Source organism: Marmota monax, unplaced genomic scaffold, assembly GCF_021218885.2.
Source record: "Marmota monax isolate L192 unplaced genomic scaffold, Marmota_monax_Labrador192_F-V1.1 WCK01_AAM20220418_F8-fsc00073, whole genome shotgun sequence".
Classification (NCBI taxonomy): Eukaryota; Metazoa; Chordata; class Mammalia; order Rodentia; family Sciuridae; genus Marmota; species Marmota monax.
The window spans coordinates 1,634,682-1,706,248 of record NW_026692846.1 but is presented as its reverse complement, the minus strand read 5'-3'; the positions used below and the strand labels follow the sequence as shown (position 1 = coordinate 1,706,248).

Genomic DNA, 71,567 nt, shown 5'->3' with positions numbered 1-71,567 from the left:
AGTCACAGGTGCTCTGCAGCCCTTGTCCATCTGCTTGCAATGGCTGTCTGCCCGGCTGTGTTCAGACCCCTCTGACAAGCCTCACTGTCCCACCCTGAGCAGGCCTTCAGACCCCAGCCAGGTCCTCCTCCTGGATCATTCCTGGTACTCCAAACATATCTGCAGCCCCAGTTTGAGATCTGAGGCTCCATATCTCCAAAATGGCTCCTTCCAAGGTACCTCTACAGTGTCCTCAGCCACAGAAATGAATTAAGCACTCTCCTTAGGCCCCAGGGCTTCATTCCATTCTCTACCCTGGTGCTCTTTAGGGAATATGGGAAGCCACTTGGAGCAAATGATCTTGTGGCTGATTGATCTAGCCTTGGATAAAGGCCTGATTCACATGCTCCTTTCTATTGGGAGCCCTGATATCTTGTGCTTCACCTAGTATAGCTGAATTCCCAGCCGTAGATCACTGCATGCCAGGGCTCTCCTCAAATTCCTCCTGTCATCTTCACTGTTCCTTAATACTTATTCCAGACTTCTCCCCCAGGAGCCCACTGAGAACTGTCTTCAGTTAAGAGCAATATAGCTTCACAGAAGCAGGGTCTCGATTAGGGGCTATGGGCAATTCAGCATCAAAGAAAATTTCTGGGGAATCAAAGTGATCCTCTCTCAATGCCAGGTATACTGGTGTCCTGACCGTGTCCACACTCCCTGCTGTGAGTTCAATAGTATTGGCCTTGATGGCATCTAGTGACAAGTCCCCTTGGAAGATCAGGTCAGCCACAATGCCACTGTAGTCCTGAGGGAAGCTTCGTGCAAGTTCCTGATGCACCTTCTGGATACAGTTGTTGGCTGTGGGGAGACGAGAGGCCTCAGGCCTTAGTGCTGGAAAGGTCAGCTTCACTGTCAATCCACCCACCAACCCAGCGCCGCCCCTCCCTGCTCCTCAGTGTTGTCTTAAGCCTGGCCACACCACCAACTCTGCAAGGACCACGAGGAAGGCGTGGCCCTTTTGTGTGGACTCCGTGTGGCTCTGGGTGGTGGTCAAAGGAAACCTGGATGACTGTCCTGCCCCGACCCACGGCCCTGCCTGGTCCAGCCCTTACCATACTCAGAGATGTAGTCCCAGGCCTGAAAGTGTTCCTGCCACACCTGGGAGCTCATCCAGCGGGACAGGCTCCTGGGCAGGAACATGAGCTGAGCAGTGGACTGGAACATGGCCTCCAGTGCATGAATGAACTTCAGGCTGCCAGCGTTCTGGTGTGGGCCAAAGAGGCCCAGCCGCTCTCCAAAAAGAGCGAAGTTGCTGGCTGTAGAGAGGATGGCAGCCCTGAACAAGGGCAGGCCTGGGCCTCAGCTGCGTCCTGCAGCACTCCACCCCACCCTGGCCACCTCAGAACCCTCGAGGCCAGGGGCTCCCCCAGCCCCACACCTTCGATGGTGTAGTGGAAGATGCTGGTCTGGGCCTCCAGGGTCAGGCTCCCCCGGGAATTCTGCAGCACCTTCTTCTTCAGGGCCTCGGAGAAGTCTCTTGCCACCACGTCCACCATGGGGATGAACTTCTGCGCGGCCTTTCCTGACAACACGACTGGATTCAGCCGCAGCCGGTTGAATCTCCATTCAGCTCCATTCCTGTAGGGCAGGCAAGGGCTTGAGAGGCATCCCCAAACATCCCACAGGTCCCCAACCTGTCTGCCATCTTCCTGGAACCCAAAGGGACTCAGTGGTTCCAAGGATGAAGGTGGGCCGAGGGCTAGGCAGCTGCATGTCCTGGCCTCACCTTATTCTCTCAGAGTGACCTTCCTGTGCTGGGCGATGGCCATGGAAGTCTGAAATGGGGATGAGGGCAGGTAGCCCTGGAGTGCTGGGAGGCCTGTGGGCTAATTCCTGGGAGCTGCCAGGCACACCCTGCGTCCATGTGGGCCCTGCCTGGGTGGCCAGGCTTTCTGCCAGGGTGGGGGGTGACCTGAGGTCAAGTTTGCCTGCCTGGCCCACACCATGCCTCAGATGGGAGAGGCCAGGCTGACTCCTCTCCTCCATGTCCTTCCCCATGGAGCTTGGAGAGTGGCACCTGCTTGCTCCCTGAAGTGTCCTTGTCTTCTGTAGTGCAGAGTCCAAACTGAATCTCCCACCACAGCCACCCACCACATCCCAAGCACATGGGGCCCCAGAGCTTCTGGTGCCAGTGGTGGGCAGGGCTTTGCAGCCTGAGCCACAATCAGGCACACACACCTTTCTCTTCCCAGGGCAGTGCCTCCCATTCCTGATGATGAGAAACATGGGTGCATGCCACGGCAACATGTGTGCCCACACAGACCTCAAACACATGTGTGAAGACACTCATGTCCAAGAGTATGCACAGTGCTGCATATAACCCTAATGGGCGCGTGCACACACACACACACACACACACAAGTCCACCACTTCCTTCAGGGGCACTGGCTCTCCTTTCCCCCTGACCTGCCCTTCACATCTGGCCTCTGCATCAGATGCCCTCCATGGAGGGCCCGGCCCAGGACATTCACGTGCATATGCCCTGCCCTTCCCCAGAAAATCCACTTCCTGACACGGAGTGTGGGACTCTTCAGCCTGTGGTTCTTCTCAGCACTTCCTGCTCTTTATGGCAACCTCTTTGCAGCTGACCCACCCTAAGCACCATCTTCTCCCCGCTTCCCTGTGCACAGGAAGGAACTACCCCCTTGCTGTTGAGCTGGAAGCTCAGGGCCTTGCTGTTGAGCTAGAAGCTGCCTTGGACCTCCACCATCCACATCCCCAACCTCCTCCCCATCACTGTCTCCCCCAAAGTGAAGGCTGACTTGACCCAGGATGCAAGGGCCCTTGGGTGGTGGGACAGCCCTGGTGGACTTCAGATTCTGGCCCATGCTGCCCACGGCTTTGGTCCTGGGATTTCACATCTCTGGGCTGGTTTTCTGACCCACAGGAAGGAGAGCCACCCAGCAGCAGGAGGGGACCAAGGCCTAGGGCCGAGAGTGCTCCCTTCAGAGAGGGGCTCGGTGTTCCTTGTCTAGCCTGTGCAGACCCCATGTGCCTTTCTCCCCCGCTGCCTGCTCCCCTGCCCAGGACATCCGTCACAGGAACCCATCCATGCTCACTACTGACACTGTCCACCCACCCGCGGCGCCAGGACATGTGTCCTGTGGTCTGCTGGTCTGGCCTCCTCTCCAGGCTGCCCAGTGTGAATTCCACTTCCCAACCCAACCCATTGGTGCCTCACAGCAAGAATACGCCCAGGGGCTTCTGTCCACGGTGCTCTCTGTAGACCGTCCAGGGCTCCAGGGGCTTCCGCCAGGGCTGCAGGCTCTCCATCTGATGCAGCTTCTCAGCATCTTCAGGCAGCATCACAGATACTATCTGTGTTCTTCCCACGTCATACCTTGGAACAGTGCACAAAGCCCTGCTGGATCCCACGTCCTCTCCTGGTGCCCTCTGGAGACCAGTCAGACCTCACCCTTCTCCTGGACTTGAGCCTGCCCCACAGGAAGTCCCCGAGCCTTCTGCCTGAGCCCTCTTCCCCTCTCAGCTTCCTCTGAGGCAAGCTTTCCTTGTGCACAGGAGGAGTCCTTGTCTCCTTTGGCAAAGTCTCGGGACGGTAACCCACATGCCCCCTCCTGCCTTGTGGAGGGCGGAGACCACCCATGTTCCTAGGGAGCAGGAGCACCGTGTGCCTGGCGAGTGCCTGGGCAGCCAGCAGAGAAGGAGGTACTGGGTATCCTCAGCGAGGGGCTTGGCAGGGCTTTACCTGAAAATGGGTCCCAGCTCCTGGAAAGCCCGGTGCATCTGCAGGTGCATGTTCTCCTGGCCCCGCTCCTTCCAGATCTGTAGCACCCTCAGCCACTTGTTGCCTGCACACTGGGGTATGGCTTCAAAGGGCAGCACTGCCTTGGCACCCAGAGCTGCACTGGTGCCCAGGGCTCTCACCTTGCACAGGCACAGCCAGGACCCTGCCAGCCACACACCTGCCTTTGACCTGAAAGCCATTGTGATGCTCCCTCCACCCCCGTTCAGCCCAGTCCTTTTTATCTCACCCAGGGGCCCTCTGTGGCCAAGGATCACGTCATGGAACAAATTGTCCCTGGACCTTCCTGAGAGATCTGGGGCACTCATAGCCAGGTTCCCAACCAGAGTTGGAGGAAGGAGATGGCCTGGTGCCTGTTCCCCATCTCTGCAAGGCTTCCTAGTGGGCTAGAGACTTGACTGGGTTCTAAAGGTAGGTGGGAGCAGTGGCCTGTCCCTTCCCTCTGCAGGTTGAAGGAGCAAGATGGATGGATCCTTTAACTAATGAATAGATTAGGAGTCCTTGGATTCTTTTAATAGACCTTATTTTTTTTAATTTACTGTAATGAAAATAACCTCAGAACTGCAGAGCATATAAAAGCATTATGATTCTTTCTTGTCAAGTCTAAAAATATTTTATTTTGAAAGAAATGGAAACTTTCAGGTATTTTTTTTTTTGAGACACAGGAAGAATACTGAAGGCATCCCAACAATGTACTCACAATGCTTGCTAGTGCCACATAGGCTCATACCTCTCTTTTTCCTTCTCTGGGAATTATTTCATTCCTGGAGCAGAATGTCTCCAGACCAGACACTGTATGGGGTCCACACTGGTCCAATGGGGCAGCACAGAACCCTTACCTGAGGTTTCCCTCTCTCCACATCTCCAGAGCTCTTAGAATGCCAAGTGCTGCTTTTGCTCCAGTGGTAAGGAATGCCTAGTGCAGCCACAAGAGTTCCCACAGGAATAAGATGACAGAGAGAACTGGATCACTCAGAAACCCTGTTCATTCATGCTGTCACTGATTTAGGAAATAATAAGCATTCCATGTGCTAGAGCATAAGTACAATACTGGGTATGATGTGGGTATAATGTACACCATCTCTGTCCCTTGGAGTTCATACTGCAGGGTTATTACCAAACACTCGATCCTTGTCTCCGGTGCCAATAATGAGGACACCATTTGAAAAAAAAGGAAAAAAGTTTTATTGCAAAAAAGAAACACGGGGGACTTCTGTCCCTGGGGGAAACAGAGGGTTTTAAAAGAGATTCAAGGGCTACATTCCAGGTATGCCTTGACAGATGGGGGGAATGTTGAAATTCACTTGCTAATTTGGGAGAGGGAAAAGAAAACATGTCCCTTTTAAAGTAAGCCTCTGTGGCAGAGCAGCAAGGGCTATACTCAAAAGCTTGAGGTGGACCACTGTTCCAGGGATATTCAAACCATGCAGTTAGACCTAAGGAAGTGCGCCTGCAGGTAGAAGCACTTCCGGTGCTGTTGGAGCCTGTAACAGGAGAACTGGTTTTTTAGAGCAATTTTATGTCACCAAAAACTCAAACAGAAAGTACAGAGAAGACCCATAGAACCCTTGCCCCTACACATGACAAGACACTCTGAACCCCAGAGATCTGCTGTCACACTTGGTCACCCTGAGAGATCACTGTCACTCGAAAGCCTCCGTTTGTTCACATTTGGGCGTGGTGTACATTCTGTCGGTTGACAAATGTAAACTGGCAGTGCCCACCTGGGCATCTTGGGGAAGCGTTCTTTGTCTTCACACCTCTGTGTCCTGCCTGGTCACCTCTCTTCTCCACTGATCCTTGGTAACCACTGACCTTTCTACTCCCACTACCCCCAGGGTTTCCTTCCAGAATGTCATAGAGTTGCAACCATACAGTCTGCTGCCTTCCTGGCTTAGCTTATTTCACTTAGTAATTCAAATTTAAGGTTCCTCCATGTCTTCCTGGCAGTCCATTTTTTTTTGGGGGGGGGGGTACTTGGGATTGAACTCAGGGGCACTCGACCACTGAGCCACATCCCCAGTCCTATTCTGTATTAAGACAAGGTGTCACTGAGTTGCTCAGTGCCACCCTGTTGCTAAGGCTGGCTTTGAACTCAGGATCCTCCTGCCTCAGCTTCCCAATGTGCTGGAATTACAGGCATGAGCCACCACACACAGTGGTCCATATCTTTTGTGCACTAAGTAATATTCCATTTTCGGCATATGCTGCCCTTTCTCCATTCACCTACTATAGAACATCTCCATTTCTTACAAGTTTTGCCAATTATGAATAGAGTCACCAGCAGGTTTTTGTGGGAATTTTGCTTTCAACTCACATGCATAAACATCAAAGGGCAAAATTGCTGGGTTGTATGGTAAGAGGGTAAATAATTTTGTCTTCCAAAGTGCTTTGACATTTTGCATTCTCACCAGCAATGAATGAGAGCTCCCCTTGCTCCACAGCTTTGCCAGCATTTGGTGGTGTCACTTTTTTTGATTTTGCCATTCTCTGAGCTGTGTAATGTCATCTTTTTGTTTAAATTTGCTATTCTCTAATGACACATGAAACTGAGCTTCTTATGTGTATTTTCCATCTGTACACCATCTTTTATGAGATGTCCGTTCAGATCTTTCGCCCACTTTGTGACGTGATCCTTTTCTTGTGGCTGAGTTCTGAGAACTCTTTGCACGCTTTTTTAGACAGCCCTTCGTGGGAGGTACCTGTGGCTCACATGTCCTCTCCTTCGCTCTTGGGTCCTGTGCAGAGCAGCAGCTTCTCCCTCGAGGCAGTGCTGCCTCTCCCCCCTTTCCTTCATGGCGCATGCCTTTGCTGCTGGCCTGAAGTCATCACCAGACTTAAAGTCATCAGGTTCTCCCCTGGGACATGTTCAAGGAGCTTCCTGTTTGCCATTTACATTTGGATCAACAGGTGGAATAAAGTTTTCTGAGGGGTGCAAGTTCTGTGTCTTGGTCCCCGTATCTTTGTGGTGTGAGGATGCCCACTCCATCCAGCACACTGATGTGCACACTGCGTTGCCTCTACTGCTTTGTCAAGGACCGACTTCCATCCAGGCCTGAGTCTGTGGGAGAGCTTCCTCCTCCACTCGTTAACTCTGTCAGTCTGGTTTTCTCGCGCACCACGCTGCCTTGGTTACTACAGCTTAACAGTACGTCTTGATGACAAGTGTGTGGGTTCTCAGATGTTCTTTTCTTTCCCTACAGTGCTGGCCATTCTGGGTTTTTCTTATTATTATTAACTTTGGAATCAGTTAGTTGATATCCACAAAACAACGCTCAGAGGTTTGGACTGAGATTGCTTCGAGCCTACAGATGAAGTTGGGAAGGACTGACATCGTGGTAACCCCCGGGCGTCTTCCTTCCCTGAGCATGGAGCACCTCTCCACTCGCTCCGGGCCTGCTTGACTCTCTTCACCAGAGCTCGTTTTCTTTATACAGGTCTTGTGCCTACTCTATTTTTAGGCCCAGGCATTTCATTTTTATGATCCCCAATGCATATAATATTGTGTTTTTAATTCCAATTCTACTTGTCAATTGCTGATACCCAGAAAAACGATGGGTTTCGGGATAACTGCCTTTAATTTTCAGTATTTTGTTGACTCTTTCAAATGCTCTGTGTGGATGATCACATAACCTGTGAGCAGCATCTGCTTGTATTTCCTCCCAATCTAAGTGTCTTCTTTGCTTTTCTTGTCACATTAGCTGTGCTGCGCAAGAGCGGTGGGAAAGGCCTTCCTTGCTTTGTCTCTGATCTTAGCAGGAAGTCTCCCCCTGTGTTGCCATTACCCCAGTGCTGGTTAGGATTCTCCTAGTGTTCTATAACCCCGTGAGGAAGACCTCCCTGTCCTTTTCCTTGCTGAGAGTTTTTATCATGAGTGGATGTTGCATTGCGGCCAATGCCTGTTTTGCCTCTATTGATATGATCGTGTGAAGTTTCCTCTTTCATTTGTGAATTATGTCAATTGATTTGCGACTCTGAACCAGCTTTCCATGCCTGATATATACCCACCCAGTCATGGCACATATTTCATTTTCTACATTGTTGGACTCCATTTGTTGGTATTTGTGCATCTATGTTCATGAGAAAAACTGTTCTCTGATTCTTTCCTTGTGACATCTCTGGTTCTGGTCTTGGGGAAATGCTGGCTTCACAGAATGCACAAGGAAGTGCACCCTCTGCCTCAGATTCTGGAAGAGATTGTGGAATTTCCATAGGATTTCTCTGTATGAGGGTGGGAAGAACTCACAGTGGGTTCATCTGAGCCCAGTGCTGTTTGTACTGGAAAGTTATTAATTATTGATTCAATCACTGTAATAGATACAATCTGTGTAGGTAATAGGCTTCTTGTAAGATGTGGGCAAAATTTTCCTTTTAAGGAATTGGCCCATTTGGGGAGGTCATCAAAAGTATGGCCATGGAGCAGCACACACAATTCCTTTACTAACCCCAGGGCAGCTTCTGGGATCACAATAGGAAGAGTGGGCTGCAGGGCTAGTACTTAGGGCCACAGGATGAGTACAGGGGCAGCTGAATGCTGTACACCCACAAGAGGGTGGGCAAAGCCACTGAATACTTCTCAGGTACAAATAGGGTGGGCAGGACCACCTGAATCCTTCCCAGGGCAATAGGACCTTGGGCCAGGGCCATTGGAATGCTTCCCAGGGCCACAGGACAATGGATGGGGTCACCTGACTGCACTGATAGGCTGTGGTTTATAGCAGGAGGCAGGTCAGGGAGGGAACAATGTGGATTAGGCCCTTTTTCCAAGATTATGCAAGAGTGTGGATTCCTTGGCTGCTCCTTAAACCAAACTCAGGGATTGCTGGGCACACAGTCCTGGTGTCACTGTCATGAATAGGGGCTAGGGACCTTCTGCTCACCCCTTCCCTGCAGTGTGAAATCCCTCTTGGTTCAGGCTTAGTCTCTACTGGGACAGTAGGTGCTGAGAGCTGTGTTCCCTCTTGATAAGCTCCACCCTTCATCTCTGACACATCCTGCTGCGCTCCAGTGCTCTCTCCACGTCACTGTACCGAAACAGCAGCTCTTTTTTCCTTTCCTGGCTTCTCAGGTGTGGATGGAAGCATGCCCACAGCTGTCTCACTGACATGGTCCCTATATTCATGTTGAATTCTTAGAAAAACTCACCAACACGTTTTCTAATTACAGCCAACTGGATCACACTGAAGCTTTCTTTCCCAAGACGTTTCCTTCACATCCTATGACCTGAACAGAGCCTCTGTGACACACTGCAACCTTGAGTTTTATCCTATATTTCCCTCTCTCCGTTCTGGACAGTACACATATGCTACTTTAGGAGAAAAATGTGATTTTTACCACATAAAATGTGTCATGGTTTAGATGTGAGGTGTTCCCCCAAAGCTCCTGTGTGAGACAAGGCAAGAAGGTCTTGAGGTGGAATGATTGGCTATGAGATCCTTAACCTAATCCATGCATTAATTCCCTGATGGGATTGACTGGGTGGTGACGAAGGCAGGGGGAGTGTGTCTCTAGAGGAGGTGGGCCTTTGGGGATGTGCCTTTGGAGTATACCTTTTGTCCCTGGTGAGTGACACTCTGCTTCCTGGTGCCATGTCCTGGGCTACTTTCCTCCACCACACTCTTCTGTCATGATATTCTGACTCACTTTCAGCCCACAGCAATGGAGCTGGCTGTACATGGACTGAGACCTCTGAAACTGTTAGCACCAAATAAACTTTTCCTCCTCTAAAATTGTTCTTGTTAGATCTTTTGGTCACAGTGGCAAAAAACTTGACTAAAACAAATCTTTTTCATATAAACACAACTCTTTTTTTCAATTTTCCCTTCCCCAAATACATTCTCATTCCTGGAGCTTTGCATATCTGTGTGCTACATACTAGTTCCTTGCTGCACTGTTTCTATTTCCTCCTTAAGTTCACATTTTGAAAACAACCCATATGAAAACCTCTAAATTAGATGAAGATTACTTTTTTTCCAAGAAAAGACATATTTGTATGTTTATCTTACAGTTTTTCTTGTGAGGCATGCATCTTAAATCTCTTCTTGTATTCTTTGTTTGTAGAATTATACATATTAATTAGAAATTTTAAATTTTAGTAATTATAGCTTCAAGTAAAAACAGAGGAAGAAACCAATCTGGATCTGTTTCCCACAGACTAATGATTGAAGAATACATATTTGGTACCTTCTACAAACATGTGCTTTCTCAAAGAGGAATTTCTCTTTGAGGACCATATGTATTTATTTGTAGTACCAAATATATATCATCTTTTCCACAAAATTTAAGAAACTAATGTCAACTTGAATTTATACTTAGCAATTGATGTCTCAGTGTTTTAACTTATTTAGGAAGGACTCCAACGTTTTAACATAACCATACAACTTGAAATTGCATGAAATGTTCATTTTCCCACTCACATTCCCTGCTTTATTTATTTTTAGCAGTTATACCTCTATTAGCTTTGAAAACACACCTTAGGTGAGTGTGGGGTCTGAGCTTGCAGTGAGATAGGAAGGACTCTAAAAAACAGGGTGATGAAGGAAATTGAGGGGAGCTGGCCCCTGGGCCCACCTCTAATCTTTAGGAGAGGCTCTAGACAGAGGGGGCCTGGTGGTGAAGAAGAGGAACATACTCATACACAGGAGGACATCCACCTGCACAGTGGGCGCGCTGCCTGTCCTTTCTATCCCCCTGCTTGTAGGCACCGGGAGGCCCTCCACTGCATCACCACAATCACTCCGATGTCCAAAGGCTCTGACTGAGTCCACCAGTCCCTTGGGAGTGGGAGACAGGATGTTGCGGTGGGACAGTAAGCACAGCTGTCACTTCACCTTGATTTCTGTTTCATTAGAGTCAAATCAATGTGTTTGCCACATAGGAAGAAAAGAATCTGGCACTGTGCTGTAGTCTGTGCATTAGCTCTGGGTGGAACTTGGGACTTTTGTGATCGTCGGCATCTACAGAAAAAAATACACCCCTGCCTGCCAGGGGAAACACGCTACCAATGCTGAAGACATCTCCAATTTCATTTTGCCAACAAATTTAAAACTAGCTTTTAATCAAAGATTTACTTAGAACAGAGAACAAAGGCATTTGCATGAATTAACGTGTATTGTCAGATAAATTACTTGGTTTCAATGATTAATTATTATTATTATTATTATTATTATTATTATTATTATTATTATTATTTTTGGTGCTGGGGGATTGAACCCAGGGCCTTGTGCATGTGAGGCAGGCACTCTACCAACTGAGCTATATCCCCAGGCTCTAATGAACTTTTTTCTTTAAGCCATTTAAATAAAGCTCTTTATAAAATGAAATATATATTCATCATAATCATAAATATACATGACTATAGAGACAGAAGGAGTTTCCCTACCTCTTATTTGAAAATTGTGGTCATACCATTAAACAGAGAAAAACAAACTCACTGGTTACACCAAGAATACTAAGTATAATTTTAAAAGATTTTAAAATATTATATGCAATTTGTGGCTCTTCCTAGCTCACATGGTAGACAAGGAAATTCTTGATGGCCACAGGTGTCTTTTATTATGGCTCTGAGCTCAAGATTTTGACCAAGGCATAGCATGGTTAAAAAAAAAATTTTTAAAGGCACAACTGTTTCATGGGTCTGAGTCGTCCTGAGTCAGGGAAGCTGAGCCTATGATTCTAAGAGAGATGAGTCCTGGGGGTCTCGGTCACCATGGAGCTGCCATAATTTGCCCACAACTAAAGCAAAAAAACTTTTCCTTTCTCCTATCTTAGATGGAATGCCATCAGGAAAGCTTTTCAATGGGCTTTCCAAATTGTATCTTAATATTAGCAAAAGGGTCAGCCAGATTCAGAGCAGAAAAGATAAAGCCCAGAGACAGCAAGTGAGACTTGCCAACGCTTCAACGTCCCGTTCAGACTGTTTAAGTGTGTGGCTGCAGTTGAGAATGCAATTGTGAACGGCCATGATGGAGCCAGCAGGAGTCCCCGGAGGGGATTCTCCTGGCCTCTGGTAGAATTTAGGGATCTGATCTCATCCCCTGGTCTCTCAAGAGCAGAGAAGCCTTGCTCCTCACCACAGGGAGTTTCTCTTGAGGTTGGCAGGAGTCCTGGTCTCGTCCTTCCTGCCTGTGGCCAACTTCTCACAACAGTCTTATTTCTGGAGAAAGAGTCTCTCAGATGGGGTGGGGACCACCCCAAAAGCTTTCTGTTCAGAATCTTCACTTTTGCTCTTGGAAGAATCGTAGAAACACGTGGGAGAAGAATGAAAGCCAAATCATTTGCAAACGTGTGTAAGCAAACCAGAATGAAGCCTGAATCACAGTGCTCATAAAAATCTTAGATTAGCCATGCAGATAAAAGGAGACATTAAATTGCCACACAGAATGAAAAGAGAGCACATCAGAAAGACATGGAGACCACGGAGACAGAAGATAAGTTCTGTGGACATACTCAAGAAGAGAGAGAGAGACACTGATGCTTGCAACAGAAAGGGCTGTGAAAAAGTGTCCTGTTGGCCCAGGAGGGATGTGAGGTCCTTATTTATGGGAGCCTTAGGTGAGACAGACCCCAGATCACTCAGCGGAAGCCCCTATTAAAAAGGGGGCCCCACGGCAAAAGAAGACTCGCTGAGGCAGGAAGGGGCGAGCCCTAGGCAGGGAGGGCACCAAAGGCTTGAGGTCTGCACCGCACCCAGTTCCAGCAGTTACCAGCTCCTTGCAAAGCTGTTCTTGCTTGAGGATCCACTCTGCACAGCAGGGATGTCAACAAAAATAACCTGCAAGCGCGGTTCTGCAAAGATCCATACGTGCACTGGAGGCTGGCAGAGCTTTGCTATGGGAATGTGGGTGACACGGGAAATCTGGAGCGTCTTCAGGGAGGTCAAGGCAAGGGGAAGTTTTAAAGGCAAAATGGAAGGATTGCGCAAGATATGTTTAAGCAATCATCCTTGTCCACAAGGACCAACAAAGCAGGTGGCGTCAGCCAAGATGAAAGTTTCTGGGCAGATGTCCTCATAGAAGTGCTTTGTGGCGGCCTTTGTGCAAGGCTGTGGTTCTGGCAGCGACTCTTGTGAGCCACTTGTCATCTGTGCTCACGAGCACTTTGCGCATGCTCTGGCATGAGCAGGAGAACCCCTCTGCACAACTTCCCAGCTTGCTTTTCTTCCTCCATTCCTGCTGTGGTTTGGATGTGGGGGTCCCCCCAAAAGCTCACGTGTGAGACAATGCAAGAGGGTTCAGAGGAGAAGATTGGGTTGTGACAGCCTTAACCCAACCCGTGAATTAACCCTCTTTTGGGGATTCACTCAGTGGAAATTGAAGTGTCAGGGTGTGGCTGGAGGTGGGTACTGGGGCGTGGCTTGGGGTATGTATTTGTACCTGGCAAGAGGAGACCTCTCTGCGCCTCCTGATCATCGTGAGCTGCTTCCCTCTGCCACGCTCTTCTGTCATGAGCCCAAGGAATGGAGTCTGCCGTCTATGGAGTGAGACCTCTAAACTACGAGCCCCCAGTTAAACTTTTCCCCCCTGTGGTTGTTCTGGTCGGGTCCTTTCGTCACAGCAGCAGGAAAGCTGACTAAGACAATGCCTTCCTCTCTGCCTCTCTCCTCTCCTGTTCTCTTTGGGTTAGGCCTCGACAAACATGGCTGCATGTGGATTCCAACAACAGTCCCCAGGAGAACAGCCCACCTGCATCAGCACTGCCTCTCGTCTTTCCTCCAGCTCCCTGGGACCAGCTCGGCCAGGGCAGAGGACTTCAGCAGTGGCTCCCGCCTGCCCTGCGGAGTGGGGCTCTGGGCACACACATGCAGGACGGACCTGCCCCCAGAACCCCAACCAGGTGCAGGCAGGGACTGAACTGCCCCTGTGCCCGAGGTTGACCTGGAGCAAGGGGTTCTGCTTTATTCTGAGGCCCAGCCAGCTGTGTGAACTCAGGGCTTCGTGGACCCAAGAGGAGGCACTCCCAGAACCACACAGGATCTAGGATGCCCAGCAGAGCCCCTGTCATGGAGTGCACACACGGTGGGAATCTGATGCCTGCCTGGTTCTTGGCTTATCCCTGTAGACAGGACCTCTGGGGCTGAGGGGGTGAGTCTGCTGGGGAGGCGAATTTCAGCAGGATCTGCAGGCAGCCACCAGGGGAGTCTGGAGGGAGGAGGCTTCCCAAGGAAGGTCGGGAGAGCAGGCCCTGCAGCACTGGGGAGTGGTGTGGGCTGGGTGGGCTGTCCAGGTGGAGCCCAGGTGCAGGTTCTGGAGCCAACGGGGAAGGCCCTGTGGGTGTCAGCAGGGGAGGGCCAGGATTCAGTAGTTTTTGTCAAGCCCCTGACCCACAAGGACCTGGGGGAAGTCTTCAGCAGGTTCTGTGGTCAGAGCCACCCAACAGTGAGCAGGACCACCATAGAAGAGGGCCATGGCTCTTTGTGAACCTGCCTTTGCCTTGATGGCTCCAGTTCCCTGTGTGGGTACAATCACATTATGTCCCTGGGCTGCAGGGTCATGTACTTTTGGGTGCTGCTGTTTCATGCCATCCTTAGAGCACTCTGCAAGAACTCTGGACCCATGGGGAGCACCTTGTGCCTCTCCAACCTCTGACTCACTGAACCATGAACTTGGCTTGGCCCGACTCCCAGATGGTGACTTGGGTAACCCTCAGTGTCTCTGGAAGCAGGAAATGTGTGATTCCACACTACCAGAAACAGCTGTCAGTTCAGATACCAGCTGCTGCCTGTGGCCTACACCCCTCCTCACTAGATCTGGCTGCCTCAGGAAGTGGCGGGGCCTGTGCAGGGACAGAGGGCACCTTTACTCCTCTGAACCTTTGTTGCTCCAGGCTCCACCCAGGTCTAGCACTGCCCTGGCAACTCCTCCCAGTAGCTCCTTCCCCTTCCCCTATCCTCCACCAGTGCAGGTGCATGGCTCCCTGCCAGGAAGCATATAACAGATGCTCAGCCCTTAATGCACTGTCGTGGGCCACCTTTCACCCCAGTGCTACTGAAGCTGTGGGGGAAGAATTATTGAATGGGGGAGTTGGTAAAAATGCACAAGACCAGGCTCAACCCAGAGGAGACACAACAGAAGGACCAGAGTGGGGATCCTGGAAATCTGGCATTTTAACCATTTTATCCAGCCCCCACCAGTGATTTTGCTGCAGGTGACCCTCAACTGCAGCTTTCTCTTTAACTCTGCTGGAGGCTGCAGAGGCCAGACAGGCCGTGCAGTATCACAGACTGAAGGAAGGTGGAACGCTGCCAGGTAGGCTGTGGTGTCTGCAGCCATGCTAGGAAAGAAGGCAGTGCCAAGTGAGGAGGGCAAGAAATTATGGAGTCCTCGTAGGGGCAGCCCAAGCGTCGATGAGAGGGGGTGTGTCAATGGCAAAGGAGGACACTTGATAAAGCAAGGCAGCAACCAGGAGGCAGGGCACAGGTGCTGTCAGGCTGTGGAGGACAGTGACAGACTGACTGGAGAGGAGTGCGGGGAATGCATGCTCCTCCTCAAGGGCAGCAGCTACAAGACTTTCCTCCAGGAGGCTCTGTCTCCACAGCAGGCCAGGATGGGGAGGTCCTCCCCTGGCCCCGTGCCTTTTCCCTGCTGTGCTACCTGCCACGCTACAAGGTCTGGCCTTCTCTATTGGCTTCCTCCCATAAAACACAAGACCACTCCAGCAAATGGAATCCCATATATCAAAGGAATTACATGCCAGGGGCAAGTGGGATTTACCTCAGGAATAAACAGTTGGTTTAACACCAAATATTCAATTATTATAATCTATGCTATCAGGAGATGAAAAACCAAAAATCACATGACCATCTCAATAGAAGCAGATACAGAATGGGATGAATCTAAGGCCATCTCATGCTACAAATAGATGGGAACCTCTTCAACCAGATAAAGCACCTCAAAGTCCATAGCCAACCTCACCCTTTGTGGTGAAAGACTGGCTTCCTTCCTCCCAAGATCAGGAGCATGGGCACCTGCTCCCATCTCTGTTATTCCACAGTGCACCAGGGCTTCCAGCCAGGGCAAGCAGGCAAGAAAAAGCAGCAACAGTCATTCAGAAGCAAAAAGAAGTAACACTGTCTCTATTCACAGACCACCTGGTCCTGTACACAGGAGTTTGCTATGAAAACACTGAGAAGGGGCCTATCTGAAGAAGGTGCTCAGCAAGATTTCAGGGTACATCCCCAGACATTTATACCCCTCTACGCCTGCAGTGAGGGGTCTCAAATAAAAGCAAGAACACACTTCCCTTTGATGAGAGTACCAAGGAGACTCAAATATTAAGGAATAATTTAACAAAGGAAGTTCAAAACTTGGTCCACGCGAACTATGGAATTTGCTCTCCTTGTTGAAGCAAATTGAAGCTTTCGAATCTGTGTTCACAGGTCAGAAGGCTCAGTATCACCTCCTGGAAAGTGCTTTAGTCTTTCTGCAGTTTCAACACAACCCCTGTCTGAACCTCAGGAGGATTTTTTAGAAATCAGCAAGCTGGTTCTAGAATGCAGATGGAATTTCAAGGGACCCCTAACTGCCAACATAATCTTGAAAAAGAACAAAGCAAGAAGACTCACATTTCCTGATTTCAAAACTTCATACAAGGCAATGATAATCAAGATGCTGTGAGACTGGTGTGCAGACAGAACCAGAAGTCCAGAGGGAACCACTGTTTGTCTCCAGACAATGAATTTTGAACAAAGGTGTCGAGACCATACATAGGGGCAATGGGAATAGAATAGGATTTCAACAAATACCATTACAACAACTGTAAAACTACATGGAAAAGAATGCCATGGGAACCTTACTTCAGGCATATATGAAAATTAACTCATGATAGATCAAAACCCTAACTATGAGTGGGCACTGCGAAGGCCTTAAAAGGAAACAGAGGTGATCCTTCATGACCTTGCATTTGGCAAAGAATATGAGCAGCAACAGAAAAAAATAGATGACATACACTTCACAAAATTTGAAAGCATATGGGCTTCAGAGGACATTCAGTAAGTTGAAAAGACAACCTACAATGGTGCAGTCTTTGCAAATTACATACCTGGTGAGGGATCACTATGATGGATGGAGAAACTACTCCTACAATGCAGGTGTAAGAGAATCACATGGTTAAATGGCAAAGGGTTTACACAGAATTCCTCTCCTGAGGACAGGCAATGAACAGTAAGCACCTGAAAAGATGCTCAATATCATTAGTGATGTGAGAAATGCAAATTGAAACCAGGAGATGACACTTCACGCCCAACATAAAGGCTACATTCAAAAAGGTAACAAGGCCTATCCAGAAGCCACCACAGCTGTTAATGGCAGCGTTACACTTTTCAGAGGTTCGAAAACTCCAGTGTCCATCAGCTGATGAAGGAATTCACAAAATATGTGTGGCATTCATCCAATTAAACATGATTTGGGCATAAAAATAAAGAACTAACACATCTACATGGGTGAACCCTGAAAACATTATGCTAAGGAGAAGAGGTCAGTGACAAAAAAATCACACATCGTATAACTCCATTCCTAGCACATGTCAGGATTGGAAATCCATAGAGAGAAAACAGGCAGCAGTGGTGGCCTGGGTGGGTGGGTAATGGGGTCTGGGGTTTATTTATTTTTTGGCGGGGGAGGAGAAACCAGGGATTGAACTCAGGAGCACTCGACCACTGAGGCACATCCCCAGTCCTATTTTGTATTTTATTTAGAGACAGAGTCTCAGTGAGTTGTTAAAGTGCCTCCCCGTTGCTGAGGCTAGCTTTTAACTTGCAGTCCTCCTGCCTCAGCCTTCCGAATTACTGGGATTACAGGTGAGTGCCACTGCACCCAGCTTCAGGGTTTATTTTTGAGGTCACATAAGTGTGCCAAACTGGACTGTGGTGATGACTGGTGAATCTGTGAATGTACAAAACATTCCTCAATTCTACACAGAATTGGTGGGTTGCATGGTGTGTGATTACATCTCACTAAAGTTACGGAGCATAAGAAGTGCCTCGAGGAACAAAAGCAGCTCACCTGATGAAACACAGAGGAATTCCTGAATTTGCAGGGAGGCAGAAAAGAGCAGCAGCCTCACTGCAGAACCTGAGGACATGCAGGGAAACCAGCATTCAGGCACGTTTCCAACCAACAGCATTTTCCTTTATTTTGCTCTTACAACAAGGCATGAAGGGTCCGACGGGAGGCCTGACACATCAGCGTCTCCAAGAGAGAACAGCAGCATTCTGAGCTACAGGGGAAGATGAATGGACTCCAAGAGGCCATCTCAAGTCAGTGTATTACTGACGATGATGGAAGCAAAGCTCAGGACAAATTTTGGTTTCCCCAAATATGCAGACTCTGCTACAAAGTCCTCCTCAATTATCTGTGGAGGTAAAAAATCTCTTTCTACATTGGTAGGTCCTCCAGAGTTGCAAGACATACCACCACAACAATTAGCAAAATAGAATTGATTAGGGAGCACTCTTCTTGGAGTTTCCGGAGGCTGTTCAGCAGCATACACAAATGTGCAATTCCAAGTACAGTTCTTGTAAACAAGTAATAAACGAGGGCTCACACCTGAAAAAAAAAATGGTGATGAAAATCATTGGTTTATTCAACAGAATATTCAACATGACTAGCTCCATACATTCCCAAATGTTCCAACATTCCATTGCCTAGAATTTGTGACAAAGAGAATGTTCTAGTCCACAAGAGGATTGAAAACAACTTCCTCTAAAGATATTTTTCTGTCCATGCTGTCATCTTTGTTTCTATCCTAGCCCTCCATATGGCATCTTGGCACTTTGTCATGTAGATATACAAATGAAACATTCTGCTCATTTTTTGTCTTAAGTGTTCTAGAGCTCTTAGAAATTAAGTGGAGCCAGAAGTCATTTTCTAGTTATGTCCTGGCAACCTTGAGGGAGATGTAGAAAGGCACAGGCAGCCAGGGCAAGATGGAGAGTGAGAAAGTCAGGGGTAGGGCCAGACTAAAGGAGCATGCAGAGGGTCTTCCCAGGAGGTCAACTTCCCAAATGATGAAAGTGGGGGACCCAGACAGACACTTCTATACTTGTGCGCTTAAGCAGCAGATCCAACAGAAAAACTAAAACAGATATATGGACATGGGGGAACCAACAAATAATAACAAGGAGAGCTTGGATAGGGGAGAAGAAGAGAGAGAAGCTGGGAGCAGTGGTGCACACCTGTAATCCCAGTGGCTCAGGAAGCTGAGGCAGAAGGATTGTGAATTCAAAGCCAGCCTCAGCAAAAGCAAGGTGTTTAGCAACCCAATGAGACCATGTCTCTAAATCAAATATAAAATAGGGCTGGGGATGTGGCTCAGTGGTCAAATGCCCCTGAGTTCAATCCCTAGTAACCCTCCTCCACAAAAAGAAGAGGATATTCCAGAGACCATAAAAAGAACAAGTCAAAACTCCCCCACTGTACCCCAGGCTCCGGAGCCCTCCTCTCTCTGTTACCATCACTTTTGCAATAAACCTACTGCTTGCTTGCCATCTGTGTGTCCTGTTCTTCAATTCTTTGGTGAATAAAGATAATGAACCCAACACCCCTAGATGGTAAACAACCTCTCAACTATTAGCAGGACAGCCTATGTTTATCTGTCCTTTCTCTGATTTCCTGTAGTTGGTACGACCCCTCTAGGACAAGCTCTTCCCTCATACCCCCAGTCTGTTTCAAGCTTCTGCAGTCACATGCAAATGGTGATAGGCTCTTAAAACCAAACTCCCCACAGCATGGACACAATGCCACATTCCATTAGTGTTCCACAACTAATGTTGTCACCTTGGCCAGCCAGAGCTACCTAATCCAAGCTTCACCTGAGACCTTCAAGAATCCCCAAGTGAAAAATCAGATAAGAACACTAAAACTAAAGAAAAATATCCCGATCAACCTAGATAGAAAAATCCTCTTTAAAATATTTCCAACCTGCATTAAAAATCACCATGATCTGAAATAAAAGATGTCAGGCTAGAGGAGGCTATATTCCTTGTTGCTCCTGGGCTGAGATTCAAGCAGTGGGCGTGGGAAGCTGTCTCGCTCAATGACTGGCATTCTCCTTCCCGTGGGTGGAGAGGCTCTGTCCATCTACTTTTGTAGTGACCTGGACATGTCCCCATCTTAGAGGTAGAGGATGTGCCTTCAGGTGTAGGTGTGCCGTCCTGCAGCCCCTTGGGTAGAATTACACTCACCTGTTCTTGTGACCCTGCCCCTCCTGACCTTTTTTGGATGGAACTTTCTAAGAATGAGGGTCCCCCCAATAAAAGCTCACTTCCGAACGTGCCCTCTCTCTCTTGCCAGCCTCTCGTGACTTTCCTCGCTCTCCCATTTGGGGAACTTGAGGTAGAGAGCGGAGGAGCCTTCCTGAAGCTTGATTTAAAGGTAAAGTGTGTGTGTTTTATTTGGTGTCCCAGGAAATTCACATGAGCGACCTTAAGTTCAGCTGCCCATGCAGGTCGGGGGCAGAAGATGGCACCAGAATGAGGGACCGCTCGGTGGTGAATTTCCAGGATGACTGAGAGAGAGCGCACTATAGAAATTTAATTTACCTTGAATTTTTGAAGGGTCACAGAGGAAGCAGACAGTTTTAGAGCCAAGGACATTAAAGAATTATCATGGGCAGTTCCATGACTTCAGATAAAGAAATGTATTTAACAATTCTGGACACAATAACCAATGGGAGAGGAAAGCAAATCAAAAGGACCTAGCTAGTCCAGTTCCTGAAAACAGTCAACAAGTCGTACCGGATTTATGTACTTGGGAGAAACTAGGTAGAAAACTATATAAAGGGTGTCTCTCTGCCAACTGTCTAAAAGTACAATAGAGAGTGTTCAAAAGGTAGACTGCATTAGAAACGTGTCTCTTTGATGACCTAGATCAGGACCAGTGGTCCCCAAGACTTGTTGAAATGGCTTCAGAGAGTCTGGAGTAGGAGAAACAGCCCAAGGCTGCTTTGAAGTGGTTCTGTCTTTTCCTACCGGGACTGAGGACAGAGTCAAATTTCGCTTAGCCTGCAACTCTCCAGTCGCAGACAAGCTGCATCAGGGTAAGATCTAAAATCAAAAGCTCAGTCTCCGCTGAGCCAGACAAGAGTCAGCAGCTTTAGATGAGTGCCAAGGGGCGTGTTCCAGAGAAGAGACTAGCCCAGATCAAATTTTTTAAACTGATTTTATTTTTTTAAATACAAGACAGCAGAATGCATTGCAATTCTTATTACACATATAGAGCACAATTTTTCCCCCATCGGATTTCTGGGAGGCAAATTCAAAATGAAGAGAACCAAGACAGACAGGAATATACAGACGAAAAAGAGTCACAGTCTGAGGGGACTCAGTCTACAGGTAAGGAAGACCTGGGGAGGGCTTTGCTAAATTACATTTAGCTGGGCCAGCATCCGCCATCCAAATTCAGATGCTCTCCTCCAGGAGAATGAGGTTCTGTCATTACTCTGACCTGGTGGTTGCCATGCTTACGCCACTACAATGTGGCCTTAGAAGAGCACAGGAAGTGGGGGAAGACATTACAGGTTTTCAGCTTTTTCCAGTCTTTGAACAGATTAACGAACAAAACCGCATGTCCACATGCACGCTGTAGTTCCCTTTAAGACTCTTAAAAAACTCAAAAATGCTTGTGGTACCTGTGGCCTTAACTTGCCATTTTTACAAAGCCTACTCAATTCGTTATGCCAGGAGCCTTTACTCCCAAATGATTGAATTTCAATGGCAAATGCTTGCCTTTCTGGGGGTGATTATCTCCTCTGGTGGTCCCACTGGACTGATTATTGTACCAAACAGGCTCAAAGAAACAAGAGACAAAATCTTGAAGCTCCCTTAGAAATGATAACGGACCTAGAGAGACAGTTAAATTATGATTTAGCCATTTGTGACCAGATCACTGAATGTGCCAAAAAGGCTTGGCTTTAAATTTCTTCCCAAGATCAAACGAGTTTAGCTTTCAATCAGATAAAACAGGGCCTGGAAGAACAATTCTCCAATTTTGTAGCGTGCCTATACCAGGCAGCTAACAGGTCAATCAGAGATTCAAACGCTTCTGAATTCATAGTTAAACAGCTAGCATTTGAAAACGCCAATAAAGTTTGTCAAGACATCCTCCCACCTCATTGAAAAAAAAAGGGACAGTCTCTGAATTCATTCGCCTTTGTGCAGATGTTGGTCCCACACAATTACAAGGTTTTACACTCACCTTGACTTTAAAGCAGGTACTTAAGCTCTAATCCCAGAGACGCCATTCCCGAGGGCAGTGTTTTAATTGTGGTAGGACTGGGCATTTGGCACACAACAGGGCAGAAACCTTTCCTGGTTCACGCCAGTGGCATTACAGAACAAAAAGCTTCATGGCTAGGGGGGATGGGAACAGATATGGCAGTGACGTGCCTCCATTTCTGACTTCACTTCCGCCTTCTTCAGAGCCAAAAAATGGAATATAGGCCTACCCCAGGACCACCAAATAATCGGTGCAGAGGAAGAGCTAGAGTTGCAGGCTTTGACATCATCACAACCCACCATGGCGGATGGTCATTATTACCAGTCAGCTCCACCCAGACAGTACGGCCAGCCATGGTAATAGATTTAACACCTCAAATGGGACCACAGCAAGTTCCTACTGGAATCCGTGGGCCATTACCCCCAGGTACTTTAGGCCTAATTTTGGCACAAATTAGTTTTAAAGAGGGAATCCAAGTAATACCAGGAGTTGTTGATCCAGATTTTAGAGATGAGCTAACAGTCACTGTAAAATCAGAATATGCTATTCGGCTCTCTACTAAAGACATTTAGTACTTTTACCCTGTTGTTCCGCGGACAGCCCACTTAAAACCTCAACTTCCAGGTGCCCCGGACTGAGTATATTGGGCTCAATTAATCTGGCAGGAGTGCCCCCTACTGGAACTTAAAATCAATCTTAAAAAATTTCGAGGAATCACAGATACTGGGACAGATAAATCTGTTTTATCTCGCCGATTTTGGCCCCAAAACTGGCCTTTACATACCGCGCCAGCCAATTTAGAAGGCATAGGGCAGATCTCTGAACCTGCCCAGAGTGCCCAGTATCTATTTTCACTGGGAAGATAGAGATGGTAACACTGGAATCTTTAAGCCTCATGTTTTGGACACATTACCAGTAAGCCTATGAGGTACAGGTATTCTAAGCAACTTGGGATTATTATTACTAACTCCAAATTCTATCAGGTGATTTGAGGAATTTAATCAAGGATCTACTCCTAGGGAAACTGAGAGAAACTTACAGGACGAATACTTATTTATGATCCAACCTCCTCGACAGAGATTAATTAATGCACTCAGCCAAAATTTTTGGTAGGGGCCCTGACCTTTTTTTCCGACCCCCCCCCAAAAAAAAACAGAGAAAATTAATGAGTTACTCAATGGCCCTTAACATGGGAAAATTTAAAATAGCTCATATGTTAGTTGAAGAACAGCTTCAAGCTGGTCATTTAGAGCCTATGCTCAGCCTTTGGAACACACCCATCTTTGTAATTAAGAAAAAATCTAGTAATTGGAGATTATTACAAGATCTCAGAGCTATTAACCGTGTTATAGAGCCCATGGGAGCATCACAATCTGGGCTTCCTTCTCCTACAGCTATTCCTTTAGATTATAATTTGATAGTAGTAGATCTAAAAGACTGTTTTTTCTCTATACCTTTGCACCCAGATGACTGTAAAAAAGTCTGCCTTTAGTGTCCCAGCAATTAATTTTAAAGAACTAGTTAAAAGATATTGCTGGAAAGTGCTGCCTCAGGGAATGTAACAGTCCTACCCTATGTCAGAATTTTGTGGCACAGGCTATCATGCCTGTGAGGGAAAAATTCCCTGATGCATATATTATTCATTTTTATGGATGACATACTTTTAACTCATGCTAATTCAGAGGTACTTTTAAAATTTTTTGCCCTTTTAGAGACTTCACTCACAGCAATGGATTTGTGCATTGCACCTCAGAAGGTGCAAAGGACATCTCCTTTTCAATATCTAGGTTATATGATTGAAGGACATACAATCCATCCTCAAAACTTACAAATAAGAGTCAAGGAGCTAAACATTCTTAATAATTTTCAAAAGTTATTAGGAGATATTAATTGGCTGAAGCCATCTTTAAAGCTAACTTTCTTCCAGATATTACAGGGAGATCCTTCTCCAAGTTCTTCTTGTCAGCTCAAAGCAGAGGCAAGAACAGCTTTAAGGAAAGTTGAAATTGCTATTAAAAATGTTCAGCTTACTAATTCTCAAGAGCCTATATATTTGTTGATATTTCCAACTGCTCATGCTCCTACAGCGGCAATATGGCAAACACTGGGAGTTATTGAGTGAATTCATTTAATTCACTCTCCTCAAAAGTCATTAACTCCTTTTCATGATTTTGTTGCTCAATTAGTGATAAAGGGCAGAACAAGAGTTTTACAGCTATTTGGATCAGAACCTAATATTATAATCATTCCATTTTTTTGCTCAACAAAATGACTGGCTCTTTCAAACTTCTAATTTATGGCAAGTAGCTTTTGCTAATTTTTCTGGTCAGATAGAGAGTCATTATCTTCATGATAAAATTATTCAATTTATATTAATAACACCATTTATTTTCCCAAGGATTATATGTGCACAACCAATAAATGGTACACTAATAGAATTCACTGATGGCTCAAGTTCAGGTAAAGCAGGTTTGTTTGTTTTTTTTCCAAAAAAAATTTTTTGAGAGAGAGAGAGAGAGGCGAGAGAGAGAGAGGAGAGAGGAGAGAGAGAGAGAGAATTTTTTAATATTTATTTTTCAGTTTTTAGCGGACACAACATCTTTTTTAATTTTATTTTTTAGTTGTAGTTGAACACAACACTTTTTATTTTATTTATTTTATTTTTTTCTGTGGTGCTGAGAATCGAACCCAGGGACTTGCATGTGCTAGGCAAGCACTGTACCTCTGAGCCACAACCCCAGCCCAACACAACATCTTTATTTTATTCTTATGTGGTGCTGAGGATTGAACCCAGCACCCTGCACATGCCAGGCAAGCGTGTTACCACTTGAGCTACATCCCCAGCCCTAAAGCAGGTTTTTATAGGCATGTTCATATAGAGGTAATACAAACCTCATATGCTTCTGCCCAACGAGCAGAACTACAAGCTCTCATTTGTGCTTTAAGTCATTTTGCAAATGAGCCGTTTAATATTTATTCTGACAGCTTATATGCAGTAGGGATTAAGAAAAATATTGAAACTTCAATTACTGGATATACATAATCACAAGAGTTATTCAATTTGTTTCATACCCTACAAAGGATGGTACAAATGTGAAAGCACCCATGTTTTATAGGTCATATATGGGCCCACACTAATCTTCCAGGGCCCCTAACATGAAGTAATGAGAAGATTGATAAATTGGTTGCTGTTTGTCAGCAAATATCTTTGTATGACTGTGCACAAGCTTCGCATTCTTTACATCATCAAAATGCTTCTAGCTTACATAAAAAACTTAATATAACCAGAGAACAAGCTCATCAAATTGTACGTCACTACCCCCAGTGTGTTATACACACTCCATCTTTACCATCTGGGGTAAATCCCCATGGATCAAACCAAATCAATTATGGCATATGGATGTAACTCACATTCATTAATTTGGTAAACAATATTATGTACATATAATTGTAGATACTTACTCTAGATTTAGCTTTGCTACAGCCCATGCAAAAGAAAATATTCAACATGTTATTTCTCATTGTTTAGCTGCCTTTGCAGTATAAGGATGTCCTTTACAGATTAAAACTGATAAGGCACCGGCTTATGTAAGCTCTTCCTTTCAACAATTTTGCCAAGAGTTTATACTGACCATAAAACAGGTATTCCTTACAACCCTCAAAGTCAAGCCATTGTAGAACAAGCTCATTTATCTATTAAGCTACGATTACAAAAACTAAAAGGGGGAGATAGGACTATGACTCCCCAAAATAATCTCAATCATGCTGTTTGTTTTAAATTTTCCATATTGTGACTCAGAAGGTCACACTGCAACTAAGCGACATGTCTTCTACAGCAACAGGCCCTTTAGGCTGAGTTTGGTGGAAGGACTTACAGACTGGACAATGGAAAGGACCATATCCAGTGACTACGTGGGGTAGAGGTCATGCTTGTATTTTTCCAGAAGGTGCTTTTCATCCTATTCGGGTACCTAAATGCGCCATCTGGCATGGAAGACATAGAACCAAGATTCAAACGACTGAAGATTGACCCAAAGAAGCCTTCCCTCAAAAAGAAGAAACCTTGAAAGAAGAGAAGAGTGATGACCCCAAGAAACTGAACGAGGAAGCTTATCTCATGGAAGGACCTGAAGAAATTGACAATTGCAGGCTACATAAATGATTCAACAGCAAGGAAAAGTTAATCTCCAATGATGATGCTTGCTGCTATAATAGCTCTGTTGAGCTGTCAGGTAAAAGAGAATCAGGGAGAAACTTATTGGACTATATTTTCCAGATCCACCTCTAGTACACCCAGCAGTGTGGTCTGGAGAATCCATCCCAGTATTTACTAATGACTCATACATGATGGGAGGATTTACAGACACTCATATTACTCCCAATCATGTGACTGGATTTAATTATTCTGGCTACAGTGCCTAATTACCTTTGTGTTGGTCCCACGATAAACATGCTGACTGTCTAAAAGTGTCATTTGAGGAAAAGACAGCAGTTCGGAGACCTAGACCAATTAATAGTACTGTTAATGGAGACTCAAAACCTTATATCAGATCAGTTATTAAAATGGGACTTTCTCATAACAAACCAGTCATCTCAGCAGAACATCCACGAATACCTCTTGTCCTAACCATTCTGTGATAGAAAATGGCACCTTTCCTAAGCGATGGATTGTATAAATACTTTTCCAGTACAACATAAGGTGTCTAGAAATAGTGGGTATATTTTGGACTAGTCTATTAAAATTGACAAAAGGCAGTTGCACAAGAGTAATGTCATGAATCCTGGAGGATTTGTTAGCAACATCTTGACCTTCTGCGAAGGTGGCATTCAGAAAGATGTTTGGCACTTAACTGCTGCCTCAGAATGCTTACATTTTACTGACAAACCTATACCAGACTCTGTAGGCAAGAACTGTAAGGAAGGTTCTTGCTATAGCTTATGAGCCTGAGTTCAATCTCCTTACGTTTTAATTACTGGAAATGTAAAAGTTAAATGGAAAGATGATAGCTATCTTGTAACATGTAGTAAATGTAATTTAACTAACTGTAGCACCAGATATAATAAAGTAAAAGTAACACTGTTACTCCATCAGCCCTCTTTTGTCTTATTACCAACTAATATTTCAGAACCATGGTACACTGATACTGGTTTTCAAGTCTTAAAACAAATACATGCCCAGCTAGCGAGACCTAAACGTGCTCTTGGACTCAATAGTGGGAATTGTTGCCTTGGTTTCTTTTATTGCTTCAACAGTAACAGCTTCAGTGGCCATATCTCAAAATATTCAACATGCAAATTTTCTTAATAATTTGGCTCAGAATACTTCCAATGCTCTTCATAATCAAATAAATATTGATGAAAGGATTGAGACTAAGCTAAATGCCTTAGAGGATACTGTCATAAATATTGGTAATTAACTTTCTGCTTTGAAATTCAAGGAAAGACTTAAAAGTTGTGCTAGCTATAAGTATGTGTGTATTACTGCTGCCAAATACAATGCTTCCCAATGGGATTGGGAGAAGATTAAAAACCATTTGTTGGGTATTTGGCAAAATAATAACAACAGCTTAGATCTTTTGGAGCTCCATCATCATATTCACGTTATACAAAAAAGTAAGATTGATTTTTCGGATCCTACTTCTTTAGCTGATCAAATACTGAGAGAATTGAATGGCTTTAACCTGGAAACATTCTTAAGCATTCTGCATGGTATATTCTTGTATTATTCTCTCTTGTATTGTAATTATAGGATGGTGAGCCTTCAAAACAAGGATTCAAGGACTCAAAAAAGTGACCAATCACCTACTTTTTCAAAGAAAAAAGGGGGAATATGTGGGAAGATGTCTCATTGAATGATTCACATTCTCCTTCCCGTGGGTGGAGAGGCTCTGTCCATCTACTTTCTTAGTGATCTGGACACTGTCCCCATCTTGGAGGTAGAGGATGTGCCTTCAGGTGTAGGTGTGCCGTCCTGCAGCCCCTTGGGTCAAATTACACTCATCTGTCCTTGTGACCCTGCCCCTCCTGACCTTTTTTAGATGGAACTTTCTAAGAATGAGGGTCCCCCCAATAAAAGCTCACTTCCGAACGTGTCCTCTCTCTCTTGGCAGCCTCTTGTGACTTTCCTCGCTCTCCCATTTGGGGAGCTTGAGGTCGAGAGTGGAGGAGCCGTCCTGAAGCTTGATTTAAAGGTAAAGTGTGTGTCTGTGTTTTATTTGGTGTCCCAGGAAATTCACATGAGCAACCTTAAGTTCAGCTGCCCATGCAGGTTGCGGGCGGCAAGCAGGAATACTGCTTCTCTATGAGTCAGGTGAAAGAGGGATTTCACTAAAACTCAATAATAGATAGAGTGTCTTGAAGACTCACAAATCTGGATACATTAAACAAAGAAGAGAGAATACACTGGAGCCAACCTGGTTGCGACAGCAGCGCTGGATCAGCACAGAGGGAGTGAGAATGCCAGAAACACAATGGACAGATTTAGTACGGAAAATCCTGAGATCAGAAAAGTAGTCTGTCCTTGGCTGATCCAGAGGCTGCATCATCCACTGGTGCATGAAAAGCACCCTGTGTTTCCAACAGGCCCTGGAGAGCTGAGGCAGGCACCATCTTGCAGCTGCTGCCACAGGACTAATTGAGGCAAGACAGCTAACTACAGGGTCCTAACAAGTACCTGTTGCATGACCTAGGCTGCACTTATCAGAACAAGAGCGCAACAGGCACAAAGAATATTTTATCCAGAGAGATTCAAGTCAGAAAAGCAAAGGGGATCCCGGCCTGCTTCCCATTTTGAGTCTGGTGGCTCTAGAACCAGCTGAAGCAGATGGGAAATTCAAATGGATGGATGTGAACATGCTCTGGAACTATGCCTGGGAAGCCTGGAATGGCTGTTCTTAGGCAGCAGAGAGGGTAAAAGATTTGCTCCTCTACTCCACAAGCAGAATCCTGGGGAAACTCCTGGGATCCAGATTCCCAGCAGACATCAGCAACTGCAGCCCTTAGAAGTGTGCTGATCTAATCTCTCAAGATCAATCACCACCCAACAAACCCACCCCCCCAGGCCTGATTAGACCTTAGCCCCACCTAAGGGAATCCACTCACAGAACTCTGCAGCAGCTCTGCCTTGGGAGTGCATCGCCTGGTCTGTGCAGACAAAACTCCAGCTGACAGTACTTCCCACCCCATCCTACCTCATACTGGTGAGAAGGGAAGCTGAGAATTTTTAACTTCAACTGGCCACTTGGCTAGCAACACAAAAATAGGAAGGGTTTAACAACCCTTGGCCCTTAATTCTCGTGCTTAGTAGACAGCTCAAGAAGGAGGAAAGAAAGACAGTTGGACACAGTGAACATATATGCTCATTGACTATGCTGAAAAAATTCCTTAATTTTTCATTATGAATCTTTTTCCCTTTTGTGTATGTGTGTGTGTTTTGTGCTGATTTGATTCATGGACATGTACACTATACATATTTGTTTCTTTTTCTCTCATTTGTAGCATTTTTTAAATGTAGTTATTTTTCCTTGCTTTGTCTTTTGAAGATTGAGGGTTTTGATTAGTATATTTTGGTACTGTTTTATATTGATTTTAATTTGTCTGTTTCTCTCGTTTCTCTTTTCTTCTGCTAACAGCCAAATTCTATTGTTTTCTCTTTCACTCTTCACTTCATTTTTTACTTCTATTTTTTCCTCCTTCTCCTTTAAGAACCATCATACCTACACCTCTTTTGCATTTTCTCTGTTCACTTTTTGAAACTGTAAACTCTTTTCTAACTTTCCATCATATTTTCTTTTCTCTTAATTAACTGTATTCTTATCATCTTTTAGAACTAATTGGTTTATATACCATCTGCCCCAACCATTAATATTGTTGCAATTATTACTGCTGTGGATGCCAAACTTGACACCTACTGTTTGATTTAATGCCAGATATAATACATGGTTACTTATTGTTTTTATTAATGGCAACTGCTGACCCTACCATTTCTGAGTTTTGTGTGTGTGTTTGTGTGTGTATGTGTATGTGTGTCTGTGTCAATTAACATTGTAGATGTCATAGCAGGAACCAAGTATTTAATTTAATTCTGTATATTATTTGCATTGGTTGTTGCTATTATTTGTTTTCCCCTAATCTGTGAGGTACTGGAAACCTGCAGGGACACTACAAAATCACAGGGTAGAAACTCGGCTGCTGGCAGAATAGAATAGACAATATGATTGATGTACGTACATTCCATGTATGTATTATATATCAAAATGCATTCTACTGTCATGTATGACTAAAAAATAAATAAATAAATAAAAATTAAAAAAAAAGAAACTCTGCTGCTGCACTAAACTCAACCCAAAGACAGTGCCTTGCTCCACACACAAATTAATGACATTCAATCTTCAGCAATACTTTAATACAAAGAACAGAAGAGACAAAAACGTAACTTACAAATGAGCCCCAAGTGTAAACAGCTTAGGGTGGGCTCTCAGGTCCCACCTATGGATATCCATTGCTATGACAGAAAAAGAGTGAAATAACACAAAGGCTGTGGACACCATACCTATGAGGAGATCTCAATCCAGATCACCCTAGGACACTTTAGCAATTGAAAACTGTGCCCTAAAAAATAAAGCAGAAGAAACCACTTCAAGACCAATACCTCTGAAAACATGAAAAAACAGGCAAAAATATCTCCTCCCAAAATCCACGATCCCTCAACAAAGGAATCCACTGAGAGTGAGGTAGACAAAAACCCAGAGAAAGATTATAAAAAACTGATGAACAAAGAACATCTAAGGAAGAAATTAAGAGAGTGATTACAGGAGATGAAAGACTTTTAATAAATAGAAAAAGTGAAAGAAACCAAGCAGAATTCCTAGAAATTAAAGACAAGATCAATCAAATGACAAACTCACTTGAAAGTATTCATAACAGACTAGATGATATAAAAAAAAAGAACCTCTGCCCTTGAAGACAGAACTTCAGGCACTGAAGACAGGCTAGATGATCCTGAATACACAGAAAGCAGCAAAGGAGAAAAAATTATAGAGCATGACCAGAATACAAGAGTCTGGGATAACTTTAAAAGAACTAACCTGAGAATCACTGGGATAGAAAAGAACATGGAAATACAAACTAAAGGCATAAAGAACATTTTCAAGGAGATAGTTACAGAAAACAGAAATGAGATAGATATCTACATACAAGGCTTACAGGACCCCAAAGTGACCTACCCAATGAGAAGCTTACTGAGCCATATCATAATAAAAATGCCTAACATAGAAAACAAGGAAAGAATATTAAAGGCCCCAAGGGAAAAACAATAGATCACATTTAGAGGCAAATCAACAAGACTCACTTCTGATTTCTCTACTTAGATCCTAATATTAAGGAGAGCCTGGAATGAGATATTCCAAATCCTACATGAAAACAACTGTCATCCAGGGTTAGTATACCCAGCAAAACTCAGTTTCAAATTCAAGGGGGAAATTTTAAAAAAACATTCCACAACAAAAATAAACTAAAAGAATTCATGAACACCAAACCATCACTACAAAGAATACTCAAAGATAAATTTCACACAGAGGAATGAAAAAACAATCCCCAAAGCCCACAAACAAGGGAAGATCAACAGAATAATGATCCATTAAGAAGTAAGACAGGATAAAAAATATAGCAAAAAAAAAAAGGCAGGAAAGCACAAACACATATCCATACTAACACTGAATGTCAGTAGCCTCAACTCCCCAATAAAAGACACAGATTAGCAGAATGGATCAAAAAACAAAATTCAGCTATATATGCTATTTATAAGAGACCCAACTGAGACACCTACATGCAGAAGGTAAAAGAATGGCAAAAAATATTCCAGGCATCTGGTCCAATAAATCAAGCAGGAATACCTATTCTCATATCTGAAAAAGTAGATTTCAAGCAAAAATTAATTAGAAGAAGCATGGCATGGTGGCACATGCCTGTAATCCCAGAGACTTGGAAGACTGAGGCAGGAGGATTGCAAGTTCAAAGCCTGCCTCAGCATCTTAGTGAGGCCCTAAGCAACTTAGCAAGACCCTGTCTCAAGACAAAATACTAAAAAAAAAAAGTTATGGATATGGCTCAGTGGTTAAGGACCCCTAGATTCAATTCCCAGTACCAAAAAAAATATATTTTTTTAAATATTTATTGTTTAGTTTTCGGCGGACACAACATCTTTGTTTGTATGTGGTGCTGAGGATCGAACCCGGGCCGCACGCATGCTAGGCGAGCGCGCTACCGCTTGAGCCACATCCCCAGCCCCCCAAAAAAATATTAATCAGAAGAGACAAAGGACATTACATCCTAGTAAAGGGAACAATCCAACAAGAAGACATTACCAGAGTAAACATTTACTCCCCAAATGTCAATGCACCCAGATACATGGAAAATATACTCCATGATATTAAATTCCACATAGACCCCCAAAACAATAATACTGGGGATTTAAAAATACTCTTATTATCAATAGACAGGCCATCAAAACAAAAAGTCAGCAAAGATATCTTCAACCTAAATAGCACTATGAATCAAATGGACCTAATGGACATCTACAGAATATTCCACCATGAAACAGCTGAATTTACCTTCTCAGCTCTGCGTGGAACTTTTTCCAAAACAGATCGTATTCTAAGCCACAAATCAAATCTTAGCAAATATAAAAAAATGATATACCCATGTATCCTATCAGATCATAATAGAATGAAACTGAAAATCAACAGCAAGAAAAATAAAAACCACGTTGTTAAACTCATGGAAATTGAACAATACTCTCTTAAATGAAGAGTGTACCAAAGAAGAAATGATAATAGAAATCAAGAAATTCTTAGAAATAAATGACAACAAAGGCACAACATATCAAAATTTCTGTGACAATGTGAAAGCAGTTCTAAGAGGCAAATTTATAGCAATGAATGTCTACATTAAAAAATCAGAGAGACCCCAAATAAATAAGCTTATGCCCCAGCTTAGAAAAAGAAGAGCAAACTAACCCCAAACCAGTAGAAGACAGGTAAAAATTAAGATCATCAGAAAAAATATCAATGAAATTGAGAATAACCAAAAAAATACACAGGATCAATGTAATGAAGAGTTAGTTCTTTGAAATGATAAAATTGGCAAAACCTTAACCAAATTAACCAAAAGAAAAGTTAAGAAGCAAATCAAGATGAGAGATGAAAAAGGAGGTATTTGAGAACCCTTTGAAATCCAGAGGGTTATCAGATCCTATTTTGAAAATTTACACTTCAATAAACTGGAAAATCTGGAAGACATGGACATATTTTTAGACACATATGACCTGCCAGGAAGATACATAAATGCTAGATAAAATAATATCAAGTAATGAGATTGAAATAGCAATTAGAAGCCTTCCAAAAGGATCTGATAGCCTGGATCTGATAGTTTCTCAGCTGAGTTTTACCAGATCTTTATAGAAGAACTAACATGTCTTTCTCAAATTATTTCAGGAAAACGAAAGAGAGGGAACATTCCCAAATACGTTTTATCAAGGTAGGATAACTCTGTTACCAAAACCAGACAAAGACACATCAAGAAAAAAAACTACAGATCAATATCCCTGATGAATATAGATACAAAAACCCTAAATAAAATATTAGCATAAAGAAACTAATACACCATGATGACGTGGGTTTCATTCCAGGAATGCAAAGTTGATTCAACATAGGCAAACAGTAATGTGATTCATCAAACAGAATTAAGAACAAAAATTGCATGATCATCTCTATAGATGCAGAAAAGGCCTGTGATATGAATGGATCCAATACCCATTGTGTTAAAAATGCTGGAGAAGCTAGAGATCAGAGGAACTTACCTCAACATTGTAAAGGCCATTTATGACAAACCCAAAGCCAATATCATACTAAATGGAGAAAAACTAAAAGCATTTCTACTAGATTCAGGAGTAAGGCAGGGCTGTACACTCTTACCACTCCTATTCAATACAGTCCTTAAATATTAGCCAGAGCAATCAGGCAAGAAAAGGAAAATTAATGAGATTCAAATAGGAAAAGAAGAAATCAAACTCTCTTGTGTGCTAATGATATGATCCTATATGTAGAAGATCCAAAAAAAAAAAAATCCAAGAGAAAACTTCTAGAGCTTACAAATGAATTTAGCAAAGTAACAAGAGAGAAGATCAACACCCATAAATCAATAGCTTTTCTATACTCCAACAATGATTCAGTCAAGGAAGAAATCAGGAAAACTATCCAATTCACAGTTATCTCAAAAAAAAAAAAAAACTCGAGAATTAGTCTAACCGAGGAGGTAAAAGAGCTCTGTAATCAACATTACAGAACACCAAAGAAAAAAATTGAAAATGACCTTAGAAAATGGAAAGACATCCCATGTTCTTGGATAGGCAGAATTAGTATTATCAAAATGGCCATACTACCAAAAGCAATACACAGATTCAATGCAATTTCTGACAAAATACATTCTTTGTTCAGAATTAGAAAAAAACAATTCTTAAATTTGTTTGGAAGAATAAGAGACCCAGAATGGCCAAAGCAATACTAAGCAAGAAAAGTGAAGCAGGAAGCATCACAATACTTGATCTGAAATTGTACTACAGAACTGTAGTACAAATCTTTAGCCATCTGATATTTGACAAAGGTACCAAAAACATATCTTGGAGAAAAGATAGCCTTTTAACAAAAGGTGCTGGGATAACTGGATAGCTAAACATAGGAAAATGAAGTTAAACCTCTTTCACCCTGCACAAAACTCAAATTGAAATGGGTCAAAGACTTGGGAATTATACCAGAAATCTTACAACTGCTAGAATAAAACACAGGGTCAACATGCCATCATATCAGTGGTGGCACAGACTTCTTAAGACCCCCAAAAGCACAAGAAGTAAAATCAACAATCAATAAGTGGAATAGCCTTAAACTAAAAACCTTCTGCACAGCTAAGGAAACAAGAGCATGAAGAGAGAGCCTATAGAATGGGAGAAAATCTTGGCCAGCTACTCCTCTGATAGGGGATTAATATACAGAATATACAAAGAACTAAAAAACCTTAGCACCAAAAAAGCAAATAACCCAATCAATAAATGGACAAAAGAACTAAACAGAAATCAATAAACACATGAAAATATGTCAACATGTCTAGCAATCAGGGAAATGCAAATCAAAACTACATTAAGATTCCATCTCACTCCAGTCAGAATGGCAAGGATCAAAAATACAAACAACAATAAATACTGGCTACGTGGTGAGAGAAAGGAACACTTGCCCATTGTTGGTGGGACTACAGACTAATGCAAACACTCTGCAAAGCAGTTTGGAGATCCCTCCAAAACCTAGGGATGGAACCACCATAGGACCCAGCTATTCCCCTTCTGGGTATTCTCCCAAAAAGATCTAAAATTGACATACTACAGTGACACAGCCACATCAACGTTTATAGCAGCACAATTCACAACAGCTAAATTTGTGACGCTCATCAATAGAGCAATGGAATAAGAAATTGTGTGTGTGTGCACGTGCATGTATACACACACACACATAATGGAGTTCTACCCAGCTGTTAAAAAGAATGAATTTTTTTGAGCTTGGCTAATTTCATTTAACAGTCTCCATGGAGTTCTACTTAGCTGTTAAAAAGAATGAAATTTTCTGAGCTTGGCTAATTTCATTTAGCAGTCTCCATTTCCACCCATTTTCCATTGGGTGGAAATGGAGACTGCTAAATGAAATTAGCCAAGCTCAGAAACTCAAAGGTTGATGTTTTCTCTCATATGTGGAAGTTAGAATAAAATTTTAAAAGGGGGAGGAAATAATAAGATTACAGAAAGAACCAATTAAATACAAATTAATAGACAAGCAAAAGGAATCTAGTAGAGCAGAGGAAGAAGCAGGGAAGGATGGGAAGGAAAACAGGGGCTAATGAATTGAAATCAATTTTCATGCATGTATGAGTTTGTCAGGATGAATTCAACTACTATGTATAGTCATAAAGCTCTAATTAACAAAAGAAAAAAATGTCCATGATCAAGTTGGTTTCATCCCAGCAATGAAAGGTTGGTCTCTCATATGCAAATCAATATGTGTAATTAATCATCTAAATAGAATTAAGGACAAAAATCACATGATGCTCTCAAAGAAAATTTAACACGTGTATATGTTAAAGAACAACTGATGAGACCATGGATAGAAGAAATCTACCTCGTTTTCACAAAGCCTATATAAGGAAAACCTAAAGCCAACAGAACACTGAATGGAGAATAACTGAAAGCATTTCCTATAAAATCAGGAACAAGACAAGGATGTCCACTCTCACCATCCTATGCAACATTGTCCTTGAAACTTCAGCCAGAGCAATCAGGCAAGAGAAAGAAATTAAAGGGATACAAATAGGAAAAGAAGAAGTCAAATTACCTCTGTTAGCTGATGACATGATCCTATATTTGGAAGACCCAAAAATCTCCACCAGAAGACATTTAGAGCTGATCAATTCAGCAAAGGAGCACAATACAATATCAGCATACAAAAATCAGGGGAGCAGGAGGGAGGAGGAGGGAGGAGGGAGGTAGAGGAAGGAAGTGCTGAGGACTGAATTAGAGCAAATTATATTCCATGTGTTTTGATTATGTATCCCAATGTTTTATATAACTAAAAATAATCTGAACAAAAATTAATAAAAATATTTACTTTAAAACAGAGAGCATAAGTTAAAAATTAATGGCTTTTCTATAATCCAATAATGAACCTACTGAGACAGACCAAGAAAACAATTCCATCAGCAGTAGTCACAAAAAATAAAATACCTAGGAATAACCTAACTAAAGAGGTGAAAGACCTCTACAATAAAAATATGGAACACTGGGCTGGGGATGTAGCTTAAGTGGTAGGGTGCTCGCCTGGCATGCGCAGGGCGCTGGGTTCGATCCTCAGAACCACATAAAAATAAAATAAAGATGTTGTGTCCACTGAAAACTAAAAAATAAATATTCAAAAATTCTCTCTCTCTCTCTCTCTCTCTCTCTCTCTCTCTCTCTCAAAAAAAAATATGGAACACTGAAGAAAGAAACTGAGTAAAACTTTAGAAGATGGAAAGACTTGAGTGTTCATGAATAGGCAGAAGTAATATTGTTAAAGTGGCCATATTACTGAAAGCATTCTACAGATTCAGTGCAATTCCCTTCAAAATATAATGACTTTCTTCACAGAACTAGGGGTGAAAAGTCATAAAATTCCTTTAGAAGAATAAAAGACTCAGAGTAGCCAAAGCAATTCTGAGCAATAAGAGCCAGGCTAGAGGCATCAAATATCTGACTTCAAATTATACTAAAGAGCTATAGTAAAAAAAAAAAAAACAGCATGGTACTGGCATAAAACAGACACACAGAACAACAGAATAGAAGACACAGACAAACCCACACAGGTACCATCATGTGACCCTTCACAAAGGTGCCTAAAACAGATTGGAGACTTTTCTCAAATGGTGCTGATAAAACTGGTCATACATATGTAGAAGAATGAGAATGGATCCCTATTGCTCACCCTGCACAGAAGTCAACTCAAAATGGATCACAGACCTAGGAATCAGACCCCAAACCATGCAATTCCTAGAAGAGAACATAAGATCAACACACCTGTATAGGTGGATGCAGGCTTGGACTTCCTCAACAGGACTCCTAAAGCTAGAAGGAATACCCAGGATTAATAAATGGGATGGCATCAAATTCAAAAGCTTTTGCACAGCAAAGGCAACTAGAGCATGAAGAGAGAATCTACAGAATAGGAGAAACCTTGGCTGACTCCTCTTCTGACAGAGAGTTAATATCTAGAATATATAAAGAACTCAAAAAACCTCACAAGAGAAAAACAGCCCAATCAATGAGTGGGAAAATGAATTAAACAGACACTTCTCCAAAGAAGAAATACAAAAGGCCAATAAACACATGAAAAAATGCTCAACATCTCCAGCAAATAGGGACATGCAAATCAAAACTACACTGAGACTTCCTCTCACCCCAGTCAGAAGGGCAGTCATCAAGAATACAAACAACAATAAGTGATAGTGTGGTGAAAAGTACAACTACTATGGAAATCAGTACAGAGGTCTTTAAAAAGTCTAGGAATGAAAGCACCACACAACGCAGCTATATCGCTCCTTGATATTTGTTCTGAAGCATTAAAGTCAGCATACTATAGTGATACATGCAAGCCTGTGTTTATAGCAGCACAATTCACACAACAGCCAAACTATGGAACCAGCCTAGGTGTCCACCAATGAATGAATGATGAATGTGGTATATATATACACACAAGGGAGATGTATTCAGCCATAAAGAAAAATTTTGCAGGAAAATGGATGGAACTTGAGAGCATTATGCAAAATAAGCCCTATCTGTTTTCTCTCATTTGTGGAAGATAGATAGAAAAAAGAAAAAAAATATGAGAAAGGATCTAATAAAAATCGAAGGTTGAGCAGGAGAGTAGGAAAAAATGGATCAGCAGAGAGTGAGAAGAGTAAAGGAGTGTTCTGGGGAATGCAACTGATGAAATCCCTACATTTTATGCATGTACAAATATGTGAAAATAAATTGCACTACTATGTGTAACTATAATGCACTGTTTAAAAATGAATAATATGATAAAACACTAATTGGTTTAGGGCCAATGTCCCGGTGGTGGCTTTTCAAAGATCACACTTTGGTATCAAGTTTACAAACTCTGCCTCACCCTAGATACTGAAGATTTTCTCTCTGAACGTTTTAGAGTTTAGCCTTTTACACTGAAGCCCATGTTCATTTGGGGTTACGTTTAGTGTAAGATTTTAGGTCAAGGTGCCTTTAACCTACAGGTGATAAGGCCACTATTCCCCTACCAATGAATTCTGCACCTTTGTCAAAAATCTGTTGAGAATATTTGTTTTTGTTTTTTTTTAAGAGAGAGTGAGAGACAGACAGAGAGACAGAGAGAAGAGAGAATTTTTTAATATTTATTTTTTACTTCTTGGTGGACACAACATCTTTGTATGTGGTGCTGAGGATCGAACCCGGGCCGCACGCATGCCAGGCGAGCGCACTACCACTTGAGCCACATCTCCAGCCCCGTTGAGCATATTTGTATGGGGCTGTTTCTGGGTTCTCTCTTCTGTTCCATTCACCTATGTGTCCTTCCAAAGTATGGTGTGGGTGGAGGCTCAGTCTCTGACAATCAAATTTTCCCATATAGTGATTTTTGCTTTTGGTCTTACAAAGCCCCTGAAATCAACAAATATCCTGAAGGGAGAATGCACTCCCAGATCTCACCAACCTCTCACACAGGATTCTGTGTCCTAGTGTCCATCGGGTTCACTTAGGTAAGGGTAACCCCTAAACAAGCATGGGGACAGATGTCAAACAGAGCTGTCACAGTTCCCAAGATGACAGCAGGAAGTGAGAAAGAACTGAAGATCAGAGGAACCATCCGGAGCCAAGCGACCTGCCACTGAGGCAGAAGGGAAAGTCAGACTTCTCAGGAAAATGACAAAAGCCATACACCTCTGTCCTCCCCATCAGGCCCATACCAAGAGGTCTCCTGCAGAAATGTGTAAACTGCTTCACTGGTGTACTTGCAAGAGCCATGAAGCTACTGGTTAAAAGACCCAGCACAGGAACTGGGGTTGTGACTCAGTGGTAGAGTGCTCGCCTCACATATGTGAGGTACTGGGTTTAATCCTCAGCTCCACTTAAAAATAAATAAAGATAGTTTTAAAAAGCAACAATGCATTGCTATGTCTACTTGTGTTAATAATGCATGAGTCAAAATAAAACTCATCAAAAAAAAAAAAAAAAAAGACCCAGCACAGGGGAAGGTGGATGGGAAAGGTAGATGGATCCAAAGGAGGATGCAGTCCACTGTTGCTCTAGTTTAGAATGTAGGTGGCTCCCAAAGGTCCATGTGTTAAGGGCTTGTTCCCCACCATGGTGCAATGGAAAAGCTGGGGAATCTTTCAGCAGTCGGGCCTACTGGGAGTGCTTCAGGTCACAGAGGGCATGCCCTTTAAGGGGTGATGGGGCCCCAGGCCTCTCCTTCTCCTGGGTTTTTGTTTTTTGTTTTATTGTTGTGGTGGTGGTGGGGGGGGGGGATGGTAAGTTTTATGTTGTGTGTGTGTGTGTGTATGTTTGTGTGCGCATACACACAATGAACTTCCCGGCAATGATGTGAGCAGTTTTGGTCCTCCACCTGCTCCATGAGGCTCAGCCCCAGGCTCAACCAGTCATGGACTGAAACCTATAAACCTGTGAACCCAAACAAACCTGCGTCCTTATGATTATGTGAGGTATAGGCTACAATGACAGGAAGTTGACTCAAACCAGGTCAAGCGCTGTAGAAGGCCACCATGCCTGCGCAGACTACTGGTCCCTGCTTCACTCCACCCTTACAAATGTCATTCAGGTTTCTCCCTTTGCCAGCTCTAATGCAGCCACACCGGGATGCAGATCCTCAGAAAGCATCAGCCAGTCTCACTTGCAACAATAGTTGAGAAATGACAACACATAACCCATCAAGGTCCCCACCAGTGGCCCACCACGGTGACAAAGCCAGATTCTCAGCCTCCTGCTGTCCCAACTCAGCACATCACCACAGCGTGAGGGCACTTGGTCCAGTGAAGAAGGGGCAGTCTGGAGGTCTTTACACCCAGCTCGGGAAACAGAAAGGCACCTGAAGCTGCAGAAACAAACTCAGGTCGGGGAAGACAGCAACCAGAGGAAGGGTCCTGAACAGGGCCCAGACAAGACCTCCAGCTGTCTGTCACAATCCCACAAACTGCCTGCCTCTGGGTCCCTGAGCCTCTGGCCACATGGGTCTTCACAGTAACGCCCTGGGGAGACGCACACCTGCCTCACAGCACTAGAGGCCTGCAAGGAAGAAGCAAGAACACTTTGGGGGGCCAGCTTTGCCCTGACACCATCTGTGTGTGACAGTGTTACCGGCATGGCCCTGAGGGGTCGAAGCACATCTGCTGCTCGAACGTGGACAGCTGGACAACCACCCCCGCCCCGCCCCACACCCGGCACATGACCAGAATTCAAATGACGATCAACCAGGCTACACTGAAGTATCTACATACATGAGCAGGGAGACCCAAGCGAGAGACCTGTAGGTCCAGCAACATTCCTACCGTTGAAGACACGGCAGGTGTGGACTCTGCTCCCCCTCCCCTCAGCTGACTGCACAAGCTGGTGCACAGTGCCCTACGTGAGGCATGGCAGGACCTGGGAATAAGTCCTCAGGGCGGGGAGATACCAGGAGAAGGAAGTAGGTCAGGGTGCAGAAAGAAAACCATACAGACTCCACTCCCAAAACCGCTCAAGCTAGACGATGGACCACAGGTGTGAAAAGAGCACAGGGACACTTACGTGCAGCTACGGTCATACAGCGTCTATGGTCGTATAAGCACGTCCTGAGCCTCGGGCAATCAAACGTGTTTTCAGCCACACATTCATGGCACTGCACGTTGAAGGTCCCTGAGGGAGGGAAAGCAGGCATTGGGCTTCTGCCCCAACGTATCCTTCCACCCATTACCATCTCGTCTTCCCCATGCAGTAGCTGGCCCTGCCCTCTCTCCCAAAGACTTGCCTGAGCCTGCACAGCTTGGTCTCAGTGCAGTCCCAGTCTGGCCAAGACCTGCTCCCAGGAGGGAAGCCAGGCCAACCTAGGAGCTTTCCCTCTTCTCAGGAAGACATGCGGGGACCATGAGCTCTGCAGAGGGGCCCACCTCTCCAAGGAAGTCTGGACGCTCCCCTAAGAAGCCAGCATGTTCCTGGATTTCCTTGGACACTGCTGTCCTCTCTTGCTGTCCCTAATGGGCAAGGGTCACCTCCAAGCTCCCCCTCAGGTCTCCTGGTCAGCTGCTCTTTGAGGGAAGCCATCCTTCCTCCTTTCTCTCCCCTGCACACAAACACAGCCCAATTGACCCTCAATTCTTCCCAACAACACCGACAATGCACACCACAGCTGGCTCAGATGGCCAAATTCCTGCCACGTCCTCCTGGGACCCCGGGCAACTCTAGGAGAATCCATATGCCCTCCATGTCTCAGAAAAGATGATACTTACAAGCAGCTGGAACGGCTTTGGTCACGTTGGTAAAATTGGATTCCACAAGTGGGAGCCCCACAAAGAGGAGCAGGAACAAGGGGAGCATCATATAGGGCAGAAGCTTGGACCTGAAAGTGAAGAGACCCACAGCCAGTCAGCGAGAAGCCGGCTCCCTGCTCCACTTCACGCCCCCAGCATCAACCACCACAGGAGTCTCCCGCCTTCCTCACAGGCCCTCCTCCCCACAGAACTGGAACCTATCAGAAGAATCAAATGGATATTCCTAAACCAAGAAAAGCAAAATATTTGAAATTTAAAAATTCACCTGGACGCCATTAACAGCCAACTGGACTCGGCAAGAGGAAACAACAAACGTGATCAGGCCTACGGAAAATGTCCACACGCTACCCAGAAAGAGAAAAAGGCCAAAGTGCATAGCAGCTGAAAGAGGAGCTGCATCCATGTGAGTCAGCTGTGCGGCCCACCCGCAACTGGATCTGCACAAGGAGAAGACACACATGGAGGGAGCAAGCGTTTGAAGGACCACTGGTACCGAAATGTCCCAATAGCAGTGAAAAGCATCACCCCACAAACTTAAAAAGGGCCAGCGGATCCACAGCCGAGGAAGTCCAAGGAAACCCAATCTCAGACACATCACACACAAACCACCGAAAACTACCGGAAAACGTGAGGGGCCGCGGGAGAAAAGGAAAGGCGGCGTCTCAAACAGCAATAATGAGATCTGACTCCTTTACCAGGACCCCCAAAGACAGCCAGAGCCCAAAGCGGAGGAGGCTTCAGAATGGAGAGGAGTGGCTGGGGCCAGCTTCCAGGCCCAAAGGATTACAGAGGTCAAAAGGCAGGATGGTGGCAGCAGAAAGCGACTGTGGAACCCTGAGTCCACTTTCTGACTTCAGCTACAGGAAGCCAGAAGTTGCTCACCAAAGGAGAACTAGGACTTCCTCCTGCTTGGAATTGAAGGGGACACTTCAAATAATAGGTGGCCCCAGATCATGCCCAGCGGAAGGCATGCTGCTGTGCCCAGGCTGCTGGTGAAGGCAGGAGAGACTCAGAGCTGGCCTCAGCAGCCTCAAGGGCCCAGAGGGGAGAGCAGGCTCAGAGGCATGCTTGTGGACGAGGGCAGGTGGGGAACCTGGGCCAGTTTCCCCTTGAACAGTCATCAGTGGACCCAAATAGTGAGCCAGGAAGGGGAAGGGGGAAGATCAGGGGCCACTGAGAAGTCCAGGCTTTTGGAGATGCAGGATGATTCGGGCCACAGGAGAGGAGGCCGAGGTCAGGAGCAGAAGGTCCTGTGGGTAGGGCTCCAGGAGGAGGGGCCTTTGGCCACTAAGGGAAGGGACTAAAGGACAAAGGGGTGAGACTAAGAGAGCAGGGGTGAGAGGGAGAAGCATGAGAAAGTGGGCTCAATCCTGAAGGAGGGTCTCGGGACTAAAGTGTCTCTGAGGTGACACATGGGGACACTGAGAGCATCTGCTCAAAGGGGTCTAGGGGACCACAGGTCTACAGGACTAGAGTGTGGACCCCTGTGTGGGTCCAGGGCCCTGGGTATGTCGGGGTTTCTGAGAGGAGGGTCGGAAGGAACCAGAAGAGCCTGGATGGGGTCCGGGAGAGGACAGGAGGGGAGGTCCTACAGGAGACAGGACGCGACCTTGGGAGCGGACAGTGTTGGCAGCAGAATTCTGGGGACCACGACAGGGGTTCTTGAAGGCCAGGGACTGGGGTAGGGGGTCTGATGAGGGGAGTGGGGGAGAAGGGTCCATGGGTCAAGGGGTGCTACGAGGCAGGAGGGTCCAGGTGAGGTGTCATGAGGGGGCACGTCTGCAGAGGAAGGGTCCGGGAAGAGGGTGTGGAGGCGCAGAGGGCGAGGACCGAGGAGTCCCGTGGGGGAGTCTGCTGGGAAGAGGGGCCCCAGAGAGGAGGGATGTCATGAGGGGGAAGGGCTCCCTGGCGCGGGGGTGGGCGAAGGGCCCGGGGAGGAGGGTGCCCAGAGGGCAGCGTGTGGGGAAGAGTTTCCCGCCCCGAGAGCCGGAGGAGGGTCCGAGGGGGCAGGGTCGGGACGAGGGTCGGGAGCACCGCGGTCCGGGGCTGCAGGCCCAGCCGGCTCAGCCCTCGTGAGGGCCGCGGGCCTGTCGCTCCGCGCCTGGCACCCTCCAGTCAGAAGGCGCGCTGCCCTTCTGGAACATTCCACGGGGCTAACTGTCCCTGCCGAAGCCGTCTACCCCCTGGAAGCGGCAGCAGACGCCGGGCCCACCTCTGGAACCTTCCAGGAGGAAGCCTCCGCCCCGCCCAGGAACTTTACTGTGCACGCCGCCCAACTTCTGGAACCTTCCTGCCCTAAGCGGGCCCCTGCTCGGCTCTTCCGGCTGGAAACCACACCGGGTCAGGAACCTTCCGCCCGGGAGTCGGCCACCTCTTCAGGAACCTTGCCTCAGAAGCCTGGGCTGCCTTGGGAACCTTGGCGCAGGCAGCTGTGCCCCTCGGGGAGCTTCCTACCGGAAGTCGCAGCCCCCTAACCTCTCCGGGCGTGGCCTGGAACGTGTTGGTTCCGGGATCCTCCTCAGCCTTCCCGCGGGGTCACTTCTCAGGCTTCTCTCCTGGTGTTCCTGGCTGTACACTGGGTGGAACGTTCTGGAAGGCCAGGCTGGGCTATGCCTTCTTCGATATCCTCCTCAGGGCTCCCTGGCTTCTCCTCCTCACCTGCAGATGCTCTCTTGAGATTATTGGTCCCCAAAAAGGGACTCTACTCCAGCCACCCTCCCCGGATGCGGGAGCCTTGACCTGGCACCTCTGGCTCAGTGTCCTGACCCAGGACCCGGCCTTCTCCACGTGGGGAAAAATTCAGTATTGAGCTGGTGGAATTCAGTATTTAGCTTCAACTGGGACATGGTTGGCATGTGAGTATGGCACTGGAGGGGAAGTCCAAGTAGCTGGCAGGAGTATGGGCAGACGGGTGGGAGGGAGGGTCTGGCCGCCAGAGACTGACTGCAGGCTCAGGGGCTCCACCCTGGGCCCCGGCCATGGGAGCAAGGCAGGTGGGTGATAAAGGTATGGTTCTTAAATAACCCAACAGTGAAGTAGCCAACCAGTGAGTGCCTGTTAAGGACCTTCTTAATTGCTGTTCTGCTGCGGTCAGCTCCTACCTATGGGCAGTAATCTTGCACCTGTGCATCAGGGATGAAGGCGGACCAGATGGCCTGTTCCACATGCCTGCTTTGGTTTTCATTGCTTCTGCACATGGAAGTAAAAATTCTTGCCCTGATGACAGAGCTGATTGGTCTCTGAGTAATTATTTTGGCTTGTGGAGTGTGGAGGAGTTCAGGACCCCTGTTATTGCCCACATCCAGGACCCCTGACTTCTCAACCCAAAGACCCTTCTCCAGGGTCAAGGAATTCTTGGTGGAGACCTTGAGGCCTTCTCTCACAGCCCCTGCTCCTCAGTCACTGAGTGCCCCCCCACACACACACAAGGAATAGCCCTGGTCAGGTAGGCAAAGCCTGAAGCAGCCCCAACCCCCCACCCGTCTCTCTTCCTTAAGCAGCAGTGAGTTGTGAGTGGACACTGCTTCCCCAGATCCCACTCATGGGCATGTTAGAGGACGAGACCTGCCTCAGTTTCCCTTGAGTTCCTGGGATTTTGTCTGAGCCTCATGCAGAGAGGTGGGAGAGCTGGCTTGTGGAGTTTTCTGTCAAAGGAGTGGCCTGCCCCCAACCTCCCCCTTTCTCTGCCTTGGCTGAGCTCCCTGACCTCACCCCACACACCTGTCCTTTCCTGGCCACTGACTTATAATCAACCAATAAGGAGAAAAGTTTATTTTGGCAAAAAAAAAAAAAACTAATAAAGTAATTGATCCACAAGTGGGATTATTGCTGTGGTTAACCTGATCATGTGGTTCAGAAGCATTAGAAACTGATTTGTGGGAGAAGTTTGGAAAATTTGGAAATGCAGGATAGAGGAGACTTAGAATGTTGTAATCAGAGCTTAGTGAGTGATTTTTGTGGGAACTCAGAAGACCAGAATGCCTGTGGACAGTAAAGACTGGGCTCAGGCAGCATCAGAGGGAAGGAAGAACTCTCATGGAAATTGGACTAGTGGATGTTTGTGTTACATTCTGGCAAATAAATTTTCTATGTTTTGCCCAGGTCCTGAGACTTTTTAGGAAATTGAATTTAAAGGTGATGCACTAAATAACCTGGTGAAGGAAATTTTAAGGCAGCACAACATTAAGGCAGTCGCATGGACATTGAAACTTTTAGCCAAGTTAACTGTGATAATCTGGAGCAGAAATCAGAGGGGAGAGATTTGAAACACTTGCAAGGGCCAGAAAAATGCATATAAAATGGAGCCAATGGAGGTTGTTGAAAAGATTGCAGCCATTAAAAGATGCTAAGTACTTTATAGAGAGAAAATAGGAAAGATGGTTTGAGGGCATGTTTGGAATTGGCAAGTCCACACCCATCTCAGTCTCAAGGGTGTAAAGATAAATTTTTGAGAAAAGACCATGGGGCACCGTGCTTTCACAGGTTGTTTCACCATGCATGACCACCCCGGCTCTCAGAGGCTGCTGCAGCTGTGGTCTCTGGAGTCTTGGATACTGCCCATGATTGTGGCAGACCTTGGCATCAACCAGGTAGTGCTGGCTTTTCGGGAATGCAGAATGCTGGAGTCAGGGAGTCATGGAGGCTTCCATGTAGATTTCAAAGGTGGCTTTGAAGGCTAAGCAAAGTGTAGCAGGTCAGAATCCCTGTAGAAATTCCCTGAAAGGGCAGTCAGTGCATGAAGATGTGGGGAGGAAGCCAAAACTTCAGGGGAGACCTGCAAGACATGACAGTGACTGGAATGCCTGCAGAGGAAATCTGCCAAAATCAAGTAGAGACACGCCAAGAGAGAGGCTGGTGGACTGCAGCCAGCCAGGTCTTAGAGGCACAGCTACAAAGCCCTTTGGAGAGAACATGGTGCCATGTGCCCCAGAGGTTGCACATGGAGCTGCAGGGTTTGTTTGCCCAGCTCAATTTTGGTCTTGTTTTGGTCCTCTTCTTTCTATGCTCTTATTTCTCCCTTTTAGAACAGAAATGTGTTCTCTATGCCTTTATAGATTAGATATATGTAACTTGTTTTTGATGTTTATGGAGGATCATAGGCAAGAGTTTGCTTTGAGTCTCAGATAAGATTTGAACTTCTGGGTAATGCCAGACTGTTAAGACTGTGGGGCCTCTTGAAACTGGCCTATATGTATTTTGCATTGTGATATGGGCATGAGATTTTGGGGGCCTTGGGAAAATATTATAGTTTGGATATGAGGTGTCCCCAAAAGCTCATGTGTGAGACAATGCAAAAATGTTCAGAAGTGAAATGATTAAATTATAAGACTATAACCTGATCAGTGGATTAATCCACTGAATCAACTGGGTGGTAACAATATACAGGTATGGTGTGGCTGGAGGAAGTAGGTCACTGGGTACATGACTTTGGGGTTTATATTTTTTCCATGACAGACACAACACTCCCTCCCTCTCTCTTTCTCCCTCCCTCCCTCCTTCCCTTCTCTCCTTTTCTCCTCTCCTTCTCTTATTCCTGGCTAGCATGTCCTGAGCTTCCTTCCTGCACCAGGCCTTCTACCCTGATGTTCTGCCTCACCTCATGCCCAGAGCACCAGAGCCAGCCACCCATGGACAAAGCCTCTGAAACCATAAGCTAAAATAAACTTTTCTCTTTGTAAATTGTTCTTATTGGGCATTTTGGTCATAGCAACAACAAAAATGATTGATGCACTAGTCAAACCTGCAGTTGGAATTTCAAGGAAAATCTTAGTATGTGCCCACAGACATTTTAAATCTCAGCATTTCCCCCCATTCTTTTCTGTCATAGCCTCAACTACCTAAGAATGTTTTGTTGGTAAGGAAAAAAGGCTTTGGTCTGGACTGTTGAGTACAGCCAGGCTGTCCCATTAAAGTGCACACTAGGAATTTCATATCTGCTGTTTAAGGCTTGGCACTTTAGAGGGTCATTTTGTGGTACAAGGAGATATGCCATCATATGAGTCTTAAATAAGCCATTTGGGACTTAAATAGCAGTTTGGAACTTGAATAGCCATTTGCTATTTGTAATCATCAACAAAGTGAAATTCTGAGGACAAAATTTTCCTGGGAATTATATTGACTCATTTTATTTGTTTGTGTTTGAATTTGGAAAAAGATGACAACATGGCCTGTATATCAAAAAATCCGTGCAGATTTAATGCAATTGTTTTATGTTTGCTGATTTGACAATTAACAAGCTGAAACTGATAGATGTGTTATTAGATTTACCTACTAAGATAGGAAATCCCATTTCGGAAGAACATATCCCATTCCTAGGTTAGAAGGAAGGAGGAGCAGGTCATCTTGGAAGTGCACACAGGACCTGTTTACTCCCACCTTGATCTAGCCCATCATCCCTTAGGGTTTGGGGGATTTTTTTAAGTTCATTTTATTTATCTGAAACATCTCTCAAGGACAGTCCTTGCTTTGATTCATCAAATAAACCTCTATCAGAGTCTATCTGTGCTTGCTTTATTTTGAGCTCATGCTTCCCCTCACCCCTCTGGTGAATTCACTTTTTAATTCCACATGCTTAAATTATATATTGTTTTGTGTAATTAAAGGCTTTTAATTTTCCCTTATCTATCTGAGCTTTTTCTATCTCTGGTTTAAAAAGAAAAAAAGTTTTTCAAAGTTTGCTGGTCTGAGTCCCTAAGATGTTAATTTTCTACCTGATCTCAACTTAGAATGAAAATTTAAGATTTAAAGATTGCTTAAGCCTATATCACATAACAGTATGGCTATTTTTATTTTTTAATTTTAATTGATTTATTATAATCATACAGAACAATGCAGTTCGTTGTTACATATTTGTACATGCATACAATTTAACAACGTAGTTTGGTCAGTCACCTTCCTCATTCCCCCTCCCTCTTCCCCAGGTCCCCTTCCTCTAATCTCCTGGTCTCCCTTTGATTTTCATAGATCCTTCCTGCTTCTCCTTTTTTTTTTCCTCTCTAGTTTCTCTCATATGTGGATATGACTTTCTGAGTTTGACTTAGTTCACATAACAATGCTTTCTAGTTCCATCCATTTTCCTGCAAAAGACACAATTTTTCCATTATGGCCTGAATAAAACTCGAATGTGTACATATACCACATTTTCTCTATCCATTTATCTATGGCAATCTGGCTTTTAAAACTGATAAATGATAAATCTAAGTGTTGAAATTTTCTCATGTGCACATTTATATTTATATACTTATGGAGCTTGCTTGCATGGTACCAAATTAGCTCATAGATAAGTTTCACATAACAGAAAACTTTTTAAGTTAGTTCAAATGCCTTTTGATTCACATGACTTTAGTAAATCTCTGACAAATAAAGTTAATTTGAACTTGTTGAAATAAGGATATCTTTTAAAATCATAGGACTTTTTTTCTGGCCTGTGAACCAATTGGGATATTGATCTCTAGAGACATTTAAGATATGACATTCACTGCTTTCTATGTGCATGAGTGATCTATAAAGATAGCTACTAAAGTACTAAGTACGGTAGAAAAACATAATTTGTTTTGCTATAAAAGCTCATTAATAAAGGCTTTTCCAAACAGAATAAATGGTTACCGAATGTTGACTGAAAGCCAAAAGTACAATAAAAATGGAAGGGCTTACCTTTTCCTTTGTAACAATTAAGCCCATGATTCTTGGATTAATTGCATTCTTGAATATGTAGCATAAATCCATTTTGTTGTTTACAAAGAAATCTTAATTCAGAACTAGAAATCTTAGACTTTTCACACTTCAAATATGTTATGAGGCTGGGGTTGTGGCTCAGCGGTAGAATGCTCGCCTAGCATGTAGAAGGCACTGGGTTCAATCTTCACCACATAAAAATAAATAAGTAAAATAAAGGCATTTTGTCCAACTAAATGAAAAAAAAAATAAAAATAAATAAAATAAAGTTTAAAAATGTTATATTTTGATGTGTGTAATTCTTAACATCTATATTCAATATTTATGGTTTGTCTAAAACATCAATTGTTCAACCAAGTGAGCCTATGCACTAAAAATATCAAGACTGAGTTTGAACTAAATTCTAAAGATCCATAATTATTATTTAAGTCACATTCTCAATATTCTTAAATGTAAGTAATTTAATTTAATTTGGTATTTATTCCCTTGTTCTAGGCCAGAGACTAGCCAAAGAAAATAGCAGATGGTTGAAAATGCTAATGTTTCAAGTGGAAGTTTCTTGGCATCTTTATTTTTAAAATATTTATTTATTTATTTTAGTTATGGGTGGACACAATATCTTTATTTTATTTTTTATGTGGTGCTAAGGATCTTGGCATCTTGAACAAAGAACTGAGCAAGATACACAGAAAAAGCAGTCAGAGTATACATTTATTGAAAGCAAAAGTACACTCCATAAGGCAGAGCTGGGCCCAGTGGGTGGCCGCATATCCCTTCCAGGCACCTGATTGAAGACACAGCCCCATTTGTTCCTATCCGTCACATTTTTTCACCTAATTAAAATGCACACCTCGTGCTGGGAGTTCTATGATGATGATCCTTCCCAGAGCCTGGGGTGGAGTCGCTATGGCAACCTGGGTGGTCCTCCTGAGCCAGCACAGAAGTCTACAATGCCAGGGGAGATGCCAGCAGGCACGCTGGCACACTGTGCTCTGACCCAGCCCACACCTTGGGACGTTCCGCCATCCTCTCAGCCCTACCGCCTGCCTCAGTGCCTCCTGAGAAGTGTGATCCCCAAATTCTTCTGGGGTCACTGAGGAGCTGGAGGCTTCATCTTCTGTAGCTGCTTCAGGCTGCTCAGGGGAGATGTGGACATTCCAAACCGCTCTCTCCCAGGTTGGTCATGTGTCTAGTAAGGCTGCCCAGGTTCTTAGTAGCTCTTCCTCCCACTCATGGCTGACTAGCTACCTAAGGATAGCAAGCAGGTTTTTAGAAGCCTCTTTTAAATTCCTGTATTGGGAGGCTGAGGTAGGAGGATCACTTGAGCTCAAAAACTGAAGACCATTCTGGGCAGCACATGGAGACCCTGACTCAAGAAGGAATAAATACACCACAAACCAACAAACATACCCTTTACTTTTTTCAAGTGAGATTAGAGCTAAATTCTTCAGATGTTTGCATTTATCTAGGACTAGCTAGAAAAGTGGCCTTAGAATTGACCTTAAATTTATTAAGAAATGTTTCTCTTGTTGTTGGTTTAGGTTTGTTTAACTAGTTAACTCAGGCATACAAATATTTTTAAGAATCACTTTTTAAAAATTATATGCAATTTGTGCCTCTTCCTAGCTCACATGGTAGACAAGGAAATTCTTGCATGGCCACAGGTGTCTTTTATTATGGCTCTGAGCTCAAGATTTTGACCAAGGCATAGCATGGTTAAAAAAAAATTTTAAAGGCACAACTGTTTCATGGGTCTGAGTCGTCCTGAGTCAGGGAAGCTGAGCCTATGATTCTAAGAGAGATGAGTCCTGGGGGTCTCGGTCACCATGGAGCTGCCATAATTTGCCCACAACTAAAGCAAAAAAACTTTTTCTTTCTCCTATCTTGGATGGAATGCCATCAGGAAAGCTTTTCAATGGGCTTTCCAAATTGTATCTTAATATTAGCAAAAGGGTCAGCCAGATTCAGAGCAGAAAAGATAAAGCCCAGAGACAGCAAGTGAGACTTGCCAACGCTTCAACGTCCCGTTCAGACTGTTTAAGTGTGTGGCTGCAGTTGAGAATGCAATTGTGAACGGCCATGATGGAGCCAGCAGGAGTCCCCGGAGGGGATTCTCCTGGCCTCTGGTAGAATTTAGGGATCTGATCTCATCCCCTGGTCTCTCAAGAGCAGAGAAGCCTTGCTCCTCACCACAGGGAGATTCTCTTGAGGTTGGCAGGAGTCCTGGTCTCGTCCTTCCTGCCTGTGGCCAACTTCTCACAACAGTCTTATTTCTGGAGAAAGAGTCTCTCAGATGGGGTGGGGACCACCCCAAAAGCTTTCTGTTCAGAATCTTCACTTTTGCTCTTGGAAGAATCGTAGAAACACGCGGGAGAAGAATGAAAGCCAAATCATTTGCAAACGTGTGTGAGCAAACCAGAATGAAGCCTGAATCACAGTGCTCATAAAAATCTTAGATTAGCCATGCAGATAAAAGGAGACATTAAATTGCCACACAGAATGAAAAGAGAGCACATCAGAAAGACATGGAGACCACGGAGACAGAAGATAAGTTCTGTGGACATACTCAAGAAGAGAGAGAGAGGCACTGATGCTTGCAACAGAAAGGGCTGTGAAAAAGTGTCCTGTTGGCCCAGGAGGGATGTGAGGTCCTTATTTATGGGAGCCTTAGGTGAGACAGACCCCAGATCACTCAGCGGAAGCCCCTATTAAAAAGGGGGCCCCACGGCAAAAGAAGACTCGCTGAGGCAGGAAGGGGCGAGCCCTAGGCAGGGAGGGCACCGAAGGCTTGAGGTCTGCACCGCACCCAGTTCCAGCAGTTACCAGCTCCTTGCAAAGCTGTTCTTGCTTGAGGATCCACTCTGCACAGCAGGGATGTCAACAAAAATAACCTGCAAGCGCGGTTCTGCAAAGATCCATACGTGCACTGGAGGCTGGCAGAGCTTTGCTATGGGAATGTGGGTGACACGGGAAATCTGGAGCGTCTTCAGGGAGGTCAAGGCAAGGGGAAGTTTTAAAGGCAAAATGGAAGGATTGCGCAAGATATGTTTAAGCAATCATCCTTGTCCACAAGGACCAACAAAGCAGGTGGCGTCAGCCAAGATGAAAGTTTCTGGGCAGATGTCCTCATAGAAGTGCTTTGTGGCGGCCTTTGTGCAAGGCTGTGGTTCTGGCAGCGACTCTTGTGAGCCACTTGTCATCTGTGCTCATGAGCACTTTGCGCATGCTCTGGCATGAGCAGGAGAACCCCTCTGCACAACTTCCCAGCTTGCTTTTCTTCCTCCATTCCTGCTGTGGTTTGGATGTGGGGGTCCCCCCAAAAGCTCACGTGTGAGACAATGCAAGAGGGTTCAGAGGAGAAGATTGGGTTGTGACAGCCTTAACCCAACCCGTGAATTAACCCTCTTTTGGGGATTCACTCAGTGGAAATTGAAGTGTCAGGGTGTGGCTGGAGGTGGGTACTGGGGCGTGGCTTGGGGTATGTATTTGTACCTGGCAAGAGGAGACCTCTCTGCGCCTCCTGATCATCGTGAGCTGCTTCCCTCTGCCACGCTCTTCTGTCATGAGCCCCAAGGAATGGAGTCTGCCGTCTATGGAGTGAGACCTCTAAACTACGAGCCCCCAGTTAAACTTTTCCCCCCTGTGGTTGTTCTGGTCGGGTCCTTTCGTCACAGCAGCAGGAAAGCTGACTAAGACAATGCCTTCCTCTCTGCCTCTCTCCTCTCCTGTTCTCTTTGGGTTAGGCCTCGACAAACATGGCTGCATGTGGATTCCAACAACAGTCCCCAGGAGAACAGCCCACCTGCATCAGCACTGCCTCTCGTCTTTCCTCCAGCTCCCTGGGACCAGCTCGGCCAGGGCAGAGGACTTCAGCAGTGGCTCCCGCCTGCCCTGCGGAGTGGGGCTCTGGGCACACACATGCAGGACGGACCTGCCCCCAGAACCCCAACCAGGTGCAGGCAGGGACTGAACTGCCCCTGTGCCCGAAGTTGACCTGGAGCAAGGGGTTCTGCTTTATTCTGAGGCCCAGCCAGCTGTGTGAACTCAGGGCTTCGTGGACCCAAGAGGAGGCACTCCCAGAACCACACAGGATCTAGGATGCCCAGCAGAGCCCCTGTCATGGAGTGCACACACGGTGGGAATCTGATGCCTGCCTGGTTCTTGGCTTATCCCTGTAGACAGGACCTCTGGGGCTGAGGGGGTGAGTCTGCTGGGGAGGCGAATTTCAGCAGGATCTGCAGGCAGCCACCAGGGGAGTCTGGAGGGAGGAGGCTTCCCAAGGAAGGTTGGGAGAGCAGGCCCTGCAGCACTGGGGAGTGGTGTGGGCTGGGTGGGCTGTCCAGGTGGAGCCAAAGGGGAAGGCCCTGTGGGTGTCAGCAGGGGAGGGCCAGGATTTGGTTGTTATCTCTTTCTTTTTATTCCGTTTTGTAATCGCCGGGCTTCCTGAGGAAATGTCAGCTGAAAGCTGTGTGTTGCAATACACGGCTGACTCACCCGTGTCACAGGCAGGTGTCTCCCGTGTGTCTTGGCCTCTCGTGACATCAGAGCCAACCTTGAGCAGAGCCTTGCAGGCTGGCTTCACAGCATGTCCTTCGTGTGGTGATGCCATCAGCCTGGCCTCCCTGGACAGTCCTGTCCCTGCCCCTGCGCCCTCCCCAGATCCAAACTCTCCTTGGATCCCAGTCTGCTCTGGGGCCCTCGGGGTCTGGGGCCCTGTGTGTTTTTGACATGCCTTTGAGCCTACCTCCCAGAGTCCTGGGATTCGGTCAGTATGAAGTCAGCCTCTGCCCTGAGGGAGTTTCAGGCAGGGCTAAGAAGTTGAGGGCTCTGATCTCTGACTTTCCAAGTCCCCAGCCCCCAAACCAAGGAGCAGTCCCAGAAATAACTTCCTGTCTCCATCCTCTCGGTACAACGAAGAGCGAAAGTGGGGTTCCTAAGGCCCCTGTGCTCCCTGTTGCCATTGGAACTCTTTCTCTGTCCTCCGGGTTTTGCCAGGTTCCCTGGAGCCTCCGCAGGGAGAGGAGAAGCCCAGTCAGGGATGTTCCCTAACTCGGAGCTGCTGGACACAGCACAGCCAGTTTCCAGAGGGAGCAACAGGCAGGCAGAGGGTTCTCTAGGTGGCCCCAAAGGGTCGTGTCCTCTTCCTGGTCAAGGGCAGGCCAGCGTGAATGGAGGACACAGGGGTGGCGTCACAGCCTAAGGCCCGGACGTGCTGGTTGGGCCATGGAGGATCTCTCCACGGTTCCCTGTGGAGTAAAGTGGACCACGAGCTCGGAGCATGCCAGTCCTCCCTGCAAGACTCCGTGGGCAAGGCTGGGCCAGCCCCCGCCCCCTGAGTCCGGCTGCCCTGCTCCTGGGTCTCTGGGTCCTGCTCCTCCACACTCCATTGCAGTCCTGGTGACTAGGCATGCACCTCCATATTCCAGCTGCTCTCTGGGTTCTGCTGGTGACCAGTTAGTGTTTCTGTGTGAGCATCACCAAGACAGATGTGGCAGAAACGGTCAGCTGCCTGCACGGTCCCTGTGTCTTCTTCCCAAGCACAAAGACATGTGTGTTTCCCAGCCCATCTTGCAGCCTGCACAGTCTGTGCCTGAGGCTTGGCCAGCAGCGCTGGGGCAGGGAGAGGTGGCCTCTCTGGTCCACCCACCATGTACAGGCATACGTCATTTGCCTTCCACCAGCTTGACCCAGACACCCTGGACACCACCCGTGGAAGTCCCTGGTGGGAGCCGAGCACCCTGTCAGTTCAGCACCACGGCAGCCTTGCATTGCGGCAGTCACCTGTGCTGAGGGCTGTTCCGTGGTCAGCCGGCTCCCTGCGTGTGAAGCACTGGCCTTCAGTCTGGCTGCCTTGTGCCCCTATGTGCCAGCCTCAACTGCCTCTGTCCTCTGAGCCGCTCTTCCTCTGCTCGGCATCTCTCCAGGAGCTCTGCTCACCCCCTCCCTCTGCTTCCTGACTCCAGCTGCCCCCTGTGCTCCTAGCCCTTCTCTAGGCTGTCCTGACAGTCCACTGCTTATCAGTCGTATTTTGTGGGCCTTCTCACTTCATTAAACGTAGAAATGCATTTGTCTTTACAAAACTTGACCCCAAATGGCAATTATCAAGAGCACAAATGATGATGAATGCTGGAAGGATGCGGGAGGAGTACATCTGAAAGGACTAGTACAGCTCCTTTGGAAAGACTAGGAATGGAACCCCTATAGGACCCAGCTGTCCCACTCCTTGGTATTTATTCAAAGAACTAAAATCAGCATACGACAGGGATGAGCTACATCAGTATTTATAGTAGCACCATTCACAGTAGCCAACTTACAGCCCAGAGGCCTATCGATAGATGAGTGGCTCAATAAAATGTGGTATATCTACACAATGGAATATTACTCAGCCATAAAGAAGAATGAGTGGCATTTGCTGGTAAATGAATGGAACCAGAGAGCATCATGCTAAGTGAAATTAGACAGTCAAGAAAATAAAGGATCAGGGCTGGGGATGTGGCTCAAGCGGTAGCGCGCTCGCCTAGCATGCGTGCGGCCCAGGTTGGATCCTCAGCACCACATACAAACAAAGATGTTGTGTCCGCCAAAAAATAAAAAATAAATATTAATAAAAAAAAGAAAAGAAAGGATCAGATGTTATCTCTCATGTGGAAACTAAAGCAAAATAAGGGAAAGAAGTCAATGGGGGAAGGGATTGGATATCATGAAGACATAGGGAAGATCAGTGGAGTAGAAGAAGGAGATAGAGAAAGGGGAGGGAATATGGAATGAATGTAACAAAACCGCATTATGTGCAGATATAAAAATACCACAGGGAATTTCACCTTTATGTGTGTGTAGAAAGCACCAATTAAAGCTTGGAAAATGGATAAGCAAAGGGGGGATCAGCGGAGTGGACAAGGGCAGGGAGGGAGAAGGAACAGGAACTGGAATGGCCGGGGCGGTTTCTTTGCATGTATGATTTTGTTGGAATAAACCCAGCTACTACATATAACTATAACACTCTAATAAAAACAAACAAGTGCCTGACGCCCAGAACTCCAGCATCTGGGCCCAGAGGGGGCCTGGCTCCGCCATGTTCGTGCCTCTTAAGCATTTCTGTTGGCTTCTTCCATTTGTCCAAAGACTGGCTTTCTGGGCCCCTTCCTGTAAGTACTTGGCTCAGAGTGCCTCTGCAGCGGGTGGACGGACACAGGGGCCTTTGTCCTGGCTGGCTCCTAGCCAGAGTCCAGCTTCCCTCACCTCTCGCTGCTAGGAGAGAAGGTTCAGGAGAACATTCTCATTGAAGTTGCAGTCTTGAGAATCCAGACTCCGTCTGTGCTCCCAGTCTCACGTGGCTCGTGAACTCACGTCCTCTGCCCTGTGACACTCGAGCTGCCAAGGTCTTGTAAGTGGCAGCCATGCCCAAGGCTGCAGTGTTGGTTCTGAGCCCACCCTCCCCAAGCAGGTCCCTCCTCCACGGATCCTGGAGATGTCCTGCCCTTTTGGCCAGTTCCATGTGTGTAGGTGTTAGAAGCAGAGGGATCTTGAGGGCTGCCACTTCACAGTTGCTAGGACCTGAAAGCCCTTGCTGGCGCTGCCGAAGCGGACTCTCCACCACTGCCCTGGTGGGCTCCAGGCTGCTGTGTGTGCAGCATCTTCCTCGCTGACTCATCAAGTCTCACTCTGGGCACCTGCGTCAGCTTGCTGGGCCGCTGTGATCCCAGCAACGCGGGAGGCAGAAGCAGGAGGAGGCAAGTTCTGGGCCACCGCTCCCTGCTGCGCCCCTCCCCTGACCCCTCAAGCGGTAGCGCGCTCGCCTGGCATGCGTGCGGCCTGGGTTCGATCCTCTGCACCACATACAGACAAAGATGTTGTGTCCACCGAAAACTAGAAGTAAATATTTAAAAATTATCTCTCTCTCTCTCTCTCTCTTTAAAAAAAAAAAGAAAGAAAGAAAAGAAACCAGTAACAAGCAGAGCCTGGAAGGAAGCCCAGGTTAGAGCCGCAGCCGCTCGGTTCTGTCCTCACGTGTGAGAGGTGTGCAGGCCTCCGGGGGCTCAGCAAGCAGGAAACCGCTAACAGGAGTGTCCACCATCGTGGGCCCCCAGCCTGGGGGAGGACTAGGCTTACCCCCACAGGCCCCACCACAGTGATGTGAAGACGCACTCTCCTCCTGGCGGAGTAAGGCCACCATGGCGCGTGTCCTCATGACACCCCTCTGAGGAGCCCGTCTCAAGGCTGCTGCCAACTCCACATCTGGTGCAGCTGCTGGGTGAGGCGGTCAGCGTCTCTGAGCTGCGTGTCCATCTGCAGGCCTGCTGCCTACTCCCAGCAAGGGTTAGCTTTACTGTTGAAATGTTTTATCCACTTCCCACAAGAGACCTTATAGGAGCTGTGTCAGGGACTAGAAGGAAATTCTCCTTCAAAGAACAGCCTGACAGCCCCCTGGGAGACATCCTGCAGCCACCTATCTCCCTGGAACATCCTGCGGTTATCAGGATCATCAGACATCTTGCAGCTGGCAGTTTTACCACCCACATCCAGCAATTGCTGATTAGAGAGCTTCCCCATCCCCAGCATATAAATACCCCTGTGTGAACAATAAAAGTTTGCAGCTTGATCAGACACCTGTCTTGCTGTCACCTTTCGTGTCTCTTGTCCCTTCATTCCTGCCCATCTAGGTTCCCTGCCCACGCTGATGTGTCCTGCCGGACGGGACATTTGGCGCCCAACGATTGGCTCGAGCCTTTGACTGAGGGGGAACGCCGTCCTCCGGGAAGACTTGGCCAAGTGGAGCTCGCGATTGCCTCGGCAGACAGGACCGACAGACAGATCTAGGAGGAGAGGGAGGACGACGCACGGTGAGTGACCCACCATGGGACAAGCAGTCTCATCACATGATTTGTTTTTGTCAGGCCTTAAGGAGGCCCTCAAGACACGGGGGGCGAGTGTTAAGAAAAAGGACTTAAAATTATTCTTTTCATACATAGGAGAATTGTGTCCATGGTTTCCCCTTGAAGGGACCATTGATGGTAAAAGATGGCTTAGAGTAGGAGACTGTTTAAAAGATTATTAGGACTCCTTTGGCCCAGAAAAAGTGCCTGTTTCCACCTTTTCATACTGGAACTTAATTAATGAAATTCTTAAAAGTTCACCCTTTGACAATGGTACCTTAAAACTTGTCAGGATTGGGGAAGAGGCTATGCAAAAGACCCCCTCGGCATGCCCTTCAGTTAGTATAGACATAAATCCTTCTCAGTCTCCCCAGGACCTGGGGACCTTCCTGGTCCCCCTCAAAATCCCACCCTAATAAATAAGGCTCCAATGGTTACCAACTGCCTTTATCCAGTTTTAAATCCCGGAGACACATTGACCCCCTGGGGAGGAGGCTACCTTGGAGAAGGAAGCAGCTCACTACCATTCAGAAGACCCGCCACCTCTCAGGACCCTGCCACAGCCTATAGGACTTACACATCCACCTCCCTCCTATATCCCTCCTGCCTTTTGTGCTCCAGCCCTTCAGGGGCCAACTGCCCCCTCAGATATTTTTTCTCCACTTCCCTTGCCTAACCTGGCTCCCTTGCGAGAGTCTCTCCAACATAGATGGGAACAGATCCAACTTTTAAAAGAATTAAGATCCCTTGACTCTGAGCTTCGCTCATTAGCCTTAGGCACGGAGTCAACCTGAGCTGGCCCAAGGTGGTCTAATACAAAGGCTAAGCCGCGCCATTGGCCTGTTCTCGCCTTCCCAGTCACCTGCAGTCAGATAGATAAGCCCGCCCAGGCTGAGGACAAAGACTTAGAGGAGGATCAAGAGGAGGAAGAGGGGGGGGACGGATCAGGACTCAGAGGATGAGGAGTTCACCCCTAGGCAGGAAGGAACCCAGAGTGTCTACAAAAAATTAAGCCTGCATTTTCTTGAAAAACTTAAAAAGGCTTGTGCTCACTATGGCCCCACTGCACCTTACACATTGGCTTTATTTGAAAGCCACAGCGCACAATGGCTTACTCCCAATGATTGGAAATTTTTAGCCCGAGCTACCCTGAGTGCCGGAGACTTCCTGTTATGGAATGCAGATTTCAAAGAGCACTGTCGGGAAACTGCTCAAAAAAATTTAAGGCCTCCTCTAAATCCTGGACTTACGTTAAGCTAGTGGGCAATGCGCCTTAAACAGGCGCGTTTCCCTGCTGGACTTTTGGCGTAGATTCAGACGGCTGGCTTACATGCTTGGAGACGCCTTCCTCAAAAGGGCTCGGCTACCACTTCCCTGGCAAAAATTCGACAAGGGCCTGAGGAGCCTTATAGCGACTTTGTTGCCCTAGCCGCGGAACGCCTGCTTGGACCAAGCGAAAGCGAAAGCACCTTTGTAAAACATCTTGCCTTTGAAAACGCCAACCCAGCATGTCAGGATGTTCTTCGACCACATAAGGATAAAGGGGAACTTTCTGACTTTATTAGACTCTGTGCCGGGGTGGGTGCAGCCCATGCCATGGGTCTCACCATAGGTGCTGCCTTTACCAAGGCCTTTCGCAATCCTGGCTCAAGTACTTGCTTTACTTGTAAACAATCTGGCCATTTTGCACGCGAGTGTCCGACAGGCAAACAAAGCCTAGGGATAGCCGTCTCCTCAAACCGGGGCTAAACCGCCCCCAGCCACCCTTTGCCCTAGATGTGGTAAAGGTCGTCACTGGGCCAATGAGTGTAGATCTAAGACAAATGCCCTTGGACAGCCTATTTCTTCCTGCTTCTCGGGGAAACTCCCTGCAGGGCCAGCCCCTGGCCCCAACCTCCCCCAGGACAAACCCAGGGGCAATAAGGTTTGTTCCCTCCCAAACTCCCAACCTACCTCAAAATCCTTCTCCACGATTGCCTCCCTCCAACGAGCCACCCCAGGCAGCGCAGGATTGGACCTCTGTGCCACCACCGATACAATATTAGACTCCATGCAAGGGCCCCAGATAATACCCACTGGAATTATGGGTCCCCCTCCATCTCATACGTGTGCCCTTATTCTTGGAAGAGCCTCTACTACCTTACAAGGTGTTCAGGTCTTCCCTGGCATTACTTTCTCATCTTGTTTCAGCCTTTTCCGTAATGGGTAAACCAATACATATTAAAACAGATAATGGTCCTGCATATACCAGTGCCAAGTTTAAACAGTTTTGTGCTACCTTACAAATTTGTCATACTACTGGAATTCCATACAACCCTCAGGGCCAAGGCATTGTGGAACGTGCCCACCTTACCTTAAAGACTTGGCTAACCCGCCTTAAGGCTTCTTCCCTTGTATTTACCACTCCCAGGGATCGCCTTAACCATGCATTATTTGCTCTTAATTTTCTTACCCTAGACACTGAAGGCCATTCGGCTACAGACAGACACTGGCATCCCTCATCCAATTCTGTTCGCCCACCTGTTATGTGGCTCAATCCCCTTACAAATAAATGGAAAGGCCCAGATCCTGTCCTCATCTGGGGACGAGGCTCAGCTTGTGTTTTGGACCAAGAGCAAGCAGCCCCAAGATGGTTACCAGAACGCCTGGTTAAACAGGTTAATGACTTACCTCAACCCAGGGACGGAGGCCCTCCCCCTGAGGACAAAGTTTCCTCTTTTGCAGATGCAGCCAACAATCTGTGTGAGGATCCTGCTTAAGGCACTTCTGCTGAACAGGTTTGTATACGGAGGCCTTGACCCTCCACCTTCCAACATCAGGGAGTACCTTTTTGGCCCCCCCTGCGAATGCAAGGGAGGATCTTGGACTCAGGCTCCCACTAGTTGGACCCAGACTGCTGACTGCGTGACTAAGGTGGCTTACCTCCGTGCTGAGGTTGACCATAAACTCGGAGGATTTCATCAGCCTGAATGGGTATGTGTTAACAAGCCAAAGATTATTCCCCCCAGTACAAGTAAAGCTCTCCAAAATTGTTCTGCAACTTGCACGTATACCCAGGCGATGCATGTCTCTTGTTATGCGTCAGCCTCAATTTGTGTTAACAAGCAGGGAGAACAATTTTTTGAAGCCACCCTAACTAAAACTCATGCAGCAGGAGGGACCACTATTCATTATACCCCCGTTCTCTTTGACCGGGGAGGAGAAGGCATATACACCAAGTTACAGTCAGCTGGATGCCAAGGCACTGTCGGTAAACCCTCCTGCTGGCCCATTAAGGCCCCTACAGGGGTCTCTGATGGTGGAGGACCCACTGATGCTGTCAAGCATCTTCAGATAATCAAACTTTTAAAACCCCAAATCCCTGAGCTCACATATCATCCCTTAATGCTGCCTAAATCCCAGCTCCCAGATTTAGATACCAATACATTAGATATTTTGGAAACTACCTTCTCCTTGCTTAATAATTCCAACCCGACCCTGCTGGTGATTGCTGGCTCTGCATGACAACAGGGGCAATCATGCCTATGGAAGTTCCTATTAATTCTATCATAGACAATGATAATACATGCCAACCCGGATTTCCTTTTAAAGTACAGCCTATAGGCACTTTTACATCATGTCTTTTAGGCGCGATGCAGAATAATACCTATGATATTGATGTTGGAGTTACTTCCTTTGGAAATTGCTCAACAGTACAAATTTATTCCTCACCCACCCCATCTCTTTGTCTCCCCAATGGCACAGTTTTTATGTGTGGAGGAAACTCAGCCTTCCCCAGGCTTCCAGCGAATTGGACCGGTGGCTGTGTTCTTGCCTTATTACTCCCTGATATAACTTTTGTCCCAGGAGACGAACCTCTACCCATTCCTAGCCTAGACACCTTAGTCAAAAGACACAGGCGGGCAATACAGGCCTTACCACTCCTTGCCAGCCTTGGAATAACAGCTGCTGTGGGCACAGGTACAGCTGGCTTAGGCATGGCTATACACTCTTACCGTTGCCTATCTCAACAACTTATAGATGATGTACAAACTCTATCAGGAACCATTAAAGATTTACAGGACCAAATAGACTCCCTGGCAGAAGTGGTCCTTCAAAACAGACGAGGCTTAGATTTGCTGACAGCTAACCAGGGAGGTATTTGCTTGGCCCTAGGGGAAAGATGCTGCTTTTATGCCAATAAATCAGGCATAGTACGCACTAAAATTAAGCAGCTTCAAGAAGATTTAGAAAAGAGACGAAGGGAAATATTTGAAAATCCCCTCTGGACTGGGCTTAATGGATTTTTACCCTACCTTCTTCCACTATTAGGCCCTTTGTTGGGTTTACTTTTAATGGTGTCCATAGGACCTTGCATTATAAACAGGCTGGTAAAATTTATTAAAGAACATATTAATATTTTGGCCTCTAAGCCCATACAGGTCCACTATCATCATCTGGAGATGGAAGACCATGCTGCCAACATTTAAAAGGATGTTCTACCCTCCTCACAGGCTTATTTCTTAAGTTTACATCCCCACAGATCTCTCTTTCTTATATAAAAGTATAAGTAACAGCTCTGACCAACCATCTTCTGCCCTTGCCATAAGGGTTCGCTCCTCCATGGGCCCCTCCACTTGGGGGAGGACTCACCGATGGAGTGAGGACGTTAGGCCATAATGATGGAGGGTGCAGGAAGGACTGCAGGAGGATGGATCCACGGATCCCAAAACCCAAGACCTCTGAGTGACACGCTCTGGTGCATGGCAGTTGGCATGCTCCCCCCTCAAAGCTGTCTCCTCCAAAAACATGCCAAGGCCACCACGAAATCTCCTAGTGAAGGTGCTCGCTCGGATCAGGAGATATTCTAAGGCCTCCTAGAGGAACAGAGCCTCTATCACCCCCTAAAAACATGGCCGGTAAGGTATGGTCAAATATTTTATATAAGAAAGGGGGAGATGTCAGGGACTAGAAGGAAATTCTCCTTCAAAGAACAGCCTGACAGCCCCCTGGGAGACATCCTGCAGCTACCTATCTCCCTGGAACATCCTGCGGTTATCAGGATCATCAGACATCTTGCAGCTGGCAGTTTTACCACCCACATCCAGCAATTGCTGATTAGAGAGCTTCCCCATCCCCAGCATATAAATACCCCTGTGTGAACAATAAAAGTTTGCAGCTTGATCAGACACCTGTCTTGCTGTCACCTTTCGTGTCTCTTGTCCCTTCATTCCTGCCCATCTAGGTTCCCTGCCCACGCTGATGTGTCCTGCCGGACGGGACAGAGCTGGCTTCCCCAAACTTCCCCCAATCTCAGCCCACAGGGAACCTCCCCCCCCACCCGACGCCCTCCCCTGTCTCTGTCAGGAGCCTCAGCCTCCCTCCCCAGGCCCCAGCTCTGCACCCACCCCTCTGCCCTCACAAGGCTGGGGAGCCTGCAGAGTCATGGAGGCCAAAAGGCACCCGCCCAGCCCTGAGCAGACCCTGGCTGGGTGCGGGCTGGGGGATTGCTTGTGAAAGCCTCCCCCTTCTCATCTGCCAAGTGCCTCTTCACAGTTTCCAAGGAAACCCCAGGTGCTGTAGAAAGCGGGGTCAATGGCTGTGAAAGGCAGACCGTCAGCCCGTCTGTCACTGAGCCCACTCCACAAACAGCTGCAAAAACTAACTTCCTCCTGCTTCAGTTGTCAGACACTGGCAGGTTTCACCAGCTCTTCTGGGTATCAGCTGACATACACCACCCGGCCTCCAGCAGGCTGCCTCCCGGAGGCTACTTCTTTGTCCACCAGCAAGGGGTGTTCCCTAAAGTGCAGGGCTCCTGACAACTGGATGAAGTACAGATTTGCAGGGGAAAAGTTTGCCTTGAATCTCAAAAGAGGGTTAGGACTTGGACTTTTGGGTAATGGTGGGACTGTTCAGGTCGTGGGGACTCTTGGAAATAGACTGAATGTGCTTTGTGTTGTGAAGTTGGCATGAGTTTTGGGGGGCCAAGGCCGAATGTTATGGTTTAGTTATGAGATATCCCCCAAAAGCTTGAGTATGAGACAATGCAAAAGTTTTCAGCAATGAAATCATCAGATTGTGACCCAATCAGGCGGGTAACCCACTGGTATGGATTAATCAGGCAGTAACTGTAGGTAGGTGGGACACCCTGGGGGAGGCAGGTCCCTGGGGGCATGCATGTGGGGGTGACTGCCACACCCTTCTGCCTCCTTGTTCTGCCTCACTGGGGGCCCCGAGCTAGGAGTCAGCTGGTCAGAGAACTGACCTCTGAAACAGTGAGACAAAATGAACTTTTCTTCCTCTAAGGTGTTCCTGTCAGATCTTCTAGTGACAGTGACACAAAAGCTAACTGAAACATAAGGTATTCTCAAGGTTATGTTGTAGATGAAGTAACAGTAGTATTTGTGCACTTTAAAAAGTTATTATCTTTTAAGATACAAATGGATAATGGTTTTTAAAAAAATCTAATTGAAACAAGATTGGCTATGGAGTGATAATTGTTTAATCTGAATAATAATTATATGAGAGGTCAGTATATTACCCTACTTTTTTGCATATATCTAAAATTTTGTCATGATGATTTAAAATTTGATCACAACTTTTGCTTCTATTTGCAGATTTTTTTTAAGGTCAGGCTTTTTAAACCCAGAATAATTTGCAACTTATTCCTTTTTCAATTTTCTTTTTAAAACAGGTAATACCTGTAGGAAATTCAAGTCTGTAGCTCCCACAATGCTTTTCTTGTGGGGGTGGGGTGGGAGGGTGGGGGGATATTGAACAAAGGGGTTCACACATGGCAGGCAAGTGTTCTGCCACTGAGCTGCTACTTAAAATATATATATTTTTTTTTTAATTTTGAGACAGTGTCTCATTAAGTTGCCTAGGCTGGCCTCAAATTTGTGATCCTCCTGCCTCAACCTTCTGAGTAGCTGGGATCACAACCTTTTGGTTGAGTAGCTGGCCCACAATGCTGCATTGTGTGCATGTATTATCTCTTATTACTCAGATGCATATGTAAATCCTCAGCACCCTGATAGCTGGTGGTGAGAAGACAGGGCAGGATCAGTGAACATGAACCCATCACAGTCCAGACCCAGTTCAGTAAGACTGCATGTGATCTTGATCCATTCAGAGTCCACCCACACAATCCCCCATATGATGGGGCTCTGCTGAGTTTTAAATAGTGCACGTGGAGTGTGAGGAGGTGTGTCCTGAGCAGGTCTTGCTGTTCAGTCCTTGCATGTCTTCAAGGGAACCTAGAGCTGTGACTGACCCTTGGCCAAGCCCTGGGAATGTGGCCCTCAGAGTTCTGATGTCCATGGTCCATGATCATGCCTTGTACACCTGGAGCAATGGGCCACGTCCTTTCAGCCTGTCAGGAATGCTCTGCACACACGTGGGCACACTTGATGTGCATCTGCCTTCACCATTGGGATCCTGAGTTCTAGTGACTGTGACTGTCAGGTAGCATGATGTCTTGATGGGACTGGCTCTCAATAAAAGCCTCAGACGCAAAAACTTGAACAGTTTTCTCTGGGGAGACACGTTCTGCTCACGTCCTGTGTGGCCCCAGGTGGGGAATGATCACAACCCTGGGCCTGACTTCTCAGACTTCCTCCCCATCCATACCTTTCCCTGATGCTCTTGGCTTATATACTTCTGTTCTAATTAAACTGATCCCTAAGTATTTAAAGAAAACCTGCTTGAGAAGATGATGCAGAAAGCACCTGCTGAGAGTGGAGGACAATGGCTTGGACCTCACCACAACGCTATCACTCGAGTTCGCCTGGTCACCCTGGAAACATCCAGAAGTGCAAGGCTGATATCAAGGCAGAGAGGGAAAGGCATTCATACACTGGTGACTGTCAGGGAGCAGTGAGCCCAAGTTCTAGGAAGCCAACGGCACCAGAGGTTGGAGCACCAATAGTCCAGGCTAGGGGCTGACCTGTGTCCCAGGCAGAAGTGGATACCCTGTGACCAGCACCTGGGGGAGAGCAGGAAGGGTATGTTCCCAACAAATTCAGCTCCCAAGGCCTGGGCAGGGTATGGCCAGGAATCTGCATGGGGGACACAGCCTCACCACATCCTGACCCTTCCTTGGACTGCGCTGGGTCAGGATCAAGGCTGTGGCCAGACCCCTCCTCTAAGTGTCAATGACCTGGCCCCTGTGAGCTCTGGCCTGGAGCTCAGAGTCCAGCCCCGGCAAGGAGAAGCAAACACACCAAAATAATCACCCACCCTCACCCTGGGCATCTTGTTCTTTCTGCATTTTTGTTTCACCTAAAATAACGTTCTGGGTTCCACCCATTTTTCTGCAAATGACATGACTTCATCTTTCTTTATGGCTGAATAAATCTCCATTGTGCATATATACACACCACCTTTCTGGCTCTATGGTTTGGCTAGGGTGAATTGTGCTGCTATAAACATGGGTGCCGCAGTCTGGCTGGGCAAACTAAGGGGGGGGGGGGGCTGAGCAACTTGTGAAGGTTGATACAGCAGGAGCGGGAGCCGCTTTATTACGGGACAGAGAAGCATATATACCCAACTAATTACACACAGCTTAACTTAATTAACATAAACTAGATACAGCAGTCAACCAATAAGGAATCCTCATCATCTTAATTACACACAGCTTAACTTAATTGACATAATCTAGACACAGTAGTCAGTCATTAAGGAATCTCCATTATCTTAATGGCTCCCTGGCGTTACTTCACAAACCACTCCCTCTGGCAAAATGCCAGGGGCCATCTTGACTTGTTTTCGGACTCTAACTTCTCCCCCTTTTGTTTAATTTAAATAACAAGTATGTGGCTTAGGGACAGTGCCTGTTTTAGGTTGTCCAATACTACATATGGTCCTTACCCGTCATTGGATGGTCTGACCTCAAATTGTCAGCCTCCTGTCTTAGGTTGGTACCATTGTAATTGGATCTTACCCGTCTTTGACTACCAGCCCAGCATTATTTAGCCATACTTGTGGATAACCTGCTACAAGCAGAAGGAGAGGATACAAAATGCCACGATACCAAGCCAATTGATGGCTCCAAGTAAGAAGCCCTTGGAAAAATTGTACCACAGATGACACCATCAGCAAAGATACCCCGGTACTACCACAATTCGTTGCATCAACAGATAGTTCACAATGCATATAAGTAACACATAGTCCAGGTAAGTTCAAAGCTCAATAGATTAATTAAATCACAGTCCAGGTAAGTTCACAGTCCAGGTAATTTCTGCAGGCAGCTAGCTTAAGCTGTAGCAGCAAAAAAACAGTATGATGGTTCCTGCATTTATTTTGCAACAAACAGGGCAGGGAGGTGTGCAGAGCCCACCATGTCGTCCCAGGTGGGTGTGGTCACTCCTGTGGTGACCTCCAGCATCAAGTGCAGGACTGCCGGCACACTCCGCTCTAAAGCAGAATCAGTGTTAGACACTCCTTGCTGGGCTCCTGTATTCACACCTGAGGTTAAGCCCCCTGGGCACCATGTGCAGAAACCCTGCCACAACGTCAGCCTCACGCCCTTAGAGAGGCCCAAGCTGATCCCAGACTAGGCTCACCACCACTTGTCCCCCAAGCCCTGGACACTCCCTACACACACACCTGCACCCAATAAAGGAATCTACAACACTCTCCATGGCCTGCTGACCCCTGTCCTGAGCTAGGTGCTGGGGCACGGGCTTCAGAGACCTTGCAACCTGGTGAGAGACCCACCAAGGGCCACTTTAGAGCCAGGGCAGAGGCCGTTGCCCATATGGGCTAAGGTTGGGCATGGCTTCTGCCTCCCTGCTGGGGCTAGACCAGCTGGGGCTGTGCCCCTGGCTGGGTCCTGAAGGAACCTGCTGTCAACTTCCTGAGGAGCCCTGGCTCCTGGGAGCTGAGCCCAGAGGCTCTGTGCGCACAGGCAAGCCCACCCCTCCCCACCACTCCACTGGGCCATGGCTAAAGCCAGCGACCTGAGCTTCAGGACCTGCCATTCACAGGCAGAACGCCAGGGGAGGCTCTCTGCTCCCACCACCCATGCACCTACCCTGAACTCATGTGACGGTCACTGCTGAGACCTGGAGTGCCCAGCTGACTGGTCCTCATGACCAGAGAACCCCCCACCAGCTCTTGGGTGGAAGAAGGGTGCTCACTGGCAGAAGGCTGAGCTGGGCACTGATTTCTCCCAGAGAAGTTCGAGTTGGAAAGTCCCTTTAACCCCAGAAGTTTTAATGCTATGAACATAAAAACTCAGTGTCGTTTTGAATTTATCATAAGTGTTGTATTTCTTGTTCAATTTAAGTTTTGATAGATGTCCGACCTCTGGGATGATGGGACAAAGGGGATCTCGAGGCCTGGCCCTGGGTCAGGGTCAGCCGGGGTGGCAAGGTGGCTGGAGACACCAGTCTTCCCAGGGAGTGAGGGGCCTGGTTTCAGAAGAGCCCAGCTTTGTTAGGAAGGAGTCCTGGTTTGATTATTGGAAAAGGTCTTATCTATGTAATTCTGCTGTTTGTTTTCTGTAGGCCTCCTAAATTTGTGTCCCTCATTTCCTTCACTAATGTCTTCTAGTTGATTAGTTGATTTTTTGAAGCGATATTCATTTCCTTTTGAATATAGACTTTTTCCCCCGTGATTATCCTGGGGATTGCATTTAATATCCTGAAGTCATACACGCTAAGTGGGATTGATACCAGCTCAATTTCAATCACATACAAAGACTCTGCTCCTTCAGAGCTCTGTCCCCACCCTCTTTCAGTTATTGTCACAAAATTACATCTCTGTACATTGTGTGCCCCAAAACATAAAAACATCATTATTTTTTTAATTCGTTAATCCTCTTCAATTGTGTGGAAGACAAAATGTGGATTTACAAACTACAGTAGTAGTAACGCTTAGACCGGTGTTTCTCTCCAAGTGTGTTATCTCTTAGATGATGTGGAAACAAACTGAAGTGACACACTGTGACAGCAACACCACATCCCACTGAGGTCTTTATCTCTTCGAGCAGCTTGGGCCTCTGCCCGGAGCCTCCACCTGGTCTGCAGTACTCCTGAGTGTGCCTCACAGGCGGATCTAGGGGTGACAAACCCCCTTGCAGGCAGATCTAGGGGTCACAAGCCCCCTTGGCTTTGTCTATCTGGGAAGGCCTTGGTTTTGCCCGAGCTTTTGAAGGCCAGTCTTTCAGGCTATAGGATTCCTGATTCCCGATTGATTCCTTCAGGGCCTCGTCTTTGCAGAGTCTACGGCCTCTGCCCTCCTAAGGTGTGATGAGAAATCTGCGGAGGATCTTTAAATGTCGGAGAAGTTCCTTCAGCTGAGGGTGAGGTCTTGCAATGGTCAGAAGAGGGATAATAAAGAGTGGCTGCCCACCTATGCTCACACCTCAAAGATCAAAAGCAGCAGTTATCAAATCAAAACGCAGATCCCCCATTTATATAGAAAATGGTCCCCTTGCCCACCCTGGCCCCCACAAGCTGTGTGCCAGCCACATGGGAAGACAGGCATGAGGTCTGCTCCTGGCTCTCTGTGCCAGGAGCCGAAAACCTGCAAAGGAACGTGACAGACCTCCCTCTGGAGAGCCGGGGATCCACAGAGCTCCCTCAGACAGATGCTACCCCGACTGTGGTTCAGTGCAGCCCGGGCTTCTGGGGCTTTCTGCTTTCCACCTTCCTAGAACAAAGTTTTAACGTGGGAAGGTTGAATGGGACTTAGGTGTATGGAAAGGAGGGGGAAGAAACGCCTGGTTAGGGAATCACCTCAGCTTGGAGACAGCCACCAACACCACTGTGTCTAAGTGTCCCATGTGAAGTCACTTATCCACTGTGTCTAAGTGTCCCATGTGTAGTCTCATATATAGTGACTTATCCACTTCTGATAACAACCCTGTGAAGTGGTGGCTCTTGCTGTGTGCCAGAGGGAGTGATAATGGTGTCAGTGGTGGTGGTGGCAGCAAAGATGCCTTCTAGTGGAGGCAGTGGTGGTGATGATGACAATAGTGGTGGTGTTACTGCTACTGACAGTGATGGCAATAGTGACAGTGATGTTCTAATGGTGGTAATGCTGTTAATGAAGGTGATGATGGTGGTGGTGGTGATGCAGTGAAGGTGGTGGGCTGGTGATGATGGAGGTGGAGATGGTGGTGATGGTAGTGGTGATGGTGATGGTGGTGGTGATATAGTAAAGGTGGTGATGGTGGTGATGGAGGTAGTGATGGTGAAGGAGGTGGAGACCGTGATGGTGGTGTTGATGGTGGTGGTGGTGGAGGCAGAGGCAGCCGTGGTGGTGAAGGAGATGACGGAGTGCGTTGTGGTTTGGGCTGCAGTTGGCATGGGTCAATGCGAGGTGGTGGTTAAAGCTCAACCTTCAGGATCCTTAACACTTGGGCCCGAGTCCGAGCTCCAACACTTGTTCTCGGCATGCTCCTGACCATGTGAGTCACCTCAGTCTGCCTCACAACTCATTCAGTGTGGTGGGTCGGGGGACTCCCCAAGGTGACTGGAGAGTAATGAAGTAAGTCTCCCAGTGAGCTTAGCCCAGAAATGGCACGAAGGCCTTCCCCAGAACCACGGGTCTACAAGCACCAGCCCAGACTCAGCCCTGCTGGCACTGATGCCTCCAGATGCCGTTCATTTCTGGCTCTTCAGCTCTGGTGGCCGTACCGTGAGCTGCCCATTTCTACCTAAATACACTTTCTTGGCTGGGGGTGAGCTCAGAGTTAAAGCACTTACCTAGAATGTACAAGCCCCGGGTTCAATCCCCAGCACTGAAATAAACTCTCTTCTGCCCTGGGGTAGCGGCATTCACCTTGCACTCTGATGCCTTCCTACGTGTGGCTTCTGGGGACACACTGCAGTTTGCCACAGGCCCCTTACACGCTGGCCCAAAGGCTGAGTGCAG

General features: G+C 46.4%; 2 protein-coding genes across 3 annotated transcripts in view; both read right to left on the bottom strand.

Moving 5' to 3' along the window:
* LOC124095800 (cytochrome P450 11B2, mitochondrial) overlaps nucleotides 1-3,984 on the bottom strand; it is a 5,617-nt gene extending 1,633 nt beyond the window's left edge. For both annotated transcript variants that reach the window (XM_046449137.2, XM_046449138.2), the window contains exons 1-5: nucleotides 3,746-3,984; nucleotides 3,221-3,379; nucleotides 1,418-1,617; nucleotides 1,092-1,295; nucleotides 683-837 (exon numbers count right to left, since the gene is read on the bottom strand). In XM_046449137.2, the coding sequence (XP_046305093.1) occupies nucleotides 683-837; nucleotides 1,092-1,295; nucleotides 1,418-1,617; nucleotides 3,221-3,379; nucleotides 3,746-3,984 (957 nt within the window). The remainder of the gene's footprint in view (nucleotides 1-682; nucleotides 838-1,091; nucleotides 1,296-1,417; nucleotides 1,618-3,220; nucleotides 3,380-3,745) is intronic.
* Nucleotides 3,985-17,918: 13,934 nt separating this feature from the next.
* Nucleotides 17,919-61,532, bottom strand: Gml (glycosylphosphatidylinositol anchored molecule like). The gene is made up of 4 exons (XM_046449141.2): nucleotides 61,227-61,532; nucleotides 42,118-42,227; nucleotides 41,420-41,527; nucleotides 17,919-18,345 (listed from the first exon to the last, which is right to left on the bottom strand). Exons 2-4 carry the CDS (start codon nucleotides 42,206-42,208, stop codon nucleotides 18,053-18,055), a joined length of 492 nt encoding a protein of 163 aa, XP_046305097.1. The 5' UTR covers nucleotides 42,209-42,227; nucleotides 61,227-61,532; the 3' UTR covers nucleotides 17,919-18,052.
* Between the last annotated feature and the right edge of the window lie 10,035 nt (nucleotides 61,533-71,567).

Excerpts from the sequence above, each read along its gene's own strand:
- Gml (XM_046449141.2), bottom strand. The coding sequence starts at position 42,208 with ATGATGCTCCCCTTGTTCCTGCTCCTCTTTGTGGGGCTCCCACTTGTG. Across the intron at positions 41,528-42,117 it reads CAAAGCCGTTCCAGCTGCTT|GGACCTTCAACGTGCAGTGC; the intron begins GTAAGTATCATC and ends TCCCTCCCTCAG. Across the intron at positions 18,346-41,419 it reads CTGTATGACCGTAGCTGCAC|GTGTGAGCCCTCGTTTATTA; the intron begins GTAAGTGTCCCT and ends TTTTTTTTTCAG.